This window comes from Polyodon spathula, chromosome 16 (genome assembly GCF_017654505.1).
Source record: "Polyodon spathula isolate WHYD16114869_AA chromosome 16, ASM1765450v1, whole genome shotgun sequence".
Classification (NCBI taxonomy): Eukaryota; Metazoa; Chordata; class Actinopteri; order Acipenseriformes; family Polyodontidae; genus Polyodon; species Polyodon spathula.
The window spans coordinates 18,846,572-18,918,660 of record NC_054549.1 but is presented as its reverse complement, the minus strand read 5'-3'; the positions used below and the strand labels follow the sequence as shown (position 1 = coordinate 18,918,660).

The 72,089-nt window shown below is 41.0% G+C and overlaps 2 protein-coding genes and 5 non-coding genes across 9 annotated transcripts; 4 read left to right on the top strand and 3 right to left on the bottom strand.

Annotated features, from left to right (window-relative positions):
* Positions 1–9,872: 9,872 nt before the first annotated feature.
* On the top strand, positions 9,873–15,664 carry LOC121328321. Its single transcript, XM_041272942.1, has 3 exons — positions 9,873–10,009; positions 11,173–11,290; positions 14,081–15,664. Exons 2-3 carry the CDS (start codon positions 11,276–11,278, stop codon positions 15,485–15,487), a joined length of 1,422 nt encoding a protein of 473 aa, XP_041128876.1. The 5' UTR covers positions 9,873–10,009; positions 11,173–11,275; the 3' UTR covers positions 15,488–15,664.
* A 3,615-nt stretch (positions 15,665–19,279) lies between these two features.
* On the bottom strand, positions 19,280–19,351 carry trnap-agg. The gene has a single exon. It is a non-coding gene; the product is annotated as a tRNA-Pro (tRNA).
* Positions 19,352–20,826: 1,475 nt separating this feature from the next.
* On the bottom strand, positions 20,827–20,898 carry trnap-ugg. Its single transcript has one exon. It is a non-coding gene; the product is annotated as a tRNA-Pro (tRNA).
* Positions 20,899–33,797: 12,899 nt separating this feature from the next.
* trnag-ucc lies at positions 33,798–33,869 on the top strand. The gene has a single exon. It is a non-coding gene; the product is annotated as a tRNA-Gly (tRNA).
* A 136-nt stretch (positions 33,870–34,005) lies between these two features.
* On the top strand, positions 34,006–34,077 carry trnaw-cca. The gene has a single exon. It is a non-coding gene; the product is annotated as a tRNA-Trp (tRNA).
* A 12,399-nt stretch (positions 34,078–46,476) lies between these two features.
* trnap-ugg lies at positions 46,477–46,548 on the bottom strand. Its single transcript has one exon. It is a non-coding gene; the product is annotated as a tRNA-Pro (tRNA).
* Positions 46,549–49,663: 3,115 nt separating this feature from the next.
* Positions 49,664–61,684, top strand: LOC121329025 (ubiquitin-conjugating enzyme E2 J2). 3 transcript variants are annotated; one of them, XM_041274225.1, is made up of 8 exons: positions 49,664–49,814; positions 50,846–50,929; positions 52,208–52,338; positions 56,929–56,969; positions 57,244–57,346; positions 58,674–58,812; positions 59,214–59,294; positions 60,603–61,683. In XM_041274225.1, the coding sequence occupies exons 2-8, from the start codon at positions 50,912–50,914 to the stop codon at positions 60,885–60,887; spliced, it is 798 nt and encodes a 265-aa protein (XP_041130159.1). In that variant the 5' UTR covers positions 49,664–49,814; positions 50,846–50,911; the 3' UTR covers positions 60,888–61,683. The 3 variants fall into 3 exon arrangements, with proteins under 3 accessions (XP_041130159.1, XP_041130160.1, XP_041130158.1); XM_041274224.1 differs by having other exon boundaries at positions 49,665–49,814; positions 50,842–50,929; XM_041274226.1 differs by lacking the exon at positions 50,846–50,929 and having other exon boundaries at positions 60,603–61,684.
* Positions 61,685–72,089: the final 10,405 nt, after the last annotated feature.

Genomic DNA, 72,089 nt, shown 5'->3' with positions numbered 1-72,089 from the left:
AATTGGGAAGAAAAAAAATCGGGGTAAAATAATTGGGCATTCTAAATTCATTAAGAAAGAAATAAATAAGAAGGAGGAGCAGCTCCGGACTGTGGAGCATTTCTTCCTCTCTGCTTCAGGAATCATCCTCGTCGAAAAGAGAACACAGCTTGATAGAGAAAAGAGGCTATTAAAAACAGTGCCATTGAAAACACAATGCTTGTCGCTTGCTTTCATTTATTCAGATATAGCTTAACAAGAACATGTGCATCTGTTTAGTTTCAATGCTACAGTTCTGCAAGTCTAATGCCTGGGAATGACAGAGAGGAAGCATCTCAGAGCATGAAAGATCACAGAGCTTACAGGGCCGACCCAACGACCTGAAGGTTTAAAATGGGTCTCACTGCTTCTTCTACTTTCCCCTTGTGAAGTGGTGTTTCCGTGTCAGTCCACTAGATAGCAGTGTTGCCCCGAAAGCATCCAGTGTTGAATTCCTACAGCACCGAACGCATACAAGAGCCCTGGAAGTATATGACCCCTAATAAACATTTGAAACAATGTGTTTCACTTCTCCTTGCTGAACAATGGCACATCAAACTGAACGCAGTTGGGATTCAAGGAAATGCATGTACATGGATTAGGGAGTGGTTAACATGTAGAAAACAGAAAGTACTGATTAGAGGAAAAACCTCAGAATGGAGTGTGGTAACCAGCGGTGTACCACAGGGATCAGTATTAGGTCCTCTGCTATTCCTAATCTACATTAATGATTTAGATTCTGGTATAGTAAGCAAACTTGTTAAATTTGCAGACGACACAAAGTAGGAGGAGTGGCAAACACTGTTGCAGCAGCAAAGGTCATTCAAAATGATCTAGACAAGATTCAGAACTGAGCAGACTCATGGCAAATGACATTTAGTAGAGAAAAGTGTAAGGTACTGCACGCAGGAAATAAAAATGTACATTATAAATATCATATGGGAGTGTGGCAGAGCAAAGCTCTGCTCTTTAGAAATTGGCAGGGATGGGGTTAACTTCCCCTACCTGCCTGGGTTTATTATGTTCAGGTGGCTGGGGTTGATTAGTTGATTAGGTTGATTAACGATCAATCAGCGCCCAGCCACCTGATATAAAAGGAGGCCTCTGCTTCTCATTTGGGGAGAGGGAGCTGAGGAAACAGGCTGGTTTTTTTTGGGTTGTTTTAGAAAGTTTGAATCCAGTGAAGGGGGGATATGTGACGGGGAACTGCCCCGTCTATATGAATGAGTTTGGAACTGGCAGGGAGGGGGTTAAATTCCAACCTGCCAGGAAAACATGTGAGAATGTGGCTGGAGCTCTAATTGAATGATTAGTAATTATTGCTTAATTGGGCTCCAGCCACAGGGGATAAAAGCCAGGGGAGAGGCCCTGGCTGGGAGGTGTGTTTTTCTGTTTGGGAGTTTGTTTTGTGTTTGAAGAGTTTTTGTGTTTGGAAGAAAGGAGTGTGTTTTTTTTTTAAATACTTGGAACCTGACCGTTTATTTTGTAAGTTTACTTTGATTATTTGTGTTTGAACTTCTTTTTGTTGACCCTTGTGCCTGTTTATTTGATTATTTTGTTTAATAAAGAACTCTATTTTTGACTATACATTGTCTCTGAGCCTCAACCCTCTGTCATCCTGCCACAGTCCAATAAGTTTTTCTCCTCAGCAATGCCCCACACAGCCAAATTATTTTAACCCAATTTAGAATGCCCAATTATTTTACCCCAATTTAGAATGTCCAATAATTTTCTCCCCTCACTGCAGCGATTCCCCACACAGCTCAGCGGAAGTGACGGTCCAGTGGGCGTCCTCTGATCCCACGACCAAGCCAGCTTCCTTTTTTACACCCAGGATCTCAAGAGCGGATGTCGGCGAACTGGACAAAGATCAGGCGTCCGCCCGAGCTCTCTGGGCGCCTGGCTAGTAGGGTCCACTGTAGCACGACAAGGAGAAACAATCCCTGCCGGTTTTGCCTCACAAACCCACGGGCGCGCCAGAGCCAATGCGATGCTCCCTCTGGAAGCCTCAGCGAAGACCGGCCACTTCGCTCATCCAGGATGCGAACCTGCGCTCCCGTATTTTGTGGAATTTTTGGGATAATTATTATTTTTTTTTTTTTGAAAAAAAAAAAAATTGGGAAAGAAGAGCAGACAGCGGCAAAGGCAGGAAAAGCAGCAGCAGCTGAAGAAATGTAAGCTGCTGCAGCCACCGCTGGAGGACCCGGCCAGCCTCTTCCCCTGGTGTTCCTGGTGTGGGAAGGAGGACCATCGTTGGCGGTCCTGCCCAGATGTGCCACCGGCAAACTGGTGTGGCCGGTGTGAGGAGGACGGCCACAACTGGGCAGGATGCCCCTACAACCAGGCCCAGGAAGAGGTGCAGTGTTCACCCCGGGCATCAGGGGCCACCCCACTACCTCCAGCACCACCACCTTCACCACCGTCCCAGGAGATCTGGGACTGGTTGATGCACCCTGAGGCAGACCTCGTCCACGATCTCCCCATAGTTATCAACACGCTGTGGCGTCGAGATGGGGAGAGGTGGGAACAGTGGGAGGAACAGCACCACCCGGCCTCCTTCCCAGAGGTTGCCCTCATGGTGGTTAATTACCTGGCTGTAGACATGGGAGATGCCCCGGTCACTCCAATAAAGAGGGGTGAGCCGCCTTCCCGAGAGCCAGAGAGGGGTGAGCCGCCTTCCCGAGAGCCAGAGAGGGGTGAGGAGCTGCCGTCGCTCCCAGAGCCAGAGAGGGGTGAGGAGCTGCCGTCGTCCCCAGAGCCAGAGAGGGGTGAGGAGCTGCCGTCGTCCCCAGAGCCAGAGAGGGGTGAGGAGCTGCCGTCGCCCCAGAGCCAGAGAGGGGTGAGGAGCTGCCGTCGCTCCCAGAGCCAGAGAGGGGTGAGGAGCTGCCGTCGCTCCCAGAGCCAGAGAGGGAGGAGGAGCTGCCGTCGCTCCCAGAGCCAGAGAGGAGTGAGGAGCCGCCGTCGCTCCCAGAGCCAGAGAGGGGTGAGGAGCCGCCGTCGCTCCCAGAGCCAGAGAGGGGTGAGGAGCCGCCGTCGCTCCCAGAGCCAGAGAGGGGTGAGGAGCCGCCGTCGCTCCCAGAGCCAGAGAGGGGTGAGGAGCCGCCGTCGCTCCCAGAGCCAGAGAGGGGTGAGGAGCCGCCGTCGCTCCCAGAGCCAGAGAGGGGTCGGTGTACGTTGTACATGGGGGGAGGTGTGTGGCAGAGCAAAGCTCTGCTCTTTAGAAATTGGCAGGGATGGGGTTAACTTCCCCTACCTGCCTGGGTTTATTATGTTCAGGTGGCTGGGGTTGATTAGTTGATTAGGTTGATTAACGATCAATCAGCGCCCAGCCACCTGATATAAAAGGAGGCCTCTGCTTCTCATTTGGGGAGAGGGAGCTGAGGAAGCAGGTTGGTTTTTTTTGGGTTGTTTTAGAAAGTTTGAATCCAGTGAAGGGAATGCCCAGCCTGGAAACTGTTATTTTTGTAAGTTTTGCTTTTTATCTTTTTTGTGTTTAAATTGCTTTGTTTTGGCCCTTGTGCCCTTTCATTTTGTGTTTATTTATAATAAAATAGTTATTTTTTTGAACTGCAGTCTGTCTCTGGGCCTCTATCCACTCGCCAGCCTGCCACAGGGAGATACTGAAATTGGAGAAGGAATCTATGACAAAGACCTAGGAGTTTTTGTTGACTCAGAAATGTCTTCACTAGACAATGTGGGGAAGCTATAAAAAAGACTAACAAGATGCTCGGATACATTGTGAAAAGTGTTGAATTTAAATCAAGGGAAGTAATGTTAAAACTGTACAATGCACTAGTAAGACCTCATCTTCAATATTGTGTGCAGTTCTGGTCACCTCGCTATAAAAAAGATATTGCTGCTCTAGAAAGAGTGCAAAGAAGAGCGACCATAATTATTCCGGGCTTAAAAGGCATGTCATATGCAGACAGGCTAAAAGAATTGAATCTGTTCAGTCTTGAACAAAGAAGACTATGTGGCGACCTAATTCAAGCATTCAAAATTCTAAAAGGTATTGACAGTGTCGACCCAAGGGACTTTTTCAGCCTGAAAAAAGAAACAAGGACCAGGGGTCACAAATGGAGAGTAGACAAAGGGGCATTCAGAACAGAAAATAGGAGGCACTTTTTTACACAGAGAATTATGAGGGTCTGAAATCAACTCCCCAGTAATGTTATTGAAGCTGACACCCTGGGATCCTTCAAGAAGCTGCTTGATGAGATTTTGGGATCAATAAGCTACTAACAACCAAACGAGCAAGATGGGCCGAATGGCTTCCTCTCGTTTGTAAACTTTCTTATGTTCTTATGTTCTTATCATCTTTTTTTTTTAATAAACTGAAATTCAAAAAATAAAATAAATAATAATAACAGCTTTTTTTGTAAATAATCTAAAATAATAAAAGACACATCAGGCAGCTAAGCAATCACATGACCAATTGCCAAAGCACCTGCGCAATGTCCCGCCTTCAAATAGGCAATCTGGTTTCTCCGAATTGCAAATATGTGTTTTGATTGACAGTCCAGCCAGCACTATCTTGCTGCGGTGTGTTTTTTCTAATCTCAGTAGAACGGTTTCCCTGCTGGAAATGTGAATTCACCGGCTTCTCTCCCAAATGCAGGCAAGCTGCACACTTTTATATACACTGAATTTCCAGACAGGGCTCGTCTGCATTCGTGGCTTTAGAGCTTGTCCCATCTCACCGACAGGACAAAATAGTAATGGTGTTATGGGAAATATATTAGCCGTGAAATAAGTTAGCGTTTGCCTTTTTTTACCTTTCCACGCATGTGTGAATTTTAGAACTTAAAGGCAAAGTTTTCTGGAGATTCATCGAAAATTACAGGACGCCATTTGTATTTTTTTGAGAAACAAAAACTAGTTTTGCTTCATTGTTGTTTATATATGTTGTCATGTTATTTATCGAAATGTATTGCGGACAGCTTTTTTTTTTTTAAAGGTGACATTTATCGTAATGTATATTTATGTTTTCATTTGTATTATAAATACATTTTATCTTCAGGAAATTGCTCGCTGTATTTTTTTTTTATAACATGAATAAATATTTTAAAAACATTTATTTTGTCTGTGTAATTTATGTCTATGCTTAGCTAAATCACTACTTGTCGTTCGGGGACATGTCATATACTGTGGAGTAAGCAAATTAGTGTTTAATAAGTGTTTATGTCAGCTCACTTTAACAGTTATGTTATTTTCATGGGAAATTGCTCGGTGACTTTTAACCTTTTCAATAAATTGAGTGGGAAAGTGGGTACAAACACTTTTCTTCAGAGTTGGGGGTAACACGTTAGTAACGTAACGCGCTACTGTAATAATATTATATTTCTTAATAATGAGTTAATATAACGCGTTACAGTTTTAATTTGAGTAATAATATTACAGTTACTTTCCGTAAAAAATAAACAAGAGTTTTCTCGCTACATTATATGGTCTGCATCTAAATGATGTGGTGTTTAATTCGGAAACAAGTAGCAGTAAATTCAATATTTACTTTTGTGCGCCATATCCAAATCACTATACAAGTACAGACAGCATGTAATGTTTATGCAGCGGCACCACTTGGACTGTTTCGTAATTAAAAGAACACAGCCTACCAGTATTGAGAAAATAACCCCATGCCTTGTAGTATAGTACAATTGATGCGATACAACAAAGATTACTGGGATTTGTAAACTAAAAGTTGAACCTATGATCTGAAGAACTCAAATTGCATACGCAGTAAAAATGAGGACTGACCCAAAACTTTTTGTTGTTCAAAGTTCATGTAGTTTAATACAGACAACAGTGACCATAAGCATTCAAAAACTTTTTTTTGTTCAACAGTGACCATAAGCCTTTGCCAAGATTTTTCTTTTCTTTTATTTTTTGGTTTTTGTTTCCTGATATGGGCAAGTGTGGCAGGCTGACGAGTGGATAGAGGCCCAGAGACAGACTGCAGTTCAAAAAAATATACTTTTATTATAAATAGATACAAAAATAAAAAGGCACATGGGCCAAAACAAAGGGATTGAAACACAAAAAGAAAGACAAAAAGCAAAATGTACAAAATAAAGGTTTCCAGGCTGGGCAATGCCTTCACTGGAAAACTGAGTTTAGAAAATTGAAAAATCACAACCAACAAAACACCAACCTGCTTCCTCAGCTCCCTCCTCCCAAATGAGAAGCAGAGGCCTCCTTTTATGTCAGGTGGCTGGGCGCTGATTGATTGTTAATTAACCTAATCAACTAATCAACCCCAGCCACCTGAACATAATAAACCCAGGCAGGTAGGGGAAATTAACCCCATCCCTGCCAATTTAAAAAGGACAGAGCTTTGCTCTGCCACACACCTCCCCCCATGTACAACGTACACCTGCCGCAATCGGCCAACTCCCCCCTTCTCCCTACCCCCCTCCCCCCAAGAGTCCAATTATGTTCCTTGGGTGGGCTGTTATGGTGGGTGGTGGTGGGCGGGGTTGATGTCAGAGCCCCCAAGCCTTCTTTGCTTGAGGGGACCCCGGATCTCCAAGGTAGTACGGCGATGGCGGCCCGGCTCCCTCTGGTGGCGGAGGCGGCGACGGCGGCCCAGCTCCCTCTGGTGGCGGAGGCGCCCAGGCTCCCTCTAGTGGCGGAGGAGGCAGCGGACCCTCAGCAACCCCAGAAAACAAAAAAAGAGACACCAGCAGTCCCAAGCGATGCGGAGCAGCAGGCAACCCCAGGCGATGCGAAGCAGCAGGCAACCCCAGGCGATCTAAATGTGTCATTCCTGAGCGGAGCGGGCGTGGCATCCCTGGGCGGTGCAAGGCAGGCATCCTTGAGCGGTGCAAGGCAGGTATCCTTGAGCCATAGCTCCTCCCCTCTGGGCTCTGAGAGCGGCGGCTCCTCCCTCTCGGGCTCTGGGAGCGACGGCGGCTCCTCACCCCTCTCTGGCTCTGGGAACGACGGCGGCTCCTCACCCCTCTCTGGCTCTGGGAGCGGTGGCTCCTCCTCTCTCGCGGGCTCTGGGAGCGGTGGCTCCTCCTCCCTCGCGGGCTCTGGGAACGGTGGCTCCTCCCTCTCTGGCTCTCGGGAAGGTGGCTCACCCCTCCCTGGCTCTCGGGAAGGCGGCTCACCCCTCTTTATTGGAGTGACCGGGGCATCTCCCATGTCTACCTCCAGGTAATTAACCACCATGAGGGAAACCTCTGGGAAGGAGGCCGGGTGGTGTTGTTCCTCCCACTGTTCCCACCTCTCCCCATCTCGACGCCACAGCGTGTTGATAACTATGGGGAGATCGTGGACGAGGTCTGCCTCAGGGTGCATCAACCAGTCCCAGATCTCCTGGGATGGCGGTGAAGGTGGTGGTGCTGGAGGTAGTGGGGTCGCCCCTGATGCTCGGGGTGAACACGACACCTCTTCCTGGGCCTGGTTGTAGGGGCATCCTGCCCAGTTGTGGCCGTCCTCCTCACACCGGCCACACCAGTTTGCTGGTGGCACGTCTGGGCAGGACTGCCAACGATGGTCCTCCTTCCCGCACCAGGAACACCAGGGGAAGAGGCTGGCTGGGTCCTCCAGCGGTTGGCTGCAGCAGCTTACATTTCTTCAGCTGCTGCTGCTTTTCCTGCCTTTGCCGCTGTCTGCTCTTCTTTCCCATTTTTTTTTTTTTTTTCAAAAAAAAAAAAATTATCCCAAAAATTCAAAAAAAAAAAAATACTGCTCTGAGCCTTTAGGTGGCGCTATCCCATTGCTGACACCAAATGTGGCAGGCTGACGAGTGGATAGAGGCCCAGAGACAGACTGCAGTTCAAAAAAATATACTTTTATTATAAATAGATACAAAAATAAAAAGGCACAAGGGCCAAAACAACAGGATTGAAACAAAAAGAAAGACAAAAAGCAAAATGTACAAAATAAAGGTTTCCAGGCTGGGCAATGCCTTCACTGGAAAATCGAAAATTGAATTTAGAAAATTGAGAAATCACAACCAACAAAACATCAACCTGCTTCCTCAGCTCCCTCCTTCCAAATGAGAAGCAGAGGCCTCCTTTTATGTCAGGTGGCTGGGTGCTGATTGATCGTTAATTAACCTAATCAACTAATCAACCCCAGCCATCTGAACATAATAAACCCAGGCAGGTAGAGTAAATTAACCCCATCCCTGCCAATTTAAAAAGGGCAGAGCTTTGCTCTGCCACAGCAAGTTAAAGAGAAGTGCCACTATTTTAATGTCTGCGTTCATATATATTGAAAAGTTATCTCAATTAAAGTAAATGATTAAGTGCTGTTAGTTTTGTGAACTGCTATAATGGAGCTAGCAAATTGCAATATTTAGTTTGATTTGATAGTATGTGACAGAAATATGAGTTCTGGTGATGAATCTTCCTCCCGACCTGTGAGGGTGCTAAAGAACAAGAGGAGGGAAGGGCTGGCCTGACAGCACAAATAAACACTTGTTCACTGAATTACCGTCGTCTGTTCATCACTCCTGCACCGCATCACTGCTACACCTGTTCCCCTTACCAAACACTTTGCCACACGGTGTTAATTTATTTTGTACATTAATAGCCTCCGTAGCTAATGAGAATGCTGTGAGGAGTGTGAATGCGTGCAGGAGATGTTGTGGCGTGCGTAACGATCCATACTGTGCTTCCTTTTTATTGTTATTTACTGTTTTAATTGTAACACAGTTTAGAACACACTACTGGCAGATTACTTTGTTTTCTATTATTGCTGTGCCTTTGTAATGAAGTCGCTGATTAATAAAACTTGAGTGCAAACAAGATATATACAGAGTTAGTCTGATGTAGTTGATTTTATTGTAACATTTTACAACAATTATCACTCATTTAGTACATTATGTTTGTTTAAATGTAATTGATGTCGTTCGCTTCTGCTAACAGGGGGCAGCAGTTGTAGTGCCATACAGATGTGCCGTTTCATGGCTTTTTCTTAGACTGATAAAACCATTTTTTATATAAATTCCAACTCTTAAGTCTAATTCGACTGTAATTACTACTGCTGCTCTTCAGTTTGTTTTAGCTCAGCCATTTTGAAAGTGAACGCTCTGAGAATCCAGCTCCGAAGCTGCAGTGGCCGGTGCACTCTAAGCGCTTGGGAATTCATCTGCTCGAGTTTTCGAACGACACCACAGAACACTCCAGGAGTTTACAAACAAACAGTCAGAGCGTGCTCTTACACTGGCATTTAGTTTCTGAATGCACCCAGGGTTTGCATTAATGCCTATAGCAAGACCTTACACACTACCTTTCATGATTAGCTCAGGTCTTGCTAAAACACGCTGTTAGCAAACACAGTTTCCAAAAGCAATGTCATTTTGTTGCGCTTCGAAAGTCTTTTTCTCCTGGTTTTGACGAAAAGTTTTTAAACAAGTCCAAACACAGAGTTCTGTGAAGTCCAAGATGGCGGTGCAGCTAACAAAAGTACACAAGGCAGTTTTTCAAAGACACCCTCTTCAGCAGTCATGGGTTTAAATCTATAACAGGGTGCAGTGTTCCGTAGCTTCAGCCAATCATGTGAGCAAAATTCATATTAGCAGCAGTCTCTGTCCACATGCCACTATGATTGGAGATGCAAGCTTGTAAACTTTGCAGATGACAAAGCGAGGCAGAAACGTGGCAAACGGCCTTGCGCCTTTTTTCTTAATGCGTTTCGGTTTGTGTAATGTACTGTTTGTAAATTAAACGTGCACAAAGGTGCTCAACCTACAGCTCTCTGTGTTCTGAGTCTCTCTTCCTGCCAGCAACAGCATGACCGTGATGGTGCCCTGTTACAGTTTGTTACACAGCACGGCTCCATTTTATTATTCCATTGGCGTTTGCAAATACCACCCACTGTCCCTGCAATCCAATCGTTAGATAGGTTGTTCAGATTCGCACAATGACTGCTGAAATACTGTCACAACACAACTGCAGTCGGTCGGAAGGGTATTCTAGGAAGTGCTGCGGGAGATAAAACATAAAACTGAAAACAAAGGCGATTAGCGCGCGATAAACAGGTACGTATCACAAGTGGGAATGCTACCTGCTGGTTTATGCAGCAATATGTGTAAAACAGTATGAACGGAATAGATCTTGTTTATATTGTCAGTCGAGCAGAGAAAGTCGTTCCTTTCATTTATGTGCACCTTTTACATGTTAAAATGTGTTCAATATTCGCTGTCCTGTTGCAGAACACACACGAATTTCTGCATTATCAGTTAACTCGACGTCTTGTAATGCCACTAGTTTAGACTGTATTGTGAGATTTGGCAGCTAAGATGATTTCCTAAATCATACATTAGTATTTTATACGTGCAGAGAAACCCCCAACAACGTTACTGTAAACGAGGTGTGTGACATACATATTCTGGCACACACATGTATCCTTATATTTAGTTACCGGTATGCCTTTGAAACGTGTTGGGTTTACATTGCTTTTTCAGTCTTCTTGGGTATGCAAACAAAACGCGCGTATTAAATACAATTAGCTGTACACGTCACAAGCTTCTTCCCCTTTGGACCTCACCGAGACACACGCTGCTATTTCTACTACTTGCAGCAGAGATAGGTTATACGTTACAACTTCAAGACTGTATCTCAGAAATAAAAAAAAAAAATGTGTGCGTTTATAAATTGTAATCCATGACTGCGTCGCACAGCACTTGCATTGGCATTGCAGTAATTTAACACATGTCATCTGTTCAGGGAACATCTTAAAACAACATCCTGCTCAGAGAAGCAATGGCAACGACAGCAATACAAACCGTGCATACCACTGTTATGATACAGTATAGCATGTCAATAAATTGCTACTTAAAAGTAACAACAGTTCTAACAACTTAGGATCCTGCAGCCTGTAGTAAAGTTGTGTCATGCCTCGTTTGAGATAGACTTCTTATTGGCAGCATTTACAGAAACAGTAAGAACAGTGACCTTGGCATAACCTCAGACCACTTCCTTTTGTAGTCCTGCAACATAAAGACAAGACAGTTTGAGATCTTGGCTTCACACATGGTACACAACGGTGCTATGAATATCATACAATATAAAAATGAACTGCTTTGTGTCAGTAATTTGATTTGATAAAATAGTGGCATGTTTTTCATGCATCAGTTATTGCAGTGTGGCGCAGGAGATCCTTCACAAAAACACTAATCTTTAGTTTTCTTTACCTTTCCAGGTTGTAAGATATTAAATTCAGACAATGTCTGGGATGCATTAACCAGGCTTAAAAGCTTGATCTTCGTTCTCGTGCTTCCAGTTGAAATTGTGAGCTCTTTGCAATGGAAACGGACACAGTGAGTATTGTACCATTGCCTTTGAAAGTGTTATCTATGAAGGAGACGGTTGCACTTCACTGTCCTAAAAGAGCAATAATCCTTCCCATTCTGTAGCTTAGTGTCTCAGACCACCCTGCAAAGTGTACAAGAAACGCATCACGTTACCTTTGCTGTATTCTGTGCTGTCCATATTGCAGTGTTATATTTTTAATCATATTGCTGAATTTTCACACATCATAAATAAACTGGGCAGTACATTTCTCAACATTTACTTGGGAGTGTTTGTCAGGAGAAAAAAAGTCTTCTGAGGATCGCAGTGTCTCCAGGTCATGCTCCCTCCTGCAGTGTCTCCAGGTCACGCTCCCTCCTGCAGTGTCTCCAGAGCACGCTCCCTCCTGCAGTGTCTTCAGGTCACGCTCCCTCCTGCAGTGTCTCCAGGTCACGCTCCCTCCTGCAGTGTCTCCAGGTCACGCTCCCTCCTGCAGTGTCTCCAGGTCACGCTCCCTCCTGCAGTGTCTCCAGGTCACGCTCTCTCCTGCAGTGTCTCCAGGTCACGCTCTCTCCTGCAGTGTCTCCAGGTCACGCTCCCTCCTGCAGTGTCTCCAGGTCACGCTCCCTCCTGCAGTGTCTCCAGGTCACGCTCCCTCCTGCAGTGTCTCCAGGTCACGCTCCCTCCTGCAGTGTCTCCAGGTCACGCTCCCTCCTGCAGTGTCTCCAGGTCACGCTCCCTCCTGCAGTGTCTCCAGGTCACGCTCCCTCCTGCAGTGTCTCCAGGTCACGCTCCCTCCTGCAGTGTCTCCAGGTCACGCTCCCTCCTGCAGTGTCTCCAGGTCACGCTCTCTCCTGCAGTGTCTCCAGGTCACGCTCTCTCCTGCAGTGTATCCAGATCACGCTCCCTTCTGCAGTGTCTCCAGAGCACGCTCTTTCCTGCAGTGTATCCAGATCACGCTCCCTCCTGCAGTGTCTCCAGGTCACGCTCCCTCCTGCAGTGTCTCCAGGTCACGCTCCCTCCTGCAGTGTCTCCAGGTCACGCTCCCTCCTGCAGTGTCTCCAGGTCACGCTCCCTCCTGCAGTGTCTCCAGGTCACGCTCTCTCCTGCAGTGTCTCCAGGTCACGCTCTCTCCTGCAGTGTCTCCAGGTCACGCTCCCTCCTGCAGTGTCTCCAGGTCACGCTCCCTCCTGCAGTGTCTCCAGGTCACGCTCCCTCCTGCAGTGTCTCCAGGTCACGCTCCCTCCTGCAGTGTCTCCAGGTCACGCTCCCTCCTGCAGTGTCTCCAGGTCACGCTCCCTCCTGCAGTGTCTCCAGGTCATGCTCTTTCCTGCAGTGTATCCAGATCACGCTCCCTTCTGCAGTGTCTCCAGAGCACGCTCTTTCCTGCAGTGTATCCAGATCACGCTCCCTCCTGCAGTGTATCCAGATCACACTCCCTCCTGCAACAATGCTGGTTTTCTGTTCCCACGATACACCCCTCATTTCAACCAGAGCACCAGCATTGCTGCAGGAGGGAGCGTAATCCGGATATACTTGACGTTTAGAAGAAAAAGTTTATTTCTCTTGGCGAACGTTCCTGAGTAAAAGTGGAAAAAATGATCCCTAATTTTATTTCCGTTGTGTGCACCTGTTAAGAAATCTCATTCAGAAACACACAATTGAATTGAGAGCTTCTTGCGCCCGTTAAGAGGAGATCTCATTTACACAATCGAATTGAGAGCATTGTGCTCCCCTGTTTAAGAGATCTCATTCACACAATCGAATTGAGAGCATCATGCGCCCGTTAAGAGATCTCATTCACACAATAAAACTGAGCGCATCGTGTGCCCCTGTTAAGAGGAGATCTCTTTCACACAATTGAATTGAGAGCATCATGTGCCCCTGTTAAGAGGAGATCTCTTTCACACAATTGAATTGAGAGCATCGTGTGCCCCTGTTAAGAGATCTCGTTCACACAATTGAAATGAGAGCATTGTGTGCCCCTGTTAAGAGATCTCGTTCACACAATTGAATTGAGAGCATCGTGTGCCCCTGTTAAGAGATCTTGTTCACACAATTGAATTGAGAGCATCGTGTGCCTCTGTTAAGAGATCTCGTTCACACAATTGAATTGAGAGCATCGTGTGCCCCTGTTAAGAGGAGATCTTGTTTACACAATTGAACTGAGAGCATCGTGTGCCCCTGTTAAGAGATCTCATTCAGTAGCACAGAATCAAATTGGTTTGAAAATTCCCACCACTAACTTTAATCTGATCACCAAGTGAAAAAGAAAAAGCAAGAAAATGTATTTACACACATCTGTTTAGCATGTCCTTACACACATCTGTTTAGCATGTAATTACTACTCATCACCCATTCAAATATTGCAAAGTTATTTCAGTGCAAAGGCTTTCCAAATACTGAACTTGGTTCTTACACACTGGGAATAACAGAATCAATTGTAATGTTCCAGAAGTGAAATGACAACAAACGCATCGGTCTACTGAAATTCTTATGATAAGATCGCTCCAATCTTCAGTCCCCAGCGAGGAGGCGTCAGTCATATTTTTAATCAACAATTAGTTTTGTGCCATGCTGGTCTAACTAGAACATTCGACTCTCTTGTGTAGCTTCTCTAGATTTGTATTTCTTTTTAAATTGCCTCGCCACATTGGCAAGATACTTTAAAACATTTCAGCATCTTTCTGCCCTGTTTCAGTCCCATTTATGTTAATGCTATGTGAACTATAAAAGGTGATGTAAAAACAGATGTAAGATTAACTCATTTATGAATTGTGCTTGGTTTAGACTAACACATTGTCTTGTTTCATTTTTAGGAAATGCTGATCAAAGACAATTGGAAAAATCTAATTTATTCTGTTGATCGCAAGATCACCCGGACAGCTATCTCACTTGCACAGAAAGTGGAGATTCTGGAAAAACTCGGGGACCCCATCGTCAAAAGGAAAGACATTGCCATCGAATATGGCCTGTCTGTCTCCACAATTAGCAAACTACTAAAGAACAGAGATGATATTATGCATGAGTGGCATCGTGGAGCCAACCAGGACCGAAAGAGGAAACGCTTAGGGAAGGTCCAGTCTGTGGATGAAGCTTTACTGCGCTGGTTTGCCATCGCAAAAGAGAAGGAAACTGTCATCACAGGACCCATACTGATGGCGAAGGCCAAGAGTCTTGCCGAAACACTGGGCGTGGAATTCAACCCTTCTCAGGGCTGGCTACAGCGCTGGAAAGATAGGAACAATATTGTCATTAAGCGAGTCCATGCGGAAAAAAGCCAGACAGATGGTAATATGTCTGACTGGCCCCCTACTTTACTGCCTACAATCCTGAGCAGATTCACCCCTGAGCAACGGCACACTTGGCTCCAGCATGCGGTGGAGGCAAGAAACTGCAAGGAGGAGAGCGATGAAGACTCTACCTCCACAGCTCCCATCCTGCCTTCTGTTCTGAGTGGACTGTCGCCTGAAAAAAAGCAGGCATGGCTCAAAAACGTGAAGGAAAGCAGTGAGGTAGTAGAGGAGATGGGCAAAGCTGGAGAAAACTGTGCGAGTGGAAGATCTCCAGATCAACAGACCAATTTGCCAGCTGTTCTAGGTTTGCTGTCTCCAGAACTTCTGCAGAACTGTCTGCAGAGCTGGCTCGCGAGGAAGGTGGTGAAGGGATCTCGCAAGGAGCAGTGTGACCTGGACGTCTTCTCAACAGAGCAGTGCACTCATGCCATCATGCCTTTTATTCTGAGTGGACTGTCTCCAGAAGAACAGGAGAGCTGGCATCGACACTTGAGGGAGAAACACAGGACACAGGACGGACGTTCGGCATCACAACCGCCAGAGACATCACTAACCAGCAGATCAGAAGAGCAGCAAGCTGTCTTGCAAAGAAACAGCAACCCCCTGCAAGACGGTGAAGGTTCAGAGAGCAAGGCAAGACTGTGCAGGTATTCCACTGAGCAGCAGCAGGTTTGGATACAGCAGTTAAAAGAAAGGAACTCCCCTGCTGGAAAGAGTGATCTGGATGGATCTCCAGATACTGTTCCCCAGGACACTGATGAAGAAGAGCTGGAGCCACCTGCCAGTGAAGCAGAGGTCTCTTACTGCCTGCGCCGGATACACAGCTTCTTAAAGCAGCGCGAGGCTGACCACCTTGGACACTTCCATACATTTGAGAGTTACCTTCAAACCTTAATGACAACAGACTGCAAAATTAAAGGAAAATGTTGATTGGGTCAATGTTGGTCTGCACACCCAAGTGTGGGACAAGCTTTTATACTGTAATGTGGTACAGCTACAACAACTGATGCAATTAGTTCTTCCAAAATCCATCTGTGGCAGAGCAGGGCTCTGCCCTTGGAAATACTGGCAGGGATGGAGTTAAATTCTCCTCCCTGCCCAGGTTGATTGCCCCAGGTGGGAGCAATCAACTTGGGCAGGGAGGAGAATTTAGGATGGTGTGGCCCTGCTCTGCCACACCATCCTATGTGAAACTTTATATAGCAAGCAGCCAGGCTAGGAAGTAAATCCATTTGGTATTCCACTGTTACTGTTACACTGCTGTACGCTCATAGACACAGTGGTATAAAAGAAAGTATTACAATCTTGAAGCAGTGTGACTGGGTTAGGGTTGAGAAATGCAATACCTAAAAAAATACTACATGCTGGCAGAACTGTAAAAAAATATATATTTTCTTAACTTAAATGTGATTTTTTTTTTATTTGCATTTATTTTTTTAAAGTGTGTTTCTATAGAGTAGAGCAGAATTGGTGTGTTTTTTCATTCTGTTATAGTGTTCTTGACATTTCTAACAAATAAAATCCTAATACCTGCTTAAATATAATACAGCAAGTACTGGTAGATCATAAAATATCATCCATAACCATTAATCAATGATACTTCTTCATTTAGAAATATAACAAGAAGCTTCAATTCAATGACAGACATCTCCATGTGTTTTTCAATGTGTTCTTCGAGTCTAAACGTTTGTCATTCAATTCAAGCTTAGTTTTGTATTTCTAGTTTTATAATTAGGGCTTCTGTTTTTCAGTTTTTATTAATTGTATTGTTCGGTGCTTATTTTTTAACTATTTTCAAGATTTATGTAAATCGTTTTTTCGGTGCTTTAATTTTTTCATATAGACTGTATGAAATTAATGTTTCTGGTTACTTTACAAAATGCTTGAATGTATAGTAGTAACTCAACGACACTTAAGTTGTATCATCTTTCCTTTGTTGTCTTCCACAACAAAATCCCTAAAGTCATGGGCACATTCTTTTGGGGTTTTTGTGTGGAGGCATTTTTGTACATTTCGCCACAATTCTATTTTAAATCCTCTGTATCTTAACTGTAATACAGCTTTAAACCCCGCTAACAAGCCTCCATTCCTGATTGTAATCTAATTTTAAATCTTGCAAGCAGAGTCTCCAATAGAAATGTAGGAATGTGCTGTCACTCAGTAGTTGGGGCGGGTTTAAAGTATTCAGAACAAATCAATTATAGATACAAGTCAGGAAGGCGGGACTTTGCCCAGCAGCACTGGGAAATGTATTTATTATTATTTTTGTAGTAAGTTTTATTTTTTAATGGGAAAGGGTAAAGTCAACGTGAATTGATTAACCATTTCCAAAGTTTTTCCAGTGTTTATTGACTATCCACTGATTTCATTTTGTTTTTGTATCAGGGGTGTTGTATTGGTTAAAACCTAAAATATGACCAAATTATGTATAATCTGAAAAAGTTGTGTTTATTGTTCAATAAACAATAATATTTCAACATGAATGACATGGTTTTGTTTCATTAAAGATTTCATGTAGAATTAAGTGAAAGCGAAGAGCCTTGATTACACTTAGGTGGGTCTACATAATAACATTTAGGGGCGAGTGAGTAGTCTCATGTAATGGAAATCATTACCTTCTCCCTAAAACCTTACTTGGCAGCTTTTGATTCAGTTAATCTCTAAATCAATTCAATTCACCCGATATGTCTTCCCGGCTCTTCTGCAGCAATTCCCAGTGTTGTAGGGCACTTGTGGGTAGCTTTGCTTTGACTCTTCTGTCCAGTTCGTCCCATACAAGTTCTATGGGATTGAGGTCTGGAGACTGGGCAGGCCAGGTCATTAGATTGAGTTGTTCTTCACTTTCCTTCTTCGCCAGATAGTTCTTGCACAACTTTGAGGTGTGTTTCGGGTCATTATCTTGCTGAAGAATGAAGGACTGCCCAACTAGCTGTAATCCTGATGGATGGCATGCCTCTGAAGTATTATATGATAGCCATGCTGATTGAGCTTGCCATGGACTTGGTAAAGATCACCAACTCTGTCACCAGCAAAGCAACCCCAGACCATGACATTGCCTCCTCCATGCTTGACAGTGGGAACCACACATGCAGAACTCATGCGCTCACCCTCTCTGCGTCTTACAAATACTCGCCGGTTGGACCCAAATATTTCAAATTTTGACTCATCGGTCCATAACACTGACTTCCACTCCTCAGACGTCCAGTTTCTGTGTTTTTTGTTATTCTGCACTCTTAACAATGGTTTCTTTGCAGCAATTCTTCCAGTTAGGCCAGCTTCACGCAATCGCCTCTGAACAGTTGATGTTGAAACATCTGTACTTCTAGTAGCATTTAGCTGAGCTTGTATTTCAGGTGCAGTTAATTGCAGGTTTTGAGGACTTGTGATTCGAACGAACTTGTTCTCTGATTCTGAGGTCACCCTTGGCCTGCCTGACCTTGTTCGGTCCTCATGAGTGCCAGTTTCTTCAAATCATTTGATGGTCTTGGCCACAGCAGTTACAGTCACTTGCAAAGTTCTTGCGATTTGTCTTAAAGATTGACCTTCATTTCTTAAAGTAATTAATCTTTTTCCTTTGCTTAACTGAACTTATTTTGTCATTTTCTGCTCCCTTACATTCAGGAATGACAAACTTGTGCCTATGCTACCTATGTTTACAGTAAGCATGGACCTTCACCTGTTAACAATAATTGGTGACAAAAGGTTAATTAGGTAACATGCTAGTTAACTCAGAAAACATCTAACAAAGACATTTTTATACTTAGGCCAGTGTTCTAACACGTGTTATACACATTTCAGACTTTTAACTGACATGGGCTTCAGACTGAAATCCCCTTGCTTTGGGTGAGCATTTCATTGAAATTGACAAGATTTACATTTTCATTTAAAAATCAAATTTTTGAATGCAGTTCATTTATGATTATCAGCTTATATAAGTACACGTATTATATAATGAAATATGAAGTGTTTATAAACAAGTTTATACATTTAAAAGCATAGGTAATCATGAAAAATCTGGTTTCAAGCGGGTGTACTCAAACTTTTGACTGGTACTATATATGAAAAAAAAATAAAAAATAAAAAAATAATGCATTTTAAGTCCAGGCTATAAGGCAACAAAAGGTGAAAAATTTGAAAGGGGGTGTAGACTTTCTATAGGCACTGTATATTGACAAGTTATCTGTCTGTTACTAAGATTCCGGGTATAAGGAAAGGGCTGCCTGTCTTTACTGTGTAAATATGTTACACTAACATGTTGAGATATCTAGAGAACTCAATAACAATGAAAGAACAAGGGCCAAATGAAATATTTATTATGAAAGGGGATTCACCTCTGGTACATTAGCACAAATAGTGCTACTTTCTTATTTTTTTCCAAATGGATATGTATCATGCATCTCCGTTTAATCTTTTAAATGGATAGGTAAGTCATTTCGCGGTTTCCCGCCAGAACAGTGCGTGCTGTAATAAATGATATATTTTTGTATACGATACGAGAATCTGTTTGCTCTGCTTCTTTAGCTGTTAACACTGACCTCTAGTGCTGTAGAAGGGATGTGCTTATTCAATATTTATTTAATGATTTATTTATTTATTTATTTGTTTGTTTGTTTGTAATAAAACATATTTACAAATGAAATGTTGTGGTGGGGTGAGATGCGTTTAATTTTTTTGTTTTTGTTTCGTTGAATGAATTATAAAAAAAAAAAAAAAAAAAATTGGGGGCTCGTCCGGGATTTGAACCCGGGACCTCTCGCACCCTAAGCGAGAATCATACCCCTAGACCAACGAGCCACCATAACGTGATGCGCTTGCGCTGTTATTGTTGAACACCCAGGCAATGTGTGCGTATCTACATGGATTAGCCAATGGTGTAAATGACACCGCCCATTCGCTTTGACACGAGTGTCTGCATAACTAAATGTAAAAAGCAGTCGAGAAGGAAATGCAGGGGCGGAAATGTGAAAGCGGAAACTAACAGTGAACTGTAAATATCAAAGCAGAAAAGTTTTGTCGTAGCAGAAATGTAAAAAGCAAAGTGGCAATAGTGAAGTAAACAAATATCCACATAATTTTTAATTTGGGCATGGAATATCCTCCATAAAGCAGAACTAAAAGGCGAAAATGAAATGTAAAAGGCAATTGGGAAAAGTCGAAATAAATAAATATATGTCGAAGTAAATATATCCCGCTAATTTACAGGCTTTATTTTCCGCTTTATTTACATATTCGACAGCTTCATTTACGTATACAGTCGATATACAGCTTCATGTAGTATACAGTTTTTGAGGAATCAAGTTAAAAGTTATCTCAAGGGAAGAGGTTAAAGTTATAATGTATATTTAAATAAAAATGTACATTATAAATATCATATGGGAGATATTGAAATTGGAGAAGGAATCTATGAAAAAGACCTAGGAGTTTTTGTTGACTCAGAAATGTCTTCATCTAGGCAATGTGGGGAAGCTATAAAAAAGGCTAACAAGATACTCGGATACATTGTGAAAAGTGTTGAATTTAAATCAAGGGAAGTAATGTTAAAACTGTACAATGCACTTGTAAGACCTCATCTTGAATATTGTGTGCAGTTCTGGTCACCTCGCTATAAAAAAGATATTGCTGCTCTAGAAAGAGTGCAAAGAAGAGCGACCAGAATTATTCCGGGCTTAAAAGGCATGTCATATGCAGACAGGCTAAAAGAATTGAATCTGTTCAGTCTTGAACAAAGAAGACTACGTGGCGACCTAATTCAAGCATTCAAAATTCTAAAAGGTATTGACAGTGTCGACCCAAGGGACTTTTTCAGCCTGAAAAAAGAAACAAGGACCAGGGGTCACAAATGGAGTTTAGAAAAAGGGGCATTCAGAACAGAAAATAGGAGACACTTTTTTACACAGAGAATTATGAGGGTCTGGAATCAACTCCCCAGTAATGTTGTTGAAGCTGACACCCTGGGATCCTTCAAGAAGCTGCTTGATGAGATTTTGGGATCAATAAGCTACTAACAACCAAACGAGCAAGATGGGCCGAATGGCCTCCTCTCGTTTGTAAACTTTCTTATGTTCTTAAAATAAATATGTAGACATGTATTTATTTCGAAATTTATGTATGCATTTATTTTTCATTTTGGCATATAACATCAATAATATGCTATGTCTTGCAGGCTGAGTCATTTTATGTTTCTGTTACGTTGCTAAAATAGTGAATCCATATTGAAAACAATCAAAGTGTGTATTTGTTTAAATATTCTGTAAATAAAATATAAAGCCGGGCTCGTCCGGGATTTGAACCCGGGACCTCTCGCACCCAAAGCGAGAATCATACCCCTAGACCAACGAGCCAACTAAACGTGGCCTTTGTTCTGTACTTGAAATACCAGAGAGGGGAAGGTGGCGGGAGGCACGGGGATGGTGAGACGGAAGGGGAGCGGTTCTCTTCGCAGGACACTTCACCGTGTTCCCTTTCAATGGAATGACAACCATTACCGAATGGGAAAGAGCCATCTTAACTGAAATAACTGAAAAAAGCTGCCTTATCAGGGCCCTGCTGTGAGGGGGAAGTCCCTCCCACCTCCTGCTGAAGCGAGACGTCCTCACAGCAACATATCACCATTTTGTCTCTCACATCAATGAGACAGGTCTTCGTCGCCACCTACAGCCCGGCACCAGACCATGTGACCAAAGCACTGGCGGGTGAGTTGGACTGCTCTCCGCGTAGGAAGTTCTCCAAAAGAATTAGGAACTATCCCCAGCACGGTTTCTCTCCCCGAGCCATGGGAGAATAAGGTCAGTGGTCCAAGGTCCTCTAGGACCCCCCTTCTACAGTGTCCAGAGAGCTCTCTGGCACACCTGGGTCACTTTCTCCAGCAAAACGGGCACCCACAGCAAGCCCTCCCTTTATGCCAAGACTTCCTGGAATTGGTGTGCTCCTCCTGGAGCAACCCAGCGTCTGAACCCTCAGCCTCCAGAACAGCAGAGTCTTTGCTGCACACTGTAGGAGCCCAACAAGCGGGCCTAGGCACATTCCCCACTATCGAAGACACGGTCACAGTATTGGTACAAGGTTCCCCCTTCACCAAGGGGGATAAGGGCCCAACCTGCCCGTCTAAGCCTTGCAAGACAACGGATGCTATGCTGAAGAAGGCTATACTGGTGGTCTATCAAACCCAGTTAGCAGAGAGGCTGCAGGAACGATCCACAGAGGCAGACATAGGGGAGCCCCATGCGGTAGCAAAGGTGATGACTGACCTAATGGGGGAGTTAGGCCAGGCATCAGGGAGGTTGCTGGCGGCGATGGTGGATGTTCACCGGCATTTGTGGCTGACGCAAGCCAAGGTCATGGAGACCGAGAGGGTGGTGTTACTGTATGCCTTCATTACACCGGGGCAGACATTTGGGGCGAGTCAGAGGAGGACCGTAGATAGCACATGCTCTGCCCAGTTCGGGCTCTTCCTTGTTACCTGGATAGGACAGCGTCCTGGAGACAGTCCAACCAGATGTTTGTCTGCTATGGATCCCGTTCTAGAGGTCAGGTCCTATCAAAGCAACGTCTAGCGCACTGGGTGATAGATACAATATGCTTGGCGTATGAACAGATGGACTCCCACTTGCCGGGGGACATAACGGCCCATTCTACCAGGGGCCAGGCAACTTCGTGGGCTCTCCTTCATGGCGCCTCCTTAGATGAGCTATGCAATGCTGCTACATGGACAGGTAGTTGGACATTTGCACGTTTCTGGGCTCTAGAGTGTTGCAGGCGACATGTCCTTAGGCGTCATGTTGGCTCTGAGGCTATCGACGTGAGGCTGCACTGTCTGTAATTAGGAGCCATGACAGCTTTGGTACAGCTTCCCGTTCGGTAATGATTCTCATTCCATTGAAAGGGAACGTTAGGTTATTACCATAACCATGGTTCCCAGAAAGAGAACGACAACCATTAACCTTTGAGGCCCTGTCCCCAGCTGACCTCTGATTTTGAAAGAAAATGGTGATATGTTACTATGAGGACGTCCCTCTTCAGCAGAAGGTGGGAGGGACTTCCCCCTCACAGCAGGGCCCTCATAGGACAGCTTTTTATATAATGTTCAGCGATTGAGTTCAGAGAGGGCTCTTTCCCATTCGGTAATGGTTGCCATTCTCTTTCAGGGAACCAGGGATATGGTAATAACCTAACATTACACTCCCACCCGGTGTTTATTTTTTGTCTATTCGTGGCTTGCTGTTTTCATTCCGATGAGGAGACTATCTCAGCCTGTATGTCTTGCAAACGGACGTAGTCGCGTAGTTCCCAGCAATTGTGCAAGTGGAGTCCACACGGGTTTGTTTATTTGATAGTTTTTTGTATCACAGGGATGCAGTACAGTATACTGTAGTTGTGCAAACATTTTAATATTCGGTATGTTTGTTGTTTTTTGTTACGCATTTCATGCACCAATATTAGTTTGAACAATTACAATGGTTCTCACAGTTGATATCGTCCTTGGCTTTACGGTGTGTATTGAATGTGTGTAATGGAAATGTAGCAGAGGTGTTTTCGTGCTGTTTTGGTGTTTTGGACTGCACTGAAGTTTGGATCCACAAACTGGATAACACAGGTATATATCACGGAATGTAGAGCTACAAAGTATTTGAGCTCGATTTAATCCAGTCCATGATTAAACGATACTAACTACAGCTTTAAATGGCAGGTAGAGAGAACATAAATAAACATAAAACTCTACCAACCCATATTAATAACTAACAGTTGCTACCAAATACCAAGCAGCCGTGCGCTGCCTTTAAAATTGTAACTTTGTTTCCCAATGCGTCTGCACAACGAATGTACGAAAGGCAGAACTTTCCCGATTGGCATGCGTGTCTGCAACATGTTTCCAAGTCTGATCTGTGTACGTTAGAGACCAGCATAATGTATGAATAGACCTATTAAACGCGTCGAATTGAATGAAAGCATTTTATAGCCGAAGATTAATGTATTGTATTTGTATTTATTTTAAAACGACACCTAGGACAGTACATCTGATTTGCCACGTAGTTAATACATTGCCTTATAGACTTTGTGCCGTCGTTTCTTATGAAACTGACTTGGTCTGTGCATATTTTGGTGGTGAAATGCACACAAAATGACGATTTTGTATATGTTTAAATATTGCCCGAAGGTGCCTCCCCCTTTCATTTTCAGCACCCCCGGTTTGAAATTCGTTCCTGCGTCTCTGCTATACCACGTACGTTTTTCTCAGCATTGCATTCTTCATTTTGAACATTGTGTTGGACGTTCAGAAATGCAAAAGGCTGTTAGCATTGCTTAGTACAAGTATAAAGCGCAGCTGTTCTTCTATAAGGATAAAGCGCTGTTGATTTTGCGTTCAACGTTGGTGGTATAGTGGCGAGCATAGCTGCCTTCCAAGCAGTTGACACGCATTGCTTTTATTGCATATTTTGTTTCGTATGTAACGCTATATGGCTGGTTAATCCCTATAAACCAGAGGGATCCGTAATATACTGTAGTGCTGGTCAATTTCACCTTAGTATATTATTATTATTACAGAAATCTGTGGTGGTCTGATGTATTGACCTCGTTGCGCAACGGTAGCGCGTCTGACTCCAGATCAGAAGAAGGCTGTGTGTTTGAATCAGTGTCAAAATTTTGCATCTCCACAGAGCTCCTTTTCCCACAAACAAATACGCGGATTCAGAAGGTGAGGGGCTGTCCAACATAACACCTTACAAGGTGGTAATGCAAGTGCAAGAATATTTTGAAGATGAGCATGCTATAATGTATAATGTACACAAGACTGATCTTAATGCACCACTGATGTATCATCTAGGAAGTGCAGCAAAACTATTGATTCATTTCATATTTTTTTAGTTTTAATGTATTTTAATTTTATTTAGTTGTGGCCGTTATATCATCGTGACTAGCAGGGTAACATTTAGCCGTACATTGTTTTAATTGGCACACAGCTATTCAAATCCACGTTGCTCTGGGCATGAAACAAACTCTGAATAGGCTCTTCCAATACCACTACAAACCAATGAAGGAAGAGAAGCCAGTCTGACAGGCAGCCAGGGAGCTGCAGTAGAGGCTGGTAAAGCAGTGGCTGCATTGAATATACTTTATAAAGGTTTTCACAGGGAAGACGTCAAAGTCCTCTCGCTATGTACATGCATTAGCATAAATCGAAAAGAAGCGCGAGAGGACTGGGGCGGGGCTCCCAGACAAACCAACCCCTCTAGACGACATGCACCCAAAGAAAGAAGGGAGCTTATCTCCAAGTTCCTGACAGAGACTTTTGACAGATCAAGCCAAGGGATCTGAAAACATAGTACTGATATTTAATATGAGAGACAGGGTGGAAATCAGGAGATTATAAACCCATTACCTGCATAACAGCATTAATAACACCTGGAACAAGGGATTTATTCACCTGTAGTTTCCGAGACCTAGTGTATTCTATACATACTCCAAAGTGATACTATTATATATCATAAACAAGAAACAAAGTTAACCCTAACTAATACTTTAAGCACAGCGCAGAAACCAGGACCAGAGGATAGCTGGCCTTTTTCTTTGTCAATTTGCAAGCTAAAAGATCAATAACATTTAAACCACAGTTATAAAAGTGTGCAATAGCGTTCAAACTAGTTATAAAAGTGCACAGTAGTGTTTAAATTACAGTTTCCAGTGTCTGAGTCTTCCTTCTGCCGGTAACCAGCCTTGCCAGTGACTCTACCTGGTCACATATGCATGTGGAAAGGTCTCTGTGGCAGTGACATGTGGGTGTGACCGGGTAGTATCACTGGCAAGGCTCATTTTATTTTAGAAATTGACAAAGGTAGGCGCAAGAGCCAAAACAAGATTTACACAAAATAAAGTCCATTTATTCAGGCTAGGCAAACGCACTTCACTGAATTGGCTTACCCACAAATGCAAAACATCCACTCTTCAAAACTCCACTACCAAAAACAGGATTCATTTATTTATTTATTATTGCACTTATATAGCACTTTTTATGCAAAATTATCGCAAAGCATCCCTGACAAACGAAGGTAGAACATTCCATAATTTAGGAGCTCTAGAAGAAGAAGCGCTGCCTCCCATGTTGCTTTTGTTGACCCTAGGAATAAACAGTAGCCCCGCATCCTGTGATGTCAGAGTGTGGTTTGGAAGATAAGGGGGCAGTAACACCTGCAAATAACTAGGTGCTAATGCATTCAGGGACTTGTAAGTTAACAGTAAAATCCTAATTGAAAACTGTCAACACATGTATTTGTTTAAATACTATAAAAGCAACAAACAAAGGGCTCATCCAGGATTTGAACGTGGGACCTTTCACACCCAAACCAAGAATATTACCACTAGACCAACAATCCGTGTGCTAGTCTATGAAGCGAGAATCATACCCCTAGACCAACAAGCCACACAGTCTGATTGTTCTAGGAGGCAAGAATCATACCCCTAGACCAACGAGCCACACAGTCTGATTGTTCTAGGAAACAAGAATCATACCCCTAGACCAACAAGCCACACAGTCTGATTGTTCTAGGAGGCAAGAATCATACCCCTAGACCAACGAGCCACACAGTCTGATTGTTCTAGGAAGCGAGAATCATACCCCTAGACCAACGAGCCACACAGTCTGATTGTTCTAGGAAGCGAGAATCACACCCCTAGACCAACGAGCCACACAGTCTGATTGTTCTAGGAAGCGAGAATCACACCCCTAGACCAACGAGCCACACAGTCTGATTGTTCTAGGAAGCGAGAATCACACCCCTAGACCAACGAGCCACACAGTCTGATTGATTGAACTGATTGAACAGAGCCATCTATTCAGACGAGGTTTGCCAGATGCAGTGGTAGAAACACTACAGTCTGCTAGGGAGCTGAGCACTAGAGCCCAGTACTCATACAAAACCTAGGGCAGTACATCTGATTTGCAACGTAGAATACGCTGTCTTATAGACTTTGTGCCGATGTTTCTTATGAAACTCACTTGGTCTGAACAAAATATTGCCCGAAGGTGCCTCCCCCTTTCATGTTCAGCACCCCCGGTTTGAAATTTGTTCCCGCGTCTCTGCTGTCCCATGTACGTTTTTCTCAGCATTTCATTCTTCATCCTGAACATTGTGTTGGACGTTCAGAAAAGCAAATGGGTGTTAGCTCTGCTTAGCATGATCTTAGCTATTCTTCTATAAGAATAAAGCATTGTTGATTTTTCATACAGCGTTCGTGGTATAGTGGTGAGCATAGCTGCCTTCCAAGCAGTTCACCTGGGTTTGATTCCCGGCCAACGCATTGCTTTTTCTTGTATATTTTGTTTCCTGTGTAACGCTGTATGGCAGCTTAATCCCAATAAACCAGAGGGATCTGTAATATACTGTAGTGCTGGTCAATTTCACCTTAGTTTATTATTATTACAGAAATCTGTGATGGTCTGATGAATTGACCTCGTGGCACAACGGTAGTGTGTCTGACTCCAGTTTAGCAGAAGGCTGCGTATTAAAATCACGCCTGTGTCAAAATTTTGCATTTTGCTCTACATAGAGCTCCTTTTCCCACAAATGAATACGTGGGTTCAGAAGGTGAGGGTCAGTCCAACATAACACCTTACAGGGTGGTAATGCAAGTGCAAGTATATTTTATAGATGAGCATGCTATAATGTACCGGTCTACCGATTACAGCCAATTTACACAAGACTGATCTTAATGCACCACTGATGTGTCATCTAGGAAGTGCAGCAAAACTATTGATTCATTTCATCTTTTTTATAATTTTAATGTATTTTAATTTTATTTAGTTGTGGCCGTTACATCATCGTGACTAGCAGGGTAACAAAACGACCACTGTTTCATTTAGCCGTACATTGTTTTAATCGGCACACAGCTATTCAATTCTACATTGCTCTGGGCATGAAACAAACTCTGAATAGGCTCTTCCAATATCATTAAAAACCAGTGAAGGAAGGGAAGCCAGTCTGACAGGCTTCTCTTCCTTCACTGGAAGTAGAGGCTGGTAAAGCAGCGGCTGCATTGAATATACTTTATAAAGGTTTTCACAGGGAAGTCGTCAAAGTCCTCTCGCTATGTACATGCATTAGCATAAATCAAACAGAAGCGCGAGAGGACTGGGGTGGGGCTCTCACACCAACCAACCCCTCTAGACGACATGCACCCAAAGAAAGAAGGGAGCTTATCTCCAAGTTCCTGACAGAGACTTTTGACAGATCAATAAAGACAAGGGATCTGAAAACATGGTACTGATATTTAATATGGGAGACAGGGTGGAAATCAGGAGATTATAAACCCATTACCTGCATAACAGCATGAATAACACCTGGAACAACGGATTTATTCACCTGTCGTTTCTGAGACCTAGTGTATTCTATACATACTCCGAAGTGATACTATTATATATCATAAACAAGAAACAAAGTTAACCCTAACTAATACTTTAAGCACAGTGCAGATACCAGGACCAGAGGATAGCTGGCCTTTTTCTTTGTCAATTTGCAAGCTAAAAGAGCAATAACATTTAAACCACAGTTATAAAAGTGTGCAATCATGTTTAAACTAGTTATAAAAGTGCACTATAGAGTTTAAATTACAGTTTTCAGTGTCTGAGTTTTCCTTCTGCCGGGAACCAGCCTTGCCAGTGACTTTACCTGGTCACATATGCATGTGGAAAGGTCTCTGTGGCAGTGACATATGGGTGTGACCGGGTAGTATCACTGGCAAGGCTCATTTTATTTTACAAATTGACAAAGGCAGGTGCAAGAGCCAAAACAAGATTTACACAAAACAAGTCCATTTAATCAGGCTGGGAAAGGGCTCTTCACTGAATTGGTTTACCCACAAATGCAAAACATCCACTCTTCAAAACTCTACCACCAAACACAGGATTCATTTATTTATTTATTATTGCACTTATATAGCACTTTTTATGCAAAATGATCGCAAAGCATCCCTGAGAAACGAATGTAGAACATTCCATAATTTAGGAGCTCTAGAAGAAAAAGCCCTCGAAACAACTGGGATCCTTATTGGTCGTCGGGGCGTAGGACACTAGAGTCTCCACGCCAAAACCTTCTATTACCCCGTCATGTGGACGTTTATTGATCATCGATTACTTTAAGTCCCTGAACATTCATTGTCGTTTTAGGATTAATTTTTGAAGTTGTGTACAGAAAAACAAATATAGTGATATTTTCATTGTTGGTTTCCCGAGTATAAAAGTAAACTTGACAAAGTTTGGGTTCGTTCTTAGTATGGGGATCTGGTTGCTGGTGTGTGCAATCATATCCCTAGACCAACGAGCCACACACTGTTCCAGGTATTGTTTTGTCATCTTGATACTATGAGCAAAATTCCACGTACATTTCTCTCAGCATTGCACTTGCTGGGCATTCACCATGCAGCACATAGACTGCCCGTGACGCACAGAAACTTGCGTTCCATCAAGGCAGTTCACCATGGAGAGAGACAGGTTCTCCATGGAGAGTGACAGGGGCCCCCTGGCTTAGGCAAATTAGCTCACCTCTGGCCACAGGGGCTTTTTGTATGCGTTCACTACACTACCATTAATACTCCTTACACTAGAGAGGGTCAGGGTGGAGAGAGCACAGGTTCTGCTGGTTGCATCCAGATGGCCAAGGCGCCCCTGATTTGCTTTCATCTCTGACATGTTCAGAAGCATTTAAACTAGAAAGGAAGGGGGGAGAAATCAACAACACCAAACAGAAGGGAGACCGCATCAAAACAAAAACAACAACTTAGGTAAGACAACCATTAAATGTATTTATCTAAATGCTAGAAGTATCAAAAACAAAATTCTAGAACTTGAAGCTACTGCACTAACAGGTAACTATGATGTGATAGGTGTTACAGAAACGTGGTTGTCTGAGAGTGATGGGGACGAATATAATATTTGTGGGTATACACTGTATAGGACAGACAGGCAGGACAGAAGAGGAGGAGGGGTAGCGCTATACATTAGAAACAGTCTTGAAGCCCAGGTGTTAAACCTGGACAAAGAAAATAAAACCGAATTACTAACAGAAGTAGATCGGAGTAAAATAGAGAAAACACCCACAGAAGAAGGATGGTTGTTCTTCAAAAATGTAGTACTAGAGGCGCAAAACAATTACATCCCTAAAGTAGACTAATCTAAATGTAAAACTAAATTGCCAAAATGGTTTAATAGATCAATTAAAAAAAATATTCAGTGAAAAAAGACACTTTACAGAGCATTAAAAAAGGACCAAAAAGAAAGTACGCAGAAAGAGTACACAGAACTGCAAACGCAAGTCAAAAAGGAAGTTAGAAAGGCCAAGAGAGAAATAGAAATAAACATTGCTAAGGGAGCTAAAACCAATTCCAAAATGTTTTTCCAATATTACAACAACAAGAGAACATTCAAAGAGGAGATTAAATGTTTAAGAGATACAAATGGCAAAATCGTAGAGGAAGAAAAAAAATAGCAAATATATTAAATGATTACCTTTCACAAGTTTTTACAAAGGAAGATACTGACAACATACCCCACATGTCATCCAGTTCCTATCCAGTTTTAAATAACTTTAGCATAACTGAGGCAGAAGTGTTAAAGGGACTAGGAGCTCTTAAAATAAACAAATCCCCTGGGCCGGATGAGATCCTCCCAGTAGTACTCAAAGAAATGAAAAAAGTAATTTACAAACCGCTAACCAAGATCATGCAGCAGTCTCTTGACACAGGGGTGGTACCGACAGACTGGAAAATTGCAAACGTAATACCGATCCACAAAAAGGGAAACAAAACTGAACCAGGTAATTACAGACCAGTAAGCCTGACTTCTATTATATGCAAACTTATGGAAACTATAATAAGATCCAAAATGGAAAATTACCTATATGGTAACAGGGTCCTGGGAGACAGTCAACATGGTTTTAGAAAAGGGAGATCGTGCCTAACTAACTTGCTTGATTTTTTGTGAGGATGCAACATCGATAATGGATAATTGCAAAGCATATGACATGGTTTATTTAGATTTCCAGAAAGCTTTTGACAAAGTCCCGCACAAAAGATTAATTCTCAAACTGAAAACAGTTGGGATTCAAGGAAACACATGTACATGGATTAGGGAGTGGTTAACATGTAGAAAACAGAAAGTACTTATTAGAGGAAAAACCTCAGAATGGAGTGTGGTAACCAGTGGTGTACCACAGGGATCAGTATTAGGTCCTCTGCTATTCCTAATCTACATTAATGATTTAGATTCTGGTATAGTAAGCAAACTTGTTAAATTTGCAGATGACACAAAAGTAGGAGGAGTGGCAAACACTGTTGCAGCAGCAAAAGTCATTCAAAATGATCTAGACAAGATTCTGAACTGGGCAGACACATGGCAAATGACATTTAATAGAGAAAAGTGTAAGGTACTGCACGCAGGAAATAAAAATGTACATTATAAATATCATATGGGAGATACTGAAATTGGAGAAGGAATCTATGAAAAAGACCTAGGAGTTTTTGTTGACTCAGAAATGTCTTCATCTAGACAATGTGGGGAAGCTATAAAAAAGGCTAACAAGATGCTCGGATACATTGTGAAAAGTGTTGAATTTAAATCAAGGGAAGTAATGTTAAAACTGTACAATGCACTAGTAAGACCTCATCTTGAATATTGTGTGCAGTTCTGGTCACCTCGCTATAAAAAAGATATTGCTGCTCTAGAAAGAGTGCAAAGAAGAGCGACCAGAAGGCATGTCATATGCAGACAGGCTAAAAGAATTGAATCTGTTCAGTCTTGAACAAAGAAGACTACGTGGCGACCTAATTCAAGCATTCAAAATTCTAAAAGGTATTGACAGTGTCGACCCAAGGGACTTTTTCAGCCTGAAAAAAGAAACAAGGACCAGGGGTCACAAATGGAGTTTAGACAAAGGGGCATTCAGAACAGAAAATAGGAGGCACTTTTTTACACAGAGAATTGTGAGGGTCTGGAATCAACTCCCCAGTAATGTTGTTGAAGCTGACACCCTGGGATCCTTCAAGAAGCTGCTTGATGAGATTTTGGGATCAATAAGCTACTAATAACCAAACGAGCAAGATGGGCCGAATGGCCTCCTCTCGTTTGTAAACTTTCTTATGTTCTTATGTTCTTATGTTGTCGGGTCAACCGTGGCAGCTAACGCTACACAAGGACCTCCTGAGCCAAGTGGAAGCGCTACTATGGCACCCGAACCCAGTCCAGCTCCAACTCTGGGTCAGGCGGTTGAACAGAGCCATCTATTCAGACGAGGTTTGCCAGATGCAGTCGTAGAAACAGTACAGTCTGCTAGGGCACCGAGCACTAGAGCCCAATACTCATAGAAGTGGAAAATTTTCCAAGACTGGTGCATTGCCGAAGGTCACGATCTTGTGACCTGCCCTATTGAGACAATAATAACCTTCTTACAACATCTGTTTGATGCAGGGAAATCAGCATCCACTTTGAAGGTATACCTGGCAGCAATATCAGTGTGCCATGATAAAATTGACTCGGTGTCCCCTGGGGCACATTTCCTGGCAGTGCAATTTCTTAAAGGGGCTCGGAGGCTTCGTCCTCCCATGAAAAGTATGGTCCCCAAGTGGGATCTGGAACTGGTACTGTGGGTCCTTATGGGTCCCCCATTCGAGCCCATGGCGTCAGTAGAACTGCGCCCTGTTTCCTTGAAGGTTGCGTTTTTATTAGCCATTACGTCTGCCAGACGAATAAGTGAGCTTCATGCCCTGTCCATCAATGACACATGTATGGCTTTCACTGGAAATGACTCGCGGGTAACACTAAGAACAAATCCAGCCTTTTTGCCAAAGTTGTTATCTTCATTCCATATTAACCAAACAGTGGTTTTGGAAACTTTCATACCTCCCCCGCACGAGTCAGAGGACTGCTGTAGACAGCACATGCTCTGCCCAGTTCGGGCTCTGCGTTGTTACCTGGATAGGCCGGCGTCCTGGAGACAGTCCAACCAGCTGTTTGTCTGCTATGGGTCCCGTTCTAGAGGTCAGTACCTATTGAAGCAATGTCTAGCGCACTGGGTGACAGATGTTTTACGCTTGGCGTATGAACAGATGGACTCCCCATTACCGGGGGACATTTCCGCCCATTTTACCAGGGGCCAGGCAACTTCGTCGGCTTTCCTTCGTGGCGCCTCCTGAGATGAGTTATTCAATGCTGCTACATGGGCAGGTAGTCAGATGTTTGTGCCGTAAAAATTATTATTTTCGTATTTTAAGTAATGGTAATTACCGGGGCATGCTGTTTTCATTCCGATGAAGTATACTGTAGTTGTGCAAACATTTTAATATTCGGTATATTTGTTGTTTTTTGTTACGCATTTCACACACCAATATTAGCTTGAACAATTACAATGGTTCTCACAGCTGATATCGTCCTTGGCTTTATGGTGTGTATTGAATGTGTGTAATGGAAATGTTGCAGAGGTGTTTTCGTGCTGTTTTGGTGTTTTGGACTGCACTGAAGTTTGGATCCACAAACTGGATAACACAGGTGTATATCACGGAATGTAGATCTACAAAATATTTGAGCTTGATTTAATCCAGTCCACAATTAAACGATACTAACTACAGCTTTAAATGGCAGGTAGAGAGAACATAAATAAACATAAAAATCTACCAAACCATATTAATAACTAACAGTTGCTACCAAATACCAAGCAGCCGTGCGCTGCCTTTAAAATTGTAACTTTGTTTCGCAATGCGTCTACACAACGAATGTACCAAAGGCAGAACTTTCCCGATTGGCATGCGTGTCTGCAACACATTTCCAAGTCTGATCTGTGTAGGTTAGAGACCAGCATAATGTGTGAATAGACCTATTAAACGCGTCGAATTGAATGAAAGCATTTTATTGCCGAAGGTTAATGTATTTGTATTTATTTTAAAAATACACCTAGGGCAGTACATCTGATTTGCAACGTAGAATACGTTGTCTTATAGACTTTGTGCCGCTGTTTCTTATGAAACTAACTTGGTTTGAACAAAATATTGCCCGAAGGTGCCCCCCCCCCTTCATGTTCAGCACCCCCGGTTTGAAATTCGTTCCCGCGTCTCTGCTATCCCATGTACGTTTTTCTCAGCATTTCATTCTTCATTCTGAACATTATGTTGGACGTTCAGAAAAGCAAATGGGTGTTAGCTCTGCTTAGAACGATGTTAGCTGTTCTTCTATAAGAATAAAGCGTTGTTGCTTTTCCATATAGCGTTGGTGGTATAGTGGTGAGCATAGCTGCCTTCCAAGCAGTTGACCCGGGTTCGATTCCCGGCCAACGCACGTTTTTTTCTTGTATATTTTGTTTCCTGCGTAACGCTGTATGGCTGCTTAATCCCAATAAACCAGTGAGGTAACTGTAATATACAGTAGTGCTAGTAAATTAGTATATTACAGGAATCTGTGAGTGACATGTACTGACCTCGTGGCGCAACGGTAGCGCGTCTGACTCCAGATCAGAAGGTTGCGTGTTCAAATCACGTCGGGGTCAAAATTTTGCATGTCTACATTCCAGTAAATAGAGCTCCTTTTCCCACAAACGAATGCGCGAATTCAGAAGGTGAGGGGCTGTCCAACATAACACCTTACAGGGTGGTAATGCAAGTGGAAGAATATTTTGAAGATGAGCATGCTATAATGTACCAGTCTACCGATTACAGCCAATTTACACTTCATCAATTATAACCATAGGCTTTAATAAAGAACAAATACACACAACACAATAATACATTCTCATGAACCTGTATCAAATACATATTCCCATTTCACTATGCTATGTTTTACTATTGGTGAAATATCACATAAGCCAGTATAGGAAAATACTCTCACCTTTACAATGTGTGATCGAGCGTTTAAAGAAACGGCATTCTAACCAGGAGGTCCCTGGTTCAAATCCCAACTGAGTCTCTGACTCATTGTGTGACCCTGAACAAGTCACTTAACCTCCTTGTGCTCCGTCGTTCGGGTGAGACATTTTTGTAAATTACTCTGCAACTGATGCATAATTCAGACACCATAGTCTCCTATCTTGTAAAGTTTTTTGTGATGGTGGTCCACCATGACAGGCGCTATATAAAAACAAAGATTATTATTATAATTCGGGCTGGGCAAAGGCACTTCATTGAATTGGTTTCCCCACAAATGTAATACATCCACCCTTCAAATTCCACCACCAAACAAACACAGGATTGATTGATTTATTTATTATTGCACTTATACAGCAAATTTTTATGCAAAATTATCGCAAAGCATCCCTAAGAAACGAATGTAGAACATTTCATAATTTAGGAGCTCTACAAGAAAAACTCCTACCTTCCATTTTGCTTTTGTTGACCCATAGGAATAAATAGCAGCCATGCATCCTGTGATCTCAGAGTGCGGTTTGGAAGATACGGGTCAGTAACTTGTGCAAATAATTAGGTGACAATCTATTAAGGGACTTGTAAGTTAACAGCAAATGCTAAATTGAAAACTGTCAACACGTGTATTTGTTTAAATATTGTATAAATACATAATAAAAAGACGGGCTCGTGCAGGATTTGAACCTCACGCACCCAAAGCAAGAATCATACCCATAGACCAACGAGCCAGCTAAGCAGTCATTCCTGCGCTGTACTTGAAATAACAGAAAAGTGGCGACACGTCAGCAACCCGCGGAGAGGGAGAGGGAGAGGGAGAGGGAAAGGGAAAGGGAAAGGGAAAGGGAAAGGGAAGGGGAATGTTTTCGTATGACACTTAATCCCTGTTTCACATCCACCCGGTGTTTATTTTTAGCGTTTATTTGTTTTACTTACTGCGTTATACTGAAACATAACCGCATTTTACAAATGCAAGGTGCTCTCAGTGTATTAAACCGAACGTTATTTAAACAAGTCACATCAGGGGTCAAAAAACAAACTAAAGATCTGCCGGAAATATTATTATTTTTGTATTTTAAATAATGGTAATTACTGTGTATCTATTCGTGGCATAGTGTTTTCATTCCGATGATGAGACTCTCTCAGCCTATATGTCTTGCAAATGGACGCAGTCGCGTAGTTCCCAGCAATTGTGGAAGTGGAGTCCACACGGGTTTGTTTATTTGATAGTTTTTTGTATCACAGGGATGCAGTACAGTATACTGTAGTTGTGCAAACATTTTAATATTCGGTATATTTGTTGTTTTTTGTTACGCATTTCACGCATCAATATTAGCTTGAACAATTACAATGGTTCTCACAGCTGATATCCTCCTTGGCTTTATGGTGTGTATTGAATGTGTGTAATGGAAATGTTGCAGAGGTGTTTTCGTGCTGTTTTGGTGTTTTGGACTGCACTGAAGTTTGGATCCACAAACTGGATAACACAGGTATATATCACAAAAAGAAAAGTGGGGAAAAATGTACTCTAATAACCTAATGTCCCAATTCTCTATAAAACGTATAGGTGTAATACTATAGCCTATAGGTCTCCTATAGAATTCTATAGACATTCTTGAGAAGTATTCTATAGGTAACCCATATATTACTTTCATAATGGCACATGCGTTGTATTAAATACATTTGTGCATGGCTTAAGTTTTGAGATGCACACGTGTTTTTGTTTAGAAACGTCATACTAAACTTTGTACTTCATAACTAATTTTACGATTGATGTCTATTATGAATACGTTTTTTTGAGTAATTTGAAGCTAGTTGTATGTTTCTTTATGAACTAGGTTGTGAATCACATTGATGAAACTTGTTACTTGATTGACTGATGAATGTTTGGATATACTGTTACTTGATTGATTGCTCCGTTGTTCACAGTTATAGTAAATAGCGTAAAACATGTTTTGTTGAAAAAAAAAAAAAAAACGACGTTTCAAATGTTGCTGCTAATGTAGTTCAGTGTTTTTCTTTTTTTGGGGGGGGGGGGGGTAAGCGCTGCAGCTATATGTTTTTCTTTTTTTGGGGGGGGGGGCGGGGCGGGTACTTTACAATCTTGCACCAGGGCCAGTTGGAAAAAAAGTGGTTATCTCAACGAGAAAAGAAAAAGGGCTCGTCTGGGATTTGAACCCGGGATTTTATTTTAGTATATTATTATCCTTATTATTACAGGACTTGTGACTGACTGCTGCGCAAAGGTAGCGCGGCCAAATCTAGCTCAGAAAACTGCGTGTTCAAATCACGTCGGGGTCAAAATTTTGATCTACATTCCAGTAAATAGAGCTACTTTTCCCACAAACGAATGAGCGGGTTCAGAAGGTGAGGGGCTGTCCAACATAACACCTTACAGGGTGGTAATGCAAGTGGAAGAATATTTAAAAGATGAGCATGCTATAATGTACTGGTCTATCGATTATAGCCAATTTACACTTCATCAGTTATAACCATAGGCTTTAATAAAGAACAAATACACACAACATAATAATAATAATAATAATAATACATTCTCATGAACGTCTATCAAATACATATTCCCATGCTTTCACTATGCTTTATTACACTTTGATATGTTTTACTGTTGGTGAAATATCATATAAGCCAGTATAGAAAAATACCCTTGTTCAAAATATTAGCAATAAGATGGGTTTCAAACCTGGTTGCTTGAAAATAATAACATTAATAAATATGTAGCCAGCTGTGCTGTTTGTGAATTTCGTGCATATTTCAATGTGGTCAAACAAGGCATGTCAATAATCACATGACTGGATCAAGACAATACACAATAGTGTTTAAATTACAGTTTTCTGTGTCTGAGTCTTCCTTCTGCTGGTAACCAGCCTTGCCATTAATGCTACCCGGTCACACATGCATGTGCAAAGGTCTCTGTGGCAGTGACGGTACCCGGTCACACATGCATGTGCAAAGGTCTCTGTGGCAGTGATGTGACCCGGTCACACATGCATGTGCAAAAGTCTCTGTGGCAGTGACATATGGATGTGACCGGGTAGTATCACTGGCAAGGCTAGTTTTAATTTACAAATTGACAAAGGCACAAGAGCCAAAAAAAATGGTCAACACAAAATAAAGTCTCTTTGGAAGTTGACACTCCAGCTTCCAGTTACTTGTTCCTACCACAAATTGATTTTGTGTGTTTTTCTCTTGTGAATGCAAGCAGCATTCGGAGAAGCACATTGGCATTGTCGAAAAGGAGCCAAACCCGTGTCTGTCCGTTCTCATCAGTTCTCGTTTTTCCTTTGAACTTGCGAACCCTTTTATTTTTTCTCCGGTTTTAGATAATTGGTCTTCGTCCATCTGTTTTCTTTGAGGGGCTTTTTGATACCTTAAAAATGTCTCCACGTGATGTGTGATGTTCAGTGTTGCCAACTTTCGGCACTTAAAACTCCACCAGTGATCGTGGCAGAAACAGACAGTCGGTGCTTTCGTTGATTGTTTCATAGTTTCCAGTGACTTGATCAATTGATTTGTGTGTTCATGCAGCAAGAAAATCGATCCGTTCCCTCTAGGAAATAGCTGCTCAGCAAAATCATAAGCTTGAAGACCATTCTCTAACGGTTCAAAAGCAAGTAGATCACAATGTTCCACATGTAAAAAAAAAAAATCTTGATTTCATAGAATTTGATTAGTTGAAGGGTTCCCTGAAGGAGTGTGTATCCATGCTGTTGACAGCGCTGTGTGTGAAAGAGACAAAGTAACTTATGTGTTGGTGACCCATGTAACAATTCCACCACTCACTGGATTCTCATTGACATGACTGAATCGCACACCTATTTTACAAACATAGACCTTAAACGGTTTACGAGATAGCTCAAGTCAAAAGTAAAAAAAAAAAAAAAAAAAAATTGAAAACACAGTACTAATCTACGCCTTGGATAATCCAGAAGTTAAGGCCATAGACCCCGCCTACCTGCATCGTAGCCATATTGAACACTGAACAGGAAGGAATATGGAGCTTTGATGCGCTTCTATCATAGTCTGTGAAATGATCAGATATTTCTTGTAAAGTCCCACAATACAGAAGGAGAATTAACCAGCGGACTTTAAAACTTCCAGAGCAGCCTTTTCTTGCGGAGTTTCTAAAGCGGTAATTGTGTTTCTCGTGTCCTGTGTGAGTGCGTTGCGCCTGCAATGGGAATGTTGTTAATATAACCAGCTGCTGTTGGCCTACAGCCTATTGACTTCAGGCTGTTCTGAAGGTTATGTAGTTTTTATTTATAAACACACAAACACAAAGCTCACTTTATCGTGTATGCCGTGGGGTTTCTTTAGATAACCGGGTTGTTGCATGCAACAGCGTAGTATTTTTAACAGAACGCATTTCCTGTTTTTTTTGTTTACAGTCTGGGTCGACTAGCCAGGTCTGGATTATCAGGAGGTTACATGATTGATTGCACCATGACGGACGAGGGATTAGTTTTGTATAACTGCTTCAGGAAAACGTTTCGACTCGTTTTGTGCATTATTGAAAGTGAAATAAGAAAACGTCACTGTAGGTGGACTATAAGTAGGGGAATTAACTTTTCGGTTTTCATTTTCCAAATCTCTGCGCTTCCCTTTTTATTTAAATGTTGATTCGTAGTTGTTAAGCTGTTTCTGCATTCTAATAAATGGAAAAGTATTCATTAAAAACTGGGTTTAAGATTTATTTTTTTCATTGCTACAAGTCAAGGGTGGACTTGCTATCAGTGTTCACCCCGTGCCGGGTATTTCATACAATCAGGACAACTTTGTTAAATGAGTGAACATAAGAAGAGCACAACGGTAAAGTAGGCGACTGCAAGAATGACAAGAAATTGGATCAGGGATGAGCAGTTCAAGTAACATGTCACCTCTGTTTTGAAATAAAAATAAGGCTCAGTCAACAAGATAGCACTGACCTCTGCACCAATTGACTCGGCACCGGTGACTAGCTTCGGAGCCGTCTAGAGCCCGGCACTGACCGCACTACACATCGGCACCGACCTCGGCGCCGATTGACTCGGCACCAACCACTTGGCATCGACAGCGCTGTCCTCAGCACCGATTTATTCGGCACAGGTGACCTTCACCAAGGGGGATAAGGACCCAACCTGTCCATCTAAGCCTTAGAGGATAAATTGATATACTGACCTTGTGGCACAATGATAGTGTGTCTGATTCCTGATGAGAAGGCTGTGTGTTCAAATCATGTCGGGGTCAAAATTTTGCATCTCTACATTCCAGTAAATACAACTCCTTTTCTCACAAACGAATGCAGGGGTTCAGAAGGTGAGGGGCTGTCCAACCTAACACCTTACAGGGTGGTAATGCAAGTGGAAGCATATTTTGAAGATGAGCATGATGTAATGTACCGCTCTACTGATTACAGCCAATTTACACTCCATCAATTATAACCATAGGCTTTAATAAAAAACAAATACACAGAAAATAATAATAATACATTCTCATGAATTTCTATCAAATACATATTCCCATGCTTTCACTATGCTTTATTACCTTTTGATATGTTTTACTATTGGTGAAATATCATATAAGCCTGTATAGAAAAAATACTCTTGTTCAAAACATTAGCAACAAGATGGGTTTCAAAGCTAGTTGCTTGAAAATAATAACATTAATAAATACGTAGCCAGCGGTCCCGTTTGTGAATTTCGTGCATATTTCAATGTGGACTGCAGAGGTGGTCTTTCTGCAGCTGTGCACAGGTAAAACAGGCATCACCGTGACTAGCACGATAACAAAACGACCACCGTTTCATTCGGCCGTACATTGTTTAATGGGCACACGGCTATTCAAATCCACATTGCTCTGGGCATGAAACAAACTCTGAATAGGCTCTTCCAATAACACTACAAACCAGTGAAGGAAGAGAAGCCAGTCTGACAGGCAGCCACGGAGCTGCAATAGAGGCTGGTAAAGCAGCAGCGGCATTGAATATACTTTATAAAGGTTTTCACAGGGAAGACGTCAAAGTCCTCTCGCTATGTACATGCATTAGCATAAACCAAACTGAAGCGCGAGAGGACTGGGGCGGGGCTCTCACACCAACCAACCCCTCTAGACGACATGCACCCAAAGAAAGAAGGGAGCTTATCTCCAAGTTCCTGACAGAGACTTTTGACAGATCAAGACAAGGTATCTGAAAACATGGTACTGATATTTAATATGGGAGACAGGGTGGAAATCAGGAGATTATAAACCCATTACCTGCATAACAGCATTAATAACACCTGGAACAACGGATTTATTCGCCTGTCGTTTCTGAGACCTAGTGTATTCTATACATACTCCAAAGTGATGCTATTATATATCATAAACAAGAAACAAAGTTAACCCTAACTAATACTTTAAGCACAGTGCAGATGCCAGGACCAGAGGATAGCTGGCCTTTTTTTTTGTCAATTTGCAAGCTAAAAGAGCAATAACATTTAAACCACAGTTATAAAAGTGTGCAATCATGTTTAAACTAGTTATAAAAGTGCACAATAGTGTTTAAATTACAGTTTTCAGTGTCTGAGTCTTCCTTCTGCCGGGAACCAGCCTTGCCAGTGACTCTACATGGTCACATATGCATGTGGAAAGGTCTCTGTGGCAGTGACATGTGGGTGTGACCGGGTAGTATCACTGGCAAGGCTCATTTTATTTTACAAATTGACAAAGCTAGGCACAAGAGCCAAAACAAATGGTCAACACAAAATAAAGTCAATTTATTCAGGCTAGGCAAACGCACTTCACTTGAGTTTACCCACAAATGCAAAACATCCACTCTTGAAAACTCCACCACCAAACACAGGATTCATTTATTTATTTATTACACTATGTTACACAATTTTTGTTCCTGGGTAGTAGGTGCTATTTCCTAATTGCTTATGCCTCAAAAGTATAGAAAATGGCTATTATTCCCCACAAACTTTGCTTTTGTGACCAGGACAGTGATATTTTGAAATGTACCTATTTCCAATGAGAAAACAGTCTTTTCGTTCACATAAAGTCAGAAAAAATCAACATATGAATCCAAATTAACATGTATTTGTACTAAAGTAATACAAAAATGACTACAAAAGATTTAGAAGTGAGTAGTTTTTCGGGTAGTATCCCATCATGTTCTCGTTATACTGTCCTTGGTAGCGGCATTCAAAGTCCAGTATATCCTGGTGGAAGCGCTCGCCTTGCTCCTCCGAGTACGCTCCCATGTTCTCCTTGAATTTATCAAGATGAGCATCAAGGATATGGACTTTGAGGGACATCCTACAGCCCATTGTGCCGTAGTTCTTCACCAGAGTCTCAACCAGCTCCACATAGTTTTTGGCCTTGTGATTGCCCAGGAAGCCCCGAACCACTGCGACAAAGCTGTTCCAAGCTGCTTTCTCCTTACTAGTGAGCTTCTTGGGGAATTCATTGCACTCCAGGATCTTCTTTATCTGTGGTCCGACGAAGACACCGGCTTTGACCTTTGCCTCAGACAGCTTAGGGAAGAAGTCTTGAAGGTACTTGAAGGCTGCCGGCTCCTTATCTAGAACTCTGACAAATTGTTTCATAAGGCCCAATTTGATGTGCAGTGGTGGCATCAGCACCTTCACCAGTGGCTCCCACTTGACGTTGTTCCTCCCCACAGAACTCGATCCACTGTGGCCAGTCTCGCCTGTGGTAGTGCGCCTTGGTGTCCCTGCTGTCCCAAAAGCAAAGATAGCAGGGAAACTTGGTACAACCTCCTTGGAGACCCATCAGGAATGCCACCATTGCAGCCTCTTGATGCTATCTCAGAAAAATGAAGATATGTATCAACTTAAGCAGCTGGAACTAAACTGAACTGGTGGGCTTAAGGCCCCTGTATTTATACTACTATTTATATTACTGGAAAGCTCTAGAAAGTTCTAGAAGTTACTCCAAGTTTACTCAGCACTGAATCTATCTGGAATGTTCGGGAATAGGTAAATTTCAAAATATCACTGCCCTGATCACAAAAGCAAAGTTTATGGGGAATAATAGCCATTTTCTATACTTTTGAGGCATAAGCAATTAAGAAATAACACTTACTACCCAGGAACCAAAAAAAAATTAAAATTTGTTACACAGTGTTATTGTACTTATATAGCACTTTTTATGCAAAATTATCGCAAAGCATCCCTGACAAACGAAGGTAGAGCATTCCATAATTTAGGAGCTCTAGAACCTTTACAATGTGTGATCGAGTGTTTAAAGAAACAGGATTCTAACCAGGAGGTCCCTGGTTCAAATCCTAACTGTCTCTCTGACTCATTGTGTGACCCTGAACTAGTCACTTAACACAGGATTGATTGATTGATTTATTATTGCACTTATACAGCAAATTTTTATGCAAAATTATCGCAAAGAATCCCTGACAAACGAATATAGAACATTCCATAATTTAGGAGCTCTACAAGAAAAAGTCCTGCCTCCCGTGTTGCTTTTGTTGACCCTAGGAATAAACAGCAGCCCCGCATCCTGTGATCTCAGAGTGTGGTCTGGAAGATAAGGGGACAGTAACACCTGCAAATAACTAGTTGCTAATCCTTTCAGGGACTTGTAAGCTACCTCAGGGACTTGTAAGTTATTCTGTAACCTAAGTTAACCTCTCACACCCAAAGTGAGAATCATACCCCTAGACCAACGAGCCATCTAAACCTGAAGCTTTGTTCTGTACTTGAAATACCAGAGAAGGGAGGGAAGGGGAGGGAGGTGGAGGGAGGCATGGGGACTTTGGGACGGAAGAGGAGCGGTTCTCTTCGCATGACGCTTCACCGTGTTCCCTTTCAATGGAATGACAACCATTACCGAATGGGAAAGAGCCCTCTCTGACCAATAACTGAGCATATATAAACAAAAGCTGCCTTATCAGGGCCCTGCTGTGAGGGGGAATCCCTCCCACCTCCTGCTGAAGAGGGACATCCTCACAGCAACATATCGCCATTTTGTCTCTCACTTCAATGAGACAGGTCATCGTCGCCACCTACAGCCCGGAGCCAGACCATGCGGCCAAAACACTGGCGGGTGAGTTGGACTGCTCTCCATACAGGAAGTTCTCCAAAAAAATTAAGAACTATCCCCAGCAGATTCTCTCTTCCCGAGCCATGGGAGAATGAGGTCAGTGGTCCAAGGTCCTCCGCAGAGGTCCTCTAGGACCCCTCTGCTACTGTGACCAGAGAGCTCTCCCGCACACCTGGGTCACCCTCCCATTCCCCACCACCGGTGCAGAGGCGCAGGCACCTCTCAGGGGAGGCAAGATGGTCACCGCCGAGGCGGTACGGCTCGAGGGGATACTCACCAGGGGACAGGCGGCCACCGTGCAGGTACCTCTGTCCTTGCCCACGCAGGCGCAAACGTTCACCATCACAGTTGCCTCCGAGGCCTGCAAGCTCGGCTGAATGGGGCTTCCAGAGAGGGACTTCCCCCTCACAGCAGGGCCCTGATAGGGCAGCTTTTTATATAATGCTCAGTGATTGACGGTCAGAGAGGGCACTTTCCCATTCGGTAATGGTTGTCATTCTCTTTCAGGGAACCAGGGTTATGGTAATAATCTAACATTACACACCCACCCGGTGTTTTTTTTGTGTTTATTTATTGTACTTATTAAATTGAAAAATAACCACATTTTGTGCAAAGTGCTCTGACTGATTATCGAACGTTGTTTAAACAAAAGTCAAATCAGGGAGAAACAAACTAAAGATCTGCAGGAATTATGATTATTTTTGTATTTTAAATGATGGTAATTACCCTGTATCTATTCGTGGCATGCTGTTTTCATTTCGATGAGGAGACTCTCTCCACCTATATGGCTTGCAAACGGACGTAGTCGCGTAGTTCCCAGCAATTGTGCAAGTGGAGTCCACACGTGTTTGTTTATTTGAAAGTTTTTTTGTATCATATGGATGCAGTACAGTATACTGTAGTTGTGCAAACATTTTAATATTCGGTATATTTATTGTTTTTTGTTACGCATTTCACGCATCAATATTAGTTTGAACAATTACAATGGTTCTCACAGCTGATATCCTCCTTGGCTTTATGGTGTGTATTGAATGTGTGTAATGGAAATGTTGCAGAGGTGTTTTCGTGCTGTTTTGGTGTTTTGGACTGCACTGAAGTTTGGATCCACAAACTGGATAACAAAGGTGTATATCACGGAATGTAGATCTACAAAATATTTGAGCTCGATTTAATCCAGTCCACGATTAAACGATACTAACTACAGCTTTGAATGGCAGGTAGAGAGAACATAAACAAACATAAAAATCTACCAACCCATATTAATAACTAACAAGTCTGATCTGTGTACGTTAGAAACCAGCATAATGTGTGAATAGACCTATTAAACGCGTCGAATTGAATGAAAGCATTTTATAGCCAAAGATTAATGTATTTGTATGTATTTTAAAAATACACCTAGGGCAGTACATTTGATTTGCAACGTAGAATACGTTGTCTTATAGACTTTGTGCCGCTGTTTCTTATGAAACTAACTTGGTTTGAACAAAATATTGCCCGAAGGTGCCTCCCCCTTTCATGTTTAGCATCCCCGGTTTGAAATTCGTTCCCGCGTCTCTGCTATCCCATATACGTTTTTCTCGGCATTGCATTCTTCATTCTGAACATTGTGTTGGACGTTCAGAAAACGGCTGTTAGCCCTGCTTAGTACGAGTATAAGGATAAAGCGTTGATATTTTCCCATACAGCGTTTGTGGTATAGTGGTGAGCATAGCTGCTTTCCATGCAGTTGACCTGGGTTTGATTCCCGGCCCTCGCATTTGATTTGTTGTATATTTTGTTTCCTGTGTAACGCTATACGGCTGCGTAATCCCTATAAACCAGCAAGGTATCTGTAATATACAGTAGTGCTGGTAAATTAGTATATTATAGGAATCTGTGACTGACACGTACTGACCTCGTGGCGCAATGGTAGTGCGTCTTTCGCCAGATCAGAAGATTGCGGGTACAAATCAAGTCGGGGTCAAAATTTTGCATGTCTACATTCCAGTAAATAGAGCTCCTTTTCCCACAAACGAATACGCGAATTCAGAAGGTGAGGCGCTGTCAAACATAACACCTTACAGGGTGGTAATGCAAGTGGAAGAATATTTTGAAGATGAGCATGCTATAATGTACCGGTCTACCTATTACAGCCAATTTACACTTCATCAATTATAACCATAGGCTTTAATAAAGAACAAATACACACAACACAATAATACATTCTCATGAACCTGTATCAAATACATATTCCCATTTCACTATGCTATGTTTTACTATTGGTGAAATATCACATAAGCCAGTATAGAAAAATACTCTCACCTTTACAATGTGTGATCGAGCGTTTAAAGAAACGGCATTCTAACCAGGAGGTCCCTGGTTCAAATCCCAACTGAGTCTCTGACTCATTATGTGACCCTGAACAAGTCACTTAACCTCCTTGTGCTCCGTCGTTCGGGTGAGACATTTTTGTAAATTACTCTGCAACTGATGCATAATTCAGACACCATAGTCTCGTATCTTGTAAAGTTCTTTGTGATGGTGGTCCACCATGAAAGGCGCTATATAAAAACAGAGATTATTATTATAATTCAGGCTGGGCAAAGGCACTTCATTGAATTGGTTTCCCCACAAATGTAATACATCCACTCTTCAAATTCCACCACCAAACAAACACAAGATTAATTGATTGATTTATTATTGCACTTATACAGCAAATTTTTATGCAAAATTATCGCAAAGCATCACTGAGAAACGAATGTAGAACATTCCATAATTTAGGAGCTCTACAAGAAAAAGTCCTACATCCCGTGTTGCTTTTGTTGACCCAATAGGAATAACCAGCAGCCCTGCATCCTGTGATCTCAGAGTGCGGTTTGGAAGATACGGGTCAGTAACTCGTGCAAATAATTAGGTGCTAATCTATTAAGGGACTTGTAAGTTAACAGCAAATGCTAAATTGAAAACTGTCAACACGTGTAAATACATAATAAAAAGACGGGCTCGTCCGGGATTTGAACCCGGGACCTCTCGCACCCAAAGCGAGAATCATACCCCTAGACCAACGAGCCAGCTAAGCAATCTGTTTTGTGCTGTACTTGAAATACCAGAAAAGTGGCGACACGTCAGCAACCCGCGGAAGGGAAGGGGAAGGGGAAAGGGAAAGGGAAGGGGAAGGGGACGGAAGGGGGGATGTTTTCGTATGACTCTTAATCCCTGTTTCACATCCACCCGGTGTTTATTTTTAGTGTTTATTTATTTTACTTACTGCCATAACCGCATTTTACAAATGCAAGGTGCTCTCAGTGTATTAAACCGAACGTTATTTAAACAAGTCACATCAGGGGTCAAAAAACAAACTAAAGATCTGCCGGAAATATTATTATTTTTGTATTTTAAATAATGGTAATTACTGTGTATCTATTCGTGGCATAGTGTTTTCATTCCGATGATGAGACTCTCTCAGCCTATATGTCTTGCAAATGGACGTAGTCGCGTAGTTCCCAGCAATTGTGCAAGTGGAGTCCACACGGGTTTGTATTTGATAGTTTTTTGTATCAGATAGTTTTTTGTATCATAGGGATGCAGTACAGTATACTGTAGTGAAAACATTTTAATATCCGGTATATTTGTCCCTTTTTGTTACGCATTTCACGCACCAATATTAGTTTGAACAATTACAATGGTTCTCACAGCTGATATCCTCCTTGGCTTTATGGTGTGTATTGAATGTGTGTAATGGAAATGTTGCAGAGGTGTTTTCGTGCTGTTTTGGTGTTTTGGACTGCACTGAAGTTTGGATCCACAAACTGGATAACACAGGTATATATCACAAAAAGAAAAGTGGGGAAAATGTACTTTAATAGCCTAATGTTCCAATTCTCTATAAATCGTATAGGTGTAATACTATAGCCTATAGGTCTCCTATAGAATTCTATAGACATTCTTGAGAAGTATTCTATAGGTAACCCATAGATTACTTTCATAATGGCACATGCGTTGTATTAAATACATTTGTGCATGGCTTAAGTTTTGAGATGCACACGTGTTTTTGTTTAGAAACGTCATACTAAACTTTGTACTTCATAACTAATTTTACGATTGATGTCTGTTATGAATACGTTTTTTTGAGTAATTTGAAGCTAGTCGTATGTTTCGGTATGAACTAGGTTGTGAATCACATTGATGAAACTTGTTACTTGATTGATTGATGAATGTTTGGATATACTGTTACTTGATTGATTGCTCCGCTGTTCACAGTTATAGTAAATAGCGTTAGAACATGTTTTGTTTTTAAAAACAAAAACAAAAAAACGTCGTTTTTGACTGATTCAAATGTTGCTGTTGATGTAGTTACTTCAGTGGTTTTTTGGTTTTGTTTTTTTTTTTTTTTTTTTTTGGGGGGGGGGGGGGGTAAGCCGCAGCTATGCTATGCGCACAAACAAAAAGAAAAAAGGGGGGCGGGTACTTTACAATCTTGCACCAGGGCCAGTTGGAAAAAAAGTGCTCTCTGTCAACGAGAAAAGGAAAAGGGCTCGTCCGGGATTTCAACGAGAAAAGGAAAAGGCCTCGTCCGGGATTTCAACGAGAAAAGGAAAAGGGCTAGTCCGGGATTTGAACCCGGTATTTCACCTTAGTATATTATTATTATTATATTATTATTATTATTTATTATTATTATTATTATTATTATTATTATAATCACAGAACTGTGTGACTGACTGCTGCGCAAAGGTAGCGCAGCTGACTCTAGCTAAGAAGGCTGCGTGTTCAAATCACGTCGGGGTCAAAATTTTGATCTACATTCCAGTAAATAGAGCTACTTTTCCCACAAACGAATGTGCGGGTTCAGAAGGTGAGGGGCTGTCCAACATAACACCTTACAGGGTGGTAATGCAAGTGGAAGAATATTTTGAAGATGAGCATGCTATAATGAACCGGTCTACCGATTACAGCCAATTTACACTTCATCAATTATAACCATAGGCTTTAATAAAGAACAAATACACACAACATAATAATAATAATAATAATAATAATAATAATACATTCTCATGAACTTCTATCAAATACATATTCCCATGCTTCACTATGCTTTATTACACTTTGATATGTTTTACTGTTGGTGAAATATCATATAAGCCAGTATAGAAAAATACCCTTGTTCAAAGATGGGTTTCAAACCTGGTTGCTTGAAAATAATAACATTAATAAATATGTAGCCAGCTGTGCTGTTTGTGAATTTCGTGCATATTTCAATGTGGTCAAACAAGGCATGTCAATAATCACATGACTGGATCAAGACAATACACAATAGTGTTTAAATTACAGTTTTCTGTGTCTGAGTCTTCCTTCTGCCGGTAACCAGCCTTGCCAGTGATGTGACCCGGTCACACATGCATGTGGAAAGGTCTCTGTGGTAGTGACATGTGGGTGTGACCGGGTAGTATCACTGGCAAGGATAGTTTTAATTTACAAATTGACAAAGGCACAAGAGCCAAAACAAATGGTCAACACAAAATAAAGTCCCTTTGGAAGTTGACGCTCCAGCTTCCAGTTACTTGTTCCTAGCACAATAATTGGTCTTCGTCCATCTGTTTTCTTTGAGGGGCTTTTTGATACCTTAAAAATTTCTCCACATGATGTGTGATGTTCAGTGTTGCCAACTTTCGGCGCTTAAAACTCCACCAGTGATCGTGGCAGAAACAGACAGTCGGTGCTTTCGCTGATTGTTTCGTAGTTTCCAGTGACTTGATCAAGTGATTTGTGTGTTCATGCAGCAAGAAAATCGGTCCATTCCCTCTAGGAAATAGCTGCTCAGCAAAATCATAAGCTTGCAGACCATTCTGTTAACGGTCCAAAAGCAAAAAAAAAATGTAAAACATCTTGATTTCATAGAATCTGATTAGTTGAAGGGTTCCCTGAAGGAGTGTGTATCCATGCTGTTGACAGCGCTGTGTGTGAAGAGACAAAGTAACTTATGCGTTGGTGACCCATGTAACAATTCCACCACTCACTGGATTCTCATTGACATGACTGAATCGCACACCTGTTTTACAAACATAGACCTTAAACGGTTTACGAGATAGCTCAAGTCACAAGTTAAAAAAAAAAAAAATTCAACACAGTACTAATCTACGCCTTGGATAATCCGGAAGTTAAGGCCATAGACCCCGCCTACCTGCATCGTAGCCATATTGAACACTGAACAGGAAGGAATATGGAGCTTTGATGCGCTTCTGTCATAGTCTGTGAAATGATCAGATATTTCTAGTAAAGTCCCACAATACAGAAGGAGAATTAACCAGCAGCCTTTTCTTGCGGAGTTTCTAAAGCGGTAATTGTGTTTCTCGTGTCCTGTGTGAGTGCGTTGCGCCTGCAATGGGAATGTTGTTAATATAACTAGCTGCGGTTGGCCTGCTGCCGATTGACTTCAGGCTGTTCTGAAGGCCGTTATAAAGTTTTTATTTATAAACCCACAAACACAAAGCCCACTTTATCGTGTACGCCTTGGGGTTTCTTTAGATAACCGGGTTGTTGCATGCAACAGCGTAGTATTTTTTAACAGAACGCATTTCCTGTTTTGGTTGTTTACGGTCTGGGTCAACAAGCCAGGCTCTGAATTATCAGGAGGTTACCTGGTTGGTTGCAGCATGACGGACAAGGGATTAGTTTTGTATAACTGCTTCAGGAAAACGTTTCGACTCGTTTTGTGCATTATTGAAAGTGAAATAAGAAAACGTCACTGTAGGTGGACTATAAGCAGGAGGATTAACTTTTCGGTTTTCATTTTCGAAATCTCTGCTTCCCTTTTTAAATTGTGATTCGTAGTTGTTAAGCTGTTTCTGCATTCTAATACATGGAAAAGTGTTCATTAAAAACTGGGTTTAAGATTTATTTTTTTCATTGCTACACGTCAAGGGTGGACTTGCTATCAGTGTTCACCCCGTGCCGGGTATTTCATACAATCAGGACAACTTTGTTAAATGAGTGAACATAAGAAGAGCACAACGGTAAAGTAGGCGACTGCAAGAATTACTTGGAATTGGATCAGGGATGAGCAGTTCAAGTAATCTGACACCTCTGTTTTGAAATAAAAATAATGCAAAACAGAATCGGGCTCAGTAAAAACTAGTGACATTGTTTTGTAACTTGTAGCTTTTTCTGAGTTTAATTGGGAAGCAGAATGGGTTCAAAATAAGTTTAAAGGGACGTCCTGTGATCAAAAATAAAACCCGAAATCTTCAAGCCCTGCATATAAGATACTTAGTATCTTAAACCAGATCATGCATGGCGTGTTTAACTGTTAATACCTTATACCATTCGACAGACATTTTGATGACGTGTTTTGTGTTTGATTCTAGCAAGTATTTGGATTGGAAAGGAGGCAAGGACCGGTACTTATGGTGATATACATTTTGTGCCATTAAATGAATGTGTGATAGATTTGAGGTGAGTATTTGAGGTATACTGCAATAATAAACCCACTGTTAAGAAATACATTCTTAAATGCTTTCTTACACCTGTGTATAAATGACAAAATAACCACAATAATACTGCACAGCATTTAACATACTCCATTATAGCCCAGCTCTTAATTTAATAATTTTATTTATAGTATGAATTTTATCTTCAATTCTATTTAATTTGACTTTTTGTTCTGTTAGTATTTATCTTAGACATATGCTGTACTCTGGAACAACTTCATGTGATAACCATCTCTGTGTAGTAAGTAAGTGGACAGTAGAAGGCATTGTAATTAAACATCTCTGTGGTCCTGCCCACCATTCAGAATTAGAGATGAGATGGAAGTGAGGCTTAAGTATCTACACATGGAGGGACACACATTGAACCGGATAGGTTTATTACAAGCGTGTTTTGGCTATATTGTTATTATCTTGCTACAAAATTAAGTTGGGTTCAGTTCTGCAACAGGTACAGTAACACATCTACACCAATTTTGAAAATCAGCCTTGACTGTGGGAATCGTACAAAATAATACTGTGGCAGTAGTCTTAAACAGCTGCCCCCGCCAATCAGAGACCATTTGAGATTCTGAGTTAATATCTGCAGTTCAACACTATGCTAGGCTAAATGTGTTGTGATATTGATTTCTGACCAAATGTGGCTGCCGCTGTTTTTGGGCTATTGAGACATGAGTTATTGTTTTAGTAATCGTTGATTTTTGGCAGTTCATTTCCACTACCGTTGTGAACAAGTTCCATTTCACTTAGGAAAAAAAGCACTTCAACATTTTGTTAACCACATACTGATCTATTTCACACATTCACCTTCCTTTATTATTCAAGGGATGGAAATAAATCTTCCTGTGCATAGCATTTTGATCTATTCCTGTTTTTAGTGAGAGTTTAATAAGGTACACCTGAGCTTGGCACCTGTACACTGTGGCTAGGCAAGCTTGTGTTAAAGCCTGGAATGGGTGACACTGCTATGCAATAGGCATCTTACTTACATCCCTGTGATTCCATCAGATGCCAATCCTCTTTCATTAGACTCCCGGGGATGCTTTGTCTTTCTTTACAGAACAGTGGGAGTAAAGATGATTTTTCGGTGCTATAAAGAGCTTGATTATCTGAGCCTTGTTGAAGATAAAAGGAAATGTCGAATGCCAAGTCCCTTGTTCTTTAAGACCCCCTGAATGGATCCTTCATATAGCTGTATGGAAGTTTTAAAGTGAAAGTATTAACATGTACAGTGTTGTTGTTCTAGATGAGCAACAACAGTAACAAGAGAGCTCCCACAACAGCAACACAGCGATTAAAGCAGGACTACCTTCGAATAAAGAAAGACCCTGTGCCTTACATCTGTGCAGAGCCCCTCCCTTCCAATATTCTAGAATGGTAAGGACTGGTTTGTTGTTTTATAACTTTTTCAATGTTAGTACACCAATATTCTCATTCAGTAACTTTTTCCAGGCCATATGGATAGGCTCTACATATTTACCATAAAAACTGTTATATAAGGCGATTTTCTAGGCATTTTTGCAGGGCCCTTAAAAGGGGGGGAGTGACTGTGCGCCGTTGTCTAGTGTTAAACTACCGTATCAGTGCCACAGTGGGGTTACTACAGTTTGTGGCTCACACAAACTTAACTGTCAACAACCCGATTTATTTGTTCAGGATCTACGGCATTCAGATCATGTTGCTAGGTACAAACACAAAACTGCTGTTCTAATTAAAAATTTTAATTTGTTACTGTCAATACCCTTAGTCATTTTGAACGTTAAACACAAGCTTTCAGACTCTTGACTGACCTCCTCTTGAAAATGTGGCAGGTATACTGCACTGTTAACACAATAACTGTCAGTCTCTGAATTTCTTTGATCCCACCCTCCCAAGCCATTGATTTGTCAACATTCAGACTGAACCCGCCCCTGGGAACCATAGCAAACTGCTTGTGGTTAGAAAGCCGAATAGTGAACTTCAAGACTTCTGTTTGTTGTAACTGCAATGTTATAGTAATGCAGGTGGCTTTGAGACTGGATAAAGTAGGACAGTCAGACAAAAAACGAAAATGCTGCTCAACAGGTTTGAAATTGCGCACTGTTGAATTTTCTGAAATACATGTTAATCGCAATGCTGAAAACATAGTATGTGACTGGAGATGAAACAAATATGAACTTAAAATGGTGAAAGAAAAATGAGCTGATAGCAGGAACGTGTTTATGGCCTGATGTAGAAAACATTTAGTTTGAATGGAGTACTTTGACTGACTTTAATACATACTGTAACTTGTTCTACGTATCAGTTCAATGCAGTGGTGTGCTTGTCAGAGGTCACGCTAGCTTTTCTGTTCATGCGTTCCTGAAGCGCACATCCGTCAAATACTCGTTTTAACACAAAGGCTAAGAAACTCCAGGGATGTACATTTTGGTACATTTTTATGAACGTTTAAACTCTATGGCTTGTAGTAGTTTTAAATCTCTGTGTGTATAGATACACACATAAATACACACACACTTTTTTCTTTGTTATCTATACTAACAGTAGACCATTCTCATGACAAGAAGACATGTCTCTAAGCACTGTTTGTTGACTTCATCTATGTGTGTTTTAATATTTTTCTGCATTCCAATAACAGCAACAGCTTTGAAAAACTGTACATCTGTGTGTATGTTGTGTTTTTTTTGCCCAGCAGCTCTTTCACACACAATACATCTTGATAAGCCACGGATATTTCATCTCCCATTCAAAATTATAAGAACGTATTTTTCGGTTTGAGTTTTTGTGCAACTGCTTGCAACTGCTTCGGTCGCTGTAGTACTCTTAGTCAGTGTAGATGGCTGAGATGCAGATAATCAATCTTCTTCATGAGAATCCCCTGAACATGCTGACTGCTTAGCAAAAAAACATCCGGTTGACAACTGGCTTGCTGTCAGTGTACACTCTGCACTTGGTATTCATTTTTATGCTTAAAAATACCAAGTACATCCCTGTAAACTAGTGTGGAAAATAACAAAAGCTCAGCGTTAAGTCAAGTTTATTGTCAACTCTGTTTGAAATAAAGTTAAAGGAACCAGAATTAGGCCTGGGCAAGATATGAAGGTAAAGGCAAAATATGAAGGTAACAATTGTTTTGCAGTTAATAGCTTTTTCTGAGTTTAATTATGAAACAATCAGCTAAATTTGTCAACTTCAAGCCCTATTTGTGTGTGTGTGTTCGCATTTACTTTTTCCAAAATACTTGTTTTAATATGGGGCATAACACATTAGTTTAAAATAAAGTAGTGCATGGTGGGATACTATGGTATTAATTTCCAGTGTTCATTGTGCTGCTAGGAACTGTAACCGAACTATTCTAATAGCATTAGTGTGTGTGTGTGTACGCACTACGCCTGACTAAAAGTGAAATGGTACTTCAGTGCGGTCACTGAAATTTGAGCTGGGTTAATTAAAACATTTCTGAGTACGGTTCTCGAGATCGGATATGTAGTGTGGACAGGGCCTTAAAAGTAAATAGCCTTAATAATGCTGGCAAAGCCAAATGTGAGGCTTATTGCTGCCACCTACAGGACTGGAGTGTATCAATGCTGTTATACTGCTGAACAGTTTTTTTTTTTTTTTTTTTAAACAAGCAAGTATTTTACGGTCCTAGACGCAAAGTAAATCCACGGGATGCACAGAATGGGAAAGGGACGCAGACGTGCATATTCACAGTAATCTATTACACTGCAGCAAAATGACCGGAAAATACTTGCTTGTTTAAAAAAAACTGTTCTGCAATATCACAGCTTTGGTTAGGGTATACTGCAGTCCTGTAGGTGGCAGAAATAAGCCTCATATTTGGCTTAAGCAGCACTTTATTAGAAAGGATGTTTACTTTTAGACCTTTCTGGTACCAGACTAGTGTCTGTGACAATATGGCGACGCAGTTGTCAATCAAAAGTGTTTTTGCTAAGCAGTTAGCAGAGTCTGACTGTACGTGCACATAGGCTCCGCTGCACCTCCTTAGAGAACACTTTGCCTAAGGAAAAACACTTTGGGTGAAAATGGTTTTTCCCATTGTAAATGTTCCGGCTAAAGGAACAGGAAATTCGCTTAAAAGAACACCTATAGTGATTCGCTCACAGTGGATACAGTACTGTTTTGTAACCTGATATATCATCAAATTTTAAATTAATTATTTATTCAGTCTTTTCAAAAATGACTTATTGAGTGTGTGTTGTGGAGCACTGATTAGTTTTATTTAATAAATAAATATTATTAGTTTTGTATTTTGATTTGCTACAAAATGGCATGTAAACAAAACAGTGAAATGTGCCGCTGTTTCTCTTGCTACAAAAAGTTGGAAATTGTTCGAGCTCTTGAAAAAAACCTGAAATCAGACACAAGTCGCGAGCACTTTGATGTTTCCCATTCTGGTGGGTTGCGTCATCATTCTGTTAAATAATGTACATGTCTTGTATATTAATGCTGCATTTTTTCAACGTGTGTAGGGGTGGTGTCAATTTAGTTTGACAATTTATTAGTGTTTGTCTGTTACTTTATTATTACAGTTTATTACGATACACATACTTATTCAGTTCAGGTCGTGTTGATGCACGTGCATCATGACAAGTAATATTTATTTACTGTTTCATATTTCTTTATTTATCGGTGTTGGGCAAGTAGGAAAAATAAATTGTAAAAAAAAAAAAAAAGTATTAATGGTGTTTTCCTAAAATTGACGTCTCAAAAAGGGGTGAGCAACTTTTACGCCACTGTGACCTATAAAGTGATTCTTACGATAATCTAAAGTCTGAAAATTGTATTTTTTTTTTTTTTTATCCCACTGTTAATTTCCTGAGTTTTACTATTTCTATACCGTACAACTTTTCACCTTTTTGGAACTTCTTAAAACGTCTTTGCATTTTAATGTTATGTCCTTTTACTGTAGAAATAGGGATGCTAGTTTCTGTCCCTAAACGTTTAGACTTTTAAGAACAAACATGCTGGGAGCTTAAATGATTAAATGCTGTTGCTTTACTCTGATATATTGCAATATTAATGTGTACACGGAAATGACTGAATACATATTTAATAGATAACTGTACACAGTTTAAACACTGCAGCTGTGTATTTGCCATACAGACCTTGGTCAGACTGGTTAAATGTTTAGGAGAAATTCAGAACATGAAGCTCAGAAAATGTTTACTCTAAACTATTAACTGTTCTAAATCTACAATTTCAGCTACAAAAACCATTGTTTCTAGTTTAGTAACAATCCATTTATAATTTTAGATTAAAATGCCACATTCATTGTATAGTTTCAGAAGCACTGGAGTTGATTAGATCAACCTGTATCCTGTCGGGATAAACCACAGCTGGATTTTTTAGAGCATTTTACAGAACTGGGAAGTCACCCTGGATTCTGTCAACCACCTATCTGAGGTCATGCTGAAACACACCTGAAAAAAGGAGGTGGATTCCCTAGTACAGCCCTGTGGGATGTCCAGCAGGGTATAGGCTGATTAGATGAACGTATTTACAGAGATACACGATATACAGTGCTCCCTATCCCCATTGCCTGTTACTGGTTGACAATAAAGGTTGAAATGTGTAGGCGTTCAGTATTTCAGTATGTCGAGAAAGGCAAGACAACAGATTAGATGCCATCATGAACTAAGCAGAATGCAGTCTTCTCATTTTCATTTAAATTAGGAGGCTAGAAATCCTGATTAGAAGACAGGGGGTATGGGGGTCCTCCCCCAGCGTGGGTGCAGGGGGCAACTCCCCCCCGCCCCATGATTTTAGGCACCCAGATTTAAAGAGCAAGTGAAAGTTACTTGTGTTTATGAAAAGAAATTACAAAATAATTTATTTATACTTTTAAAACCCCAACTTGTCTTAAGATGGCTTCCATATTGAGGGTCTTTCAGATATTGTAATTTTTTTTTCTGAAGTGATTTTGTATAAGTAGCAATTTTAAAATAATGCCGTTTTCTATTTAAGGCACTATGTTGTACGAGGGCCTGAGAAAACCCCATATGAAGGTAAGCTGAATTGTGGTAATAGCATGCTGTACAAACAGCATTACAGCTTTGTCTTAATAAAAAGGGTGTCATTGCAGTATTGGCATTGGAATGAGATTACATGTGGCATTACATGTGAAGGAAATCATTAAATGTTCATTTAAATAGTAAGTGTCTCTTGTTGTAAATAATCTACCAGTTCTAATGCACTACAGTGTAATCTCAATCATTAGACACAGGCAGTCCACCATGAATATAAATGTTATGTTGACTGCTTTTCTTTTAAATGTTATAGGTGGCTATTATCACGGGAAACTGATTTTCCCTCGTGAATTTCCTTTCAAACCTCCTAGTATTTATATGATAACTCCTAATGGAAGATTTAAATGCAACACAAGGTAAGCCCCTGTTTATGTGCTTGCTATCACATGTCATGAAATAGCCTTGGTATACTGCACTTGACAACGCAAGTCCTGTACTTAAACTGCATGAGCTAACAGAAACCACAGTGTTGCACCTTAAATCACTGGGCCACCTGACATGATAATTAGGCTACAGTCACAACACTGGTTCCACTTATGACTTGCGGCCCTAGTGGCCATGGGGGTAAAGAGTTTCCCACTCCATTTTATATACTCCTGATTCCATTGAAATGGATTATGATATTTGTATTATACCTCATACATTGTACTTTTGTTGGTGCTTCTAACTAGAATGTACAAGTAAAGCACCATGCATTCTAGATCAAATATTTGTGTTTGTCTTTCTTTAACCTTTTGCGGTCCTATGTCGGACCAGGTCCGACATTACAATTTTCCCTTTCCAGTCCGATGTCGGACCCTGTCCGACATGTCTTTAGTTGTTTTTACTCCAGAAAAAGCAGAGAAAACCTTTCAATGTCAGAGTGAGACTGATAGGAGCCGAATGAAGCTGAAAAAAGGACACACCACAGAGATAACACCACAGATAACACGGACACATAACAAAGGAGGTAGCTGCTTCCGCATCCAGCGCTCAAAGAATATCAGACATTTGCAAAGCTTTTTGAGATGTTATAGTAATAATGATGTCTTGGCTCACATTATTGCGGAGTTTGGTGATAAAACAAGTGAACAGGAGAGGATTTATCAGTATGCACGTCTATAAAGAGGTATGTGAAAAATACAGCAAACAAGTGGTGGGACTTGGCTGGAGATGTGGTCAGTTCTGTCCTGCGTAGACAAGATCATTTACTGACATGGAAGAGAGAAATTGAACCAATATGGTTCTCTCGGCACTCTGAAATAAAATCAAGCGCACCAGACTAGTGGTGTGATCACACTGCACTGTGGTAATAGTGTTGATTCCAGACTGTAGTTAGAGCATTGTGTGTGACTGTGTTTACAGCTCCTCTCGGAGAGCATTGTGTGTGACCGTTTACAGCTCCCCTCTGAGAGCATTGTGTGTGACTCTGATTACGGCTCCCCTCTGAGAGCATTGTGTGTGACTCTGGTTACAGCTCCCCTCTTGAGAGCATTGTGTGTGACTCTGGTTACAGCTCCCCTCTGAGAGCATTGTGTGTGACTCTGGTTACAGCTCCCCTCAGTAATATTGGTGCAAGATGCTCAGTCTGGTGGATTCCAAACATAAAGTACATTGCTCTGTACCAACTTCAACACTTAGGACCACACTGTTTGCATTTAGTTCACAAGTTCATTGCATTTAACTGAATCTCTTCCTTTCCAGGTTGTGTCTCTCAATTACTGATTTCCACCCTGACACATGGAATCCAGCTTGGTCTGTCTCCACTATCCTGACAGGTCTGCTTAGTTTTATGGTTGAGAAAGGCCCCACGCTGGGCAGTATTGAAACCTCAGACTTCACTGTAAGTGTGCAGCTTTTTTCTTCATCTCGTAATCACATTGCCTCCACATGGTTGAGCCGCAGTCTCAGATACCTGTGAATAGCTGACACTTCCTGCTAGATGCTTTCTTTATGGACAGCCACACTAATTACCCACTTACCCGTATTGTCGGAACTAAGCCACATTTCTTATATATATATATATGTACACATTTTTAAATTCTTGTTTCAGGATATAGCTCTCTATATATACTGTAAATGTTAATTTCACATTAATTCCAAGCAATACCTTTTTGTGCTAAATATCTTCTAAGTCACAGAACAATTAAAGCACTCCAATGGCTGCTAGATTAAGAACCAAAGTAAATATTGATCCTGCCATCTTTTTTTACACCGCTTTTTGTGTTTGTTTTTTTTATAAAGAAAAGACAACTTGCTGCTCAGAGTTTGGCTTTTAATGCAAAGGATAAGGTTTTCTGTGATCTGTTTCCTGAGGTGGTAGAGGTAAGATACAGTGCATTGTTCCTCAAGCACTTCGCAATTCTTTGTTCTTGTTTTAGTTAAAGTATTTACTTGTAGCTTGCCCTCCACACTCATTGTTCAGCGTTCATGGTGGGTTGTTTGCTATGAATAGCCTGTAATGCATCTTTGGCAGCTTAATGTCGATCTTAAACAAGGAAAAGGGTTTTTACCATGTGAACATCTTCCAGTTGCTTGCATACACTTACAGATAAATTAATTAATAAATAACCTAGAGCCCTTCAAATTGACAGCATATTAGATTGCATTATATTTCTGTTCATGTTTGGGGTATAATGGGATTTGTAAGTGTTACTCTGCCTATTGTGGTACGGATGTTTTTATGAGCCAACCCCAGATTATCAGAAATCATGCACAGAGCAACTGCACCACAGCTTCTAGGAATCAAATTAAACTCCCAAAGAAGAGATGAGTGCATTCCTGGTTCCACATTTTATGATGTGAAAGTGAAACCCTTTTAAAGCAAGAATATCTAATGGAGTTGGACTTTTTGTGAGGTAGACAGACAGGCAAATGTTTATTTTTCTGAAGGTAACAACAGAAGTTTTTTTATTTTATTTTTTTGTGCTGTATTAACATTGGAAAAGCATTTTAGTGTAAAACTGCAAGCACAACCGTGTGGTTGAGTGGTACAGAACAGGTTCGCATCCTGGCTGTGCAAAGTGGCCAGTCTTCGCTGGGAATTCCGTTGGCTATGGTGCTCCTGTGGGTTATGGAGGCAAAACCAGCAGGGGCAGTTTCTCCTCAATGCACTGCAGCGAACCCTGCTGGCCAGGCACCCAGTGATCTCAGAAGTGGACACCTGCAGGGCTGGCCTTTGTCCTCCAGAGGCCGGTAGCTCTGAAACGTCTGCTCGCGAGTTCCTGGGTGTAAAAGAGGAAGCTGGCTTGGTAGTGGGATCAGAGGACGCCCATTGAACCTTCCGTTCTCTTGAGCTGTGTGGGGGGAATTGCTGCAGTGAGGGAAAAAGTGATTGGGGAGAAAATTGTGGGTAAAATATTTGGGCCAAAAAAAGTGTAAAATTACCATTTTTATAAGGCCTGAAAAGTTGTATTTAAAATGTAAGAGATATCTACATGAAGTTTGAGATTATGTCCTGGCTGATGCAATACAGTTAGAATCACAGATATGGGGATCCCATTTTTAGGTGAAAATGATACAATTATGGTCATTTATTTTGTGAGGGGAAACTTTTCTTTGTTTTTTATTTATTTTTTTCAAATATGCTGCGGGTCCCTTTCTGTTGTAACCATTTTCCCTGGTTCTCTCTAGGAAATCAAGAACAAACAAAAGGCACAGGAAGAGCTGAATAACAGAGCCCAGGCCCTGCCTCTCCCGGACGTTGTCCCCGATGGTGAAGTGCACAACGGTCACAACGGACTCCCCCTTCTCAACGGCCATGCGGCTCTAGCAGGGGCAAACCAGCAAGGCCTTCAACAGGCCAACCGCAACCATGGACTTCTCGGGGGAGCCTTAGCAAACCTGTTTGTCATAGTCGGGTTTGCAGCCTTTGCCTACACAGTAAAGTATGTACTGAGAAGCATAGCACAAGAATGAGGAGACATGGGCATTCATGACCAAATCAGGGCTGTCTGCAAACGAAAATGGGCCTGTTGGCAAGGGCACTGGAAATGGAGGTAAAGCAACTAAGTGCTGCAGTGATGCAAACACAATATTGGCTGGCTCATGGGTTTACAAAGGCCTTTCAGTTTTTGGATATAAATGATACTGCTAAGAATTGGTTTACAAATTGCAAATTGTTCAAGCAACCCATTTTTGTAAGATGTTACTGAGTGTATGATACATTCTGTGTGGAGAAACAAGTTTAGCAAAGACATTTCAAAATAACATGGCCAGTAAATTAAAAACACTTCATTCCATAACCTGGGAAGTCTCCTTTCATGTAAATAACATTACAAGAAAATACAATAGTTCAGTGTAGGCGAGTTGCATCGTTTGGATCCAAAGATATTTATTTCATTTGTTTAAGGTTGTACTTAATATGTACACGGTTTCAACAATTAAGGGGATTTCTACAACATAACTAGCCCTGGACATGGTTACAGTGTGTTGTCATTTTAAATGAATGAATTCATGTTGTAATTACCTGTTGAAGCAGATTGCCAGTCAGTCACTGCCTTTTATTTTTATCTAATCTTTTGAAACATCAAATACACTTTCATGTTTTGTCCACTTGATGTCACTGTTACCTCTCTCTAAGGACTCCAGCTGTATTGGACAGTTTTCCTTCCATGCCTATTAGCACACATACTAATTTCATTTATTCAGAGGTCGTTTTGCCAAAAATAGAACACTGTTTAGATAAAGGTGTGTGTGTGTGTGTATATATATATATATATATATATATATATATATATATATATATATATATATATATATATATATATATATATATATGAGTTGTATTACTCTTCGTATGGTTTTAACCAAATATTATAATTTTAAGTATATGCCCCGGGGGAAGTTTCCTTTTTTTATTTAAAAAAAAAAAAAAAAAATCTCTTTTCAGACTTAAAAAGAAAAAAAGAAAAACAAAACCTGCTTGGCAAAAAAAGCCATAAAAAAACAAAACAAAAAAAAACCCAGCAAGACATGTTGTAATTCCTAGATGTTGGCAGCAATAAGCCAGGTGACATTAGCAGCTGCAGGGTTACTATCAGGGTGTCCTCTCTGGGAGGGTTTGCATCCTGGAACACCTGTACGTCTTGTGAATTTGATACAGTTCATAGTTTCAAGTGGGTAGCAAGCTTAATGGGTGACTGACAGCTAGACCTTGTTTTCTATTTTCTGTAAAATACAAGACATTTGTAAATACTTTTAAACCCATAAGACAGCTGACACTATATTACATTGTACTGTTGTAATGTATTTTTCCAAGTACTTGAAGCCTCTTTTAAACCCATGAGCCAAGTTGTGAAGTGAAAATAGTGACCAATTCTTGTCCGATCCATGTGGATTAGCTCAGCTAACCAGTATAGCTCTGTACTTCGTACATTTTAAAGGTGATATTAGGAGGATAAAATTAAATGTATTTATAATTTTCTTTTGAGTTTTGCTCTGTTTTGTTTATGATTGATTTTAATTTGCCATGTGTTGTATATGCTGAAGATGCTATTGTATTAAAGTATTATCTTTAAATGCAGATACAGAAACACTTCTCTCACATGTTGTTTAAAAAGATGTCCGTCAAACAAAAGCAAAGGTCTTTCTCTATGACAAATCCTGCAAAGCTGGCTGGCCAAACTAACACTTTCCATTTCAATGCACAGCAGGGCTAATAGTATATAGAAAGTATATAGAAAAGCAAACCAACACTTTCCATTTCTTATATACAGTGGGGCTAATATAGGCAAAATTCTAGGCCCTCTGATTTTTTTTTTTACCCCCCAAAAAAAAGTTTTACAAAGTCCTGAAAATTGGTTTAATAAGGCATGTGGAAAACATTCCTAGAAAATGTAATATAAAATAAAATCAAATGCAATTGACTTTACAATGTTAAAGTTAACTTTCCTAACAAAGCATGGTTCTGTGAATTGTTCTAAATTTTCACAGAAAACGCATATGTTATTCTAATTATTTTACTAGAATGAAAGTAACAAAGAAACACTTCTCTATTCACGCTTTAGTATTGACAGTATTCGTATGAGCCAGTCATATATAATTGCTTGTGTTGAAACTCTGTAATTCTTTGTGTTGTCTCTGTGGAGTAATGGAAACGCCAGGATGTAGACGTGAGGCTGTTTTCAGCACTAAATCACATTGGTCATCCATGCTTCACAGGTTCTGTCATAAAGAAATAAGTTGATTCACGGAGTGCGTTCTCTAGGTTACTTTCTTTTGGGCGATACAGTTGATAGGAGGTGTTTTTTTTTTTTTTTTTTTTTTTTTTTTTAAGAAATCCAAGTACTGTAGAATATTCTAGTTGATCTGCGGTAAGCAGGTTGCAGGAGTACAAGTGATGTATAGTGAGTGTCGCTGAATCTGAAGCAATGTGCAGTACCATGTCAATCTGTGCATGCTTTGCATCGAGAAATGACTGCTTTGTGAAGAGTATCCACCCGTAAATAAAAGGAAACCTGTTTACAGTATTTCAAATTCCATGAATCACAATGTGTTTCACTCTTCAGATAATGGCAAGTTCCTTTTGTCATGAGTATAATTGTTAATATTGAGGTGGGGCAAAAAAAAAAAAAAAATCAGTTCCCTGTATCTTGTTATAAAGAAATTTCTTTTATGAATGGTTGGCATCTTTAATTCAGCAAAATATTATTATTATTTTTTTTTTTTTTAATTTAAACTAATATTCTTGCATTCCCCAGTAATGACAAAAAATACAAACCATAAATTACTGCACTTTTTCAGAAAATGGTAAAATGGATTCTAAATATCTCTGTTTTCTGCTTTACAATATTGGACTATAGTATATGCATTTTAGTATAACTCTGTAAATTCACTTTTTGCATATTAAAAGGATTTATCATTTAAGGTGCTAGTGAGATTTAATTTGTTTACATTTGCTTTGTAATGACAAAGGCGTTATTCTTAGGGGCTGATGTAAGGATACATGTAAAACACCGATATTGCTGTCAAATTAGCACTTTGCCATCATTAATCCATTTAAATGAAGAAAAGTGCCTGGAATTGGGCGGGGATCTGGAATACTAAGCTGTGCAAACATTCTAATGAGATGTAAGGATTTAGCCTTGTACTTGGGCAATTGCTGACCCTCCAAAAGCTTTGCACGTCCTCTTACAAGGAGCAAACCATTAAGAGCTTCTCCATTCTGCATTGTCTAAGCACCTGTAAACTAATTGAGGGCGGGACAGGGAGAATCTGACTCTCTTTGCACCGCAGTGATTTTTCATGAACACAACGCGGCTTTAAATGCAATATAGTGACATCTGCACACTGAATTAACAATGCATATCATAATGCAGAGGATTCAAATTAAAGTAATAAAAACCAGTACTTAGAGTTTTGAATGCTTCATACACTGCTGCAGACTCGCTCAGTTTAAAGAGAGAATATGTTCACGGAATCGCACTGTTTGAATTTGATCTACATGCAGGGCTGTTCTGTGTACCTGTTCATTTACACTTTTGATAGTTCTGTGAGATTTGTAGGCTTCAGGCAGTCTCTGCTGAAAAAGCGTAATTAACAGAAAAGCCACAGCGTAACACTCTTCTGTAGAACCCCAGTTGTACACATGTAAGCAAGCCAGAACTGAGGGCAATGTTCTGGCTCAACAACCTGACGGCTTTCAGAATTCCTGCAACAGGCTGGCAAAACTGAGAGGGTGACGTAACGTCAGAGGGTGTCATCTATTGCAAAGTACTGTTTAATGTCCTTGATGGGAAGCTTGTGAGATTTTTTATTTTTTACCTTATTGAGTAAAGTTTGTTTAGTAAGACAAATTCTTTATTTCAGTATTTAATTTGCATTTAACAAACTGTATCTTTAGGAAACTGTTTTTAAAATGCACCAAAACATTTGAAATTGTTTAAAAAATAAAATAAAAAAAACTATATACATCATTTATACAGGAAAATGTTAATGCATTATTTAACGTTTTTAGTGATGGACTCTCCAAAAATGTAATTTTCGCATTGTCCTTAATTATAACATAATAGAGCACAGTTTTCTATGTTGGGGGTTAGTGGCTATGGCCTGCGACCCTGGGTGATGACAGTATTGAGCAATGCAGAAACCGAAGCTCAAGTTCGTTACACCATTCCCATGTAGCAACGGGACGTGTCAGAGAGGACTGCTGCTCTCTATACTCCTCACTCCTGGGCTGTAAGTGCGGCCGCTGAATAGCCCGATGCACAGGTGGTGCTCATTGTGGCCCTCATTGTCATGATTGCAGCTCATTATGTGTGTGTTGAGTAATTTGCATTGCTCTTAAGCTTACCCAGGCTCTAGTGCAAAATGATTGTCTGGCCGCTAGTCAATTTGGACACAGTTGTTTGCACTGCACCTATCCTTACATCAGTCCCTTAATGTTTTAGTTGCCTGTTGTTTACATTAAACATAACTGCATCCTCTTGTGAGGATGTAAGTGAAAAGGGGCCTGACTACCTGTTTGAAGTGTCTGTTTTCTCCATTGCTGTCTGCTATAGAGGACTGTTAGTTCAGTGCATTTCCAATGGGACATGTTTACACCTTTTTGTCTACTTTCATAGACCCCCAATTAGCACTATTATTAAAACTGGTTAAAAGGTCTAATGCCCTTCCAGAATTATACTGTGTGTCTGAGACAAACATTTCATTATTTCACTTTTAAACTGTACAGTTTCCCTGGAAATAAATACCTCTGTTTATTACTGCAGTAAAACCTTTTTATAAGCTAAACATTTATATTCTTTAGTTTAATTGATATTGTAATGCCTAAAATACTTTTTGTTTAGTTGGAGAAACTGAACTAATTCTTAAATTAATTAAATTAAATGAACATTATCTCAAATGTGTCTTAACAATATGTTTGCAGTATTGTCAACGCCATTCTTCTGTTATAATAAACCTTTAATATGTTCTTTTAACAGTTTAACTTTAAATGGCATTATAAGATGTATTAAGTTACTTCAGTATAACAGTTGCTCCTGGAAATTGTAATATTATTTTACTCCATTGATAAATCTTTTACGCTTTTAATGGAAGGTCCAGTTATTTATTTCTAAATACAGGCTGTCATTACTATATTAGAATGCCAGTGTTGTAGTGACTAAACTAAGCCTGACCACCTTCACTGTTCATACAAAATCAAGTTAAAGGAGGTTTTAAGACAACCTTTGCTTTTTGCCAAATTTGGGGTTGATTAATATGAAATATTAAAACTTAGGATTGCTCATACATTTGCTTAATGTTGTTATATTAGGTTTTTTTATTTATTTAAATACTTTAGTTTTTTCTTGCTATAATCAAACAGTTCGATTGCTTCTGGCATATTAACTGTGCTCCATAGATTCTGCCATTCTGCTCTCACTGGATCAGAATGTTCTGAGACTCTTGAGATTTGGAACTTTCAGCAGGCCAGTCTGACCTTCAATGCAATGAACTCCTTCTCACAGGCCTTACACAGATCTGCTAATAATATTTTCTAATGGCTTTATGTTCTTTAAAACACATTACAGTCATTGCAGTATTTGTTGCAGTTTCACAAATGTTCAATTTGTTTCCCAAAGATCAGCCTGCTTCCTGTAGCTGTGACAGTCTTGGGTCAGTTTCTGCTCTGTGAGTCGGTTTCTGCTCACAGGTGTGGATTACAGTATAATCGTAAATCTCCAAAAACTACTCTCTTCTTAATCTTTTGTAGTCATTTTTGTATTACTTTAGTATAAATACATGTTAATTTGGATTCATATGTTGTTTTTTTCTGACTTTATGTGAACGAAAAGACATACATTTGCCCGTTTTCCCATTGGAAATAGTGATGTTTTGAAATATCACTGTCCTGGTCACAAAAGCAAAGTTTGTGGGGAATAACAGCCATTTTCTGTACTTTTGAGGCATAAGCAATTAGGAAATAACACTTACTACCCAGGAACAAAAATTGTGTTACATAGTGTTATTATTATTAATGTTTATTAATGCAGAAACACTGTGCTTCACTGATACGACAAGTTGAAAACTGCAAAGATCACGAGCAGCCCTGCACTCTCCATAGGCACAATCAGTAGATGCCTGCTTCATATCAGAGTGGAAATCCACTCAATCGAAATCGCACATGCGTAAAGGTGGAAAATGTGGACATGATAGATTCTGTGTGTTTCTTTACATCTGCAGATCACTCTGCTGAACAAAGAGTAAATAATTATACACAGTGGTTTAGAGAATGTATAATTTTTATTTGTGCATTTCTGAGTCGTGCTGTGTATCGCCTATCACCCTTTGAAGCACCCCCAGAGGTCTGCGTCCCTGGTGAAAACCTCTGGTCTATGCGATGCAGAATCGACCACTGATCAGAGCGAGAAATTGAGATAAATAATTGTGTATGAACACAAGAACTGGGTACAAGTGAGATTTGGATTACCAAATTCCATGTTTTTTAATTATTCTTTGATAGTCATATGTCCAAAAATAGTGAAACTCATTCTGTCCACAGTCAGCTGCCCCACTCCTTTTATTCCATTAGGAATAACAGAAGAACAACATATTCAAACCCCAGTGTTTCCTGAAGCTTTTTCTAGCTAGTCTCGATCTTCCACTTGAGTTTCAGAGTGCTCTTGGTGAGTGGTAGGGCATGCAAATGTACAGCACCTGAGAAGAATAAGAACACTATGCAGATGTGCACATTTAGTACTAAACACAGTGCTTTGGTATATAGCCAGAAGTGTAGAGTACAAATCCAAGGAGGTTATGATAAAGTTGTACAATGCACTGGTGAGACCACACTTTGAATACTGTATTCAGTTCTGGTCACCTCAACACCAAAGGGACTTGGCCCTGGAGAGAGTCCAGCGAAGAGCAACTGGACTAATCCCAGGGTTTATAGGACTGAGCTATGAACAGCAACCAGACTAATCCCAGGGTTTATAGGACTGAGCTACGAAGAGCAACTGGACTAATCCCAGTGTTTATAGGATTGAGCTGTGAAGAGAAACCAGACTAATCCTAGGGTTTATAGGACTGAGCTGTGAAGAGCAATCAGACTAATCCTAGGGTTTATAGGACTGAGCTGTGAAGAGCAATCAGACTAATCCCAGGGTTTATAGGACTGAGCTGTGAAGAGCAATCAGACTAATCCCAGGGTTTATAGGAATGAGCTGTGAAGAGCAATCAGACTAATCCCAGGGTTTATAGGAATGAGCTGTGAAGAGCAATCAGACTAATCCCAGGGTTTATAGGAATGAGCTACGAAGAGAGGCTGAGAGAGAGAACAATCTATTTAGCTGGCAACAAAGCTGAATCAGGAGGGACGTAATTGAAGTCTTGAAAATCCTAAAAGGAGTTGACATAGTTAACCCTAAAAATTACTTAAAATGCAGAAAGATTGCGTGTCACAGATTAGTTTTCAATTATGCAACAAGTTGAAAACTGCAAAGTTCATAAACAGAGCTCTCCATAGGCAGAATTGGCAGACGCCTGCTACACCCACCCTAATATTAAAGTGGAAATCCGCTCAATCGAAATCGTGTACAGGTGGATGAACCTTTGCTGGGAAAATAAAAAGTTATATTTATGCAAAGTGGTTTAGAGATAATCTATAATTAATTCAAGATCATTATTTTCCTTTACTTTCATTTCTAAATTGACCTGCCCCTGCCCCCCCATGACCCTTAGAAGTCCCCCCCAGGGGTCTGTGTACCCCGTTGAAAGCCCCTGCGCTACAGTGTAAGAAGCCCTGTTCAGGGTCTGGGACTGGCTAGGAAGGGTCTCCTTGTTTAAACAGCTTGGTTTCTGCTCAGCTTCCTGAGGGGTGGGGGGAAGCTGGATCTGCTTATAACTTGTGGCAAAACAAGCATTTTGGCTTGTCTTATAATGTGGCACTTCTGTTTCTACTATAGAATAAAAACAGTTGCCATAAGCATATATTGCAGCATGCGGACCTGGCTTGGGCACTCAGTCTCGCCTCTCAGGGCACATGTAACTCCTTGAAATCAGGGATCGACTGCCAACACCCATGGAGAAAATGAGGCTGTGGAGGTAAATTCAGAGCATGACACACACTGTAAACTGATCATTTTAAATAAATCTGCTTCATTTTTACTGAACTCAGCATGACACACACTGTAAACTGATCATTTTAAATAAATCTGCTTCATTTCTACTGAACTCATCACAACACACACTGTAAACAGAGGCATGTTTAAATGTATCTGCTTCATTACTATTGGTAGCTGACTCTGAAGTTTGTGGATCAATGAGGATTCAGATTAGTCTGCTTGACTTTAGCTGAAAAAGATTTTCCTGTCAATGAAATTATCAGATTTGCAGATGAATTTAGATTTTTCCGCTTGATTTTGATATTGTGTCTGCCTTTTCTTCTTGGTATTCATGCAAGCTTCTGCAAAACTGGTCAACTTGTGTCTTTATAGCAATAACTATCAGGAAATGTGTTTATTTGGCTCAACTTGACAACATTTATGCAGTAGATGGCGCTGTTTCACTGGAATTGAAGACAGCCCTCATGTGCAGCTGAAAGCACTGCAGACAATAAAAGACAGTATTTGTTCCCCAAAGAACATGTTTATGCAATGCTGTTGCTTTGCAGTCTTTTTAAAAAAGGTTTGCTGGTTATCTCATTGCCAGCGGATCTCATTGTATTTACATGCAGTGTAACACAGTTTACAGATGTCAGTTCCCCATAGTAAATGCACAGCAAGTTTAGTAAAGCATAAGGAAAGCATGGTAAAGCATAGGTACATATTGTAAAGACCAGAGACGTTTGATGAAGCATATTAAAAAGATGGCAATCTATATTAAATGCACAGTATGGAAAACAAGGTAAAAGTGCAAAATGAACAACGTGGTGGAGCGGGTTGTTCTCCTCATGAGTGAAATAACCACAGCACTCCACGCGTGTTCATGCAGTATTCTGTTTAAAAATACAATGTTTGGAAAAGAAACCTGTATTTTACAGCTGGTATCAGAGAATGACATCCCTTAAATCAAGCTCTGTGACTGGTGGATTCACCTGCTCATTCTGTCATTAGTAACTATGCCACACTCTTGATTGGTGGAAGTATTATTGGCGATCCAATCAAAACTGCCAAAAAAGCCAAAATAATTTCCCAGCCAAATTGTCCTGATATACAGTAATAAGCAATGCAGTAAAAAATGTAATATATTATCCAGACACACACACAATAGGATCTGAAACAATAAAGTAAGCAATTAAATATTATGGACTTGCAGATGATACAGAGTATGCCTTTAAGAGGCATATTCATTTCTTCAAACGTTTGAAATCTTGTTTTCTCATGTACTGTGCAAAGTGCCAGCCTTGTAAATCCTGCCTGCCCAGTGCAAGCCCTCAGTGCACCCTGAAGCAAGGCCTGCTCCCTGAAAAACCTGAGCTCTTTATTACCCTCATCCCTGAAGCAAGGCCTGCTCCCTGAAACCCTGAGAGCTCTGTAACCCTCATCCCTGAAGCAAGGCCTGCTCCCTGAAACCTTGAGCGCTCTGTAACCCTCATCCCTGAAGCAAGACCTGCTCCCTGAAACCCTGAGTGCTCTGTAACCCTCATCCCTGAAGCAAGGCCTGCTCCCTGAAACCCTGAGCGCTCTGTAACCCTCATCCCTGAAGCAAGGCCTGCTCCCTGAAACCCTGAGCGCTCTGTAACCCTCATCCCTGAAGCAAGGCCTGCTCCCTGAAACCCTGAGTGCTCTGTAACCCTCATCCCTGAAGCAAGGCCTGCTCCCTGAAACCCTGAGTCTGCCCTCATCCCTGAATCAAGGCCTAAACCCTGAGTGCTCTGTAACCCTCATCCCTGAAGCAAGGCCTGCTCCCTGAAACCTTGAGTGCTCTGTAACCCTCATCCCTGAAGATTTGTTTTTACAAGAAACAAAATATAGCAAATGATCCTGAACTGTTGCAATGCTTTTTGTATAGAAGCTCAACAGCATAGCACTAGCATTATTTCCATCGTTAAGATATGCCACTCATGGAAAAGGTTTCAGATGAAAGATTTTGGCATTACATTTTTGTTGCATATTGTTTCCATCTGATAAGAGCTTGCTGTCTCCTAGCTATTGCTTTGACACTTAGTGTCAATTTGCTTTCAGGGCTGTAATGACAAGTCTTGCTACAGTAAGCCAAATGGAGTTGATGTGGTCAAATCTACTCAGTGAAAATGTTAAAGAAATAGCTCCACTTGGAATCTCTGACTGGTCGGCCTATTCGCCTATTTTTCAATTCGACTCTGTCAGATGAGTAGTTGTTCTACCCCTAATGCACACAATTACATTCAGTCTCTTTTAACATCATTTCAAAGGGACTGCGCCAATAAGAAGAGAGTCTCACACATGCAGACTAACCTGCAAAGAAAGTATTAAAACTCAGTGTTTAGAGTAGAGTGCAAGTGTGCCTCTGGAACTACAACAATGTTTATTAATAACATTTCTTAACAGTCAATAGTAAGAGAAGACATTACCAGAGTACTGTTGAGCAGGTGTGACTGGGATGCTAATACTCCTCATTATTATTATTATTATTATTATTATTATTATTATTATTATTATTATTATTATTATTATTATCAATAGTAAGAGCTCATTTTATTGATACAATAACTACACAGATAAATACACTGGCAGCCTAACCCTAACCCTAACCCCTCCCCTGTGTCAATTGTTTGTTGTTCTTGTTCAAGTGAACTACAGCTTGGAATGGAATGGGTTTTTTTTTTCTGAGCTGCGTTGAGCAGTGTTGCATAGCAACAGGGGGCGACATTAGCTTAACATCAGATAACATTTCTGTAGCAACAGTGCTGGATGCTCATGTTTTCTCTCTTGAGTCAAATAAACGCAGAAACAGTTTCTGCTGAGTTGTAGCAAGCTTATCTGACTGTCAGTATCAGAGTCTGGCTGTGTCTTAGAGCTTTTGAGGCGTCAGTGTGTTTTCTTACTACCAGCTCTGGTTATCACAGTATTCTTTGAATTCAAGCACAGCTCAGTGGAGCAGTGACTCCCTCTTCTTGTAACTTACTGAATACTATATACCTCTTTCCGTGGTGACACCCTGCACTCTCATACACTGCCTGGAGAAATGTCTTCTACCTTAAATAGCAAATTGATTAGG

Excerpts from the sequence above, each read along its gene's own strand:
- LOC121329025 (XM_041274225.1), top strand. Across the intron at positions 52,339-56,928 it reads CCTTCCAATATTCTAGAATG|GCACTATGTTGTACGAGGGC; the intron begins GTAAGGACTGGT and ends TTTCTATTTAAG. Across the intron at positions 58,813-59,213 it reads TTGAAACCTCAGACTTCACT|AAAAGACAACTTGCTGCTCA; the intron begins GTAAGTGTGCAG and ends TTTTTTATAAAG.